Below are 70326 nucleotides of genomic sequence, written 5' to 3' on the forward strand. Positions count from 1 at the left end.
AAAATGGCTAAAAGCTTAGACGGCCAATATAAAATGTGTTCCTCCATAAATTGTGTATTTCTCAACAAGAGAGTGGAATGCAATACACACATCCAACGGTAAATACTTGGAGGAAGACAAACTATATTGAGGCCCAAAGATTGCAAAAGGAAGATATGCCACAAAGACATAACAAAGAGAGAAACAAGCAATCAAGCAATCAAAAGATACCAATTTAAGCAAGCCATCAAAAGATACCAATTGAACCAACTAGGCCAATGATCCTACGAGCCACATGAATAAAGGATATTATGATAAGAGCGGAGCAGTGTTCTAAAGAAACTAGAGAAGCTCCCCATGATTTGTGCACATCAATAATTTTTGTATTTGGATACAAAGTGCACAAAATAGGACCATAGCTCCCCCAAAATCAATAGAAACTTACAACAAGTGCAAGTGAGCATATAGGAAACAAAGCCTAGTACTTGCAACTAACACATGGTTGAGCAACAAGTGAAAGAGGCAACTTAAGAATGGGCTCAACCAAAATGATGTGTGAGAGTCAAGGCAATGCACTTGAGAAGACTAATGTACGGATGAGCATTAAGCATCAATAAAGTCTTGAAAGAATGAGGCAACACGGTGCAAGGCCTATCATTCCCACACACAACAAGCAAATGGGTTCACAAGCTTACTAATAAGCATATAAAGAACCTATGCTTGTGACAACCCATGGTGAAGGTAGACGATGAAAGCCTCATCAAGACGAGGGATACCAATTAAGATGGCAAAAGCCTCGTAAAGATAAGCATGACAAAAATAATCTTCACCACACAAGAGTGCATCAAGATGCAACGAGAGAAGACACACACTCAAGGCAAAAGCTTTCACGGAGCCACCAAAGAAATAACATGAGTAAGACAAGGTGGACGTGAAAGAAAGGATATCAACTAGATATGCAACTTCTCTCAAGTGTATAAGATTCTAGGTAGACGAAATCATGATGATATATATCTACAAAGAAGGATGTACACCCGAAATAGTTACAACACGAGGAACAAGATATCCAAAGGGAGGTCATACATATACCAATAAGATATCTGCTTGGAAGCATAGCACATGGCTAGATATGGTCTTATTGTATATAAATGAATTCCTACCACACACCCATCAAAGACATCACAACTAGCAACAAGAGATCATTGTTGGGATGCTTTGAGAAAGGGAACAAGTATCACAAGAATGAATGAATAACATGCCATGATACAACCTACACAAGGTTGATGCAAGAAATGTGTGCATGAAGAATATGAAGATACTTGTTACCGAGTTAACATTGGAAGGATGTAGTAGATACCAATTGAAGGTGGATAGTAGTTCATTGATCATCCTAGCTCGACTCCAATAAGCACATGATGACAACACCTTCCTTGTGAGTGAGCCGAGCATCCAATGTATCTCCAATTGTTCCTAGAACAACCACACAAACAAAATGGCACCCAAACTCATTGGGACCAAAGAGTTAGATACATAGGACAAACTCCACATAAAAATGTGCATATAGATACGAAAATGAATTTCATGCACATCTCATCCAATTTGAGACTTGGTGGAGTTTCCCCTATATATTGGGTAAAAGAAAGAAATCATGCCAAAGATACTACACAAAGTTAATATGCATGCTCAAGACTATCAAGAACCGATACCAAATGACAAAGAAATACCAAGTGAAGAAAAGATACCAAATGAATAAATCATCACTTGGAGGATATCAATAAAAGATACTGTTGGAAATATGCCCTAGAGGCAATAATAAATTGGATATTATTATATTTCCTTGTTCATGATAATCGTTTATTATCCATGCTAGAATTGTATTGATAGGAAACTCAGATACATGTGTGGATACATGGACAACATCATGTCCCTAGTAAGCCTCTAGTTGACTAGCTCGTTGATCAATAGATGGTTACGGTTTCCTGACCATGGACATTGGATGTCATTGATAACGGGATCACATCATTAGGAGAATAATGTGATGGACAAGACCCAATCCTAAGCATAGCACTAGATCGTGTAGTTCGTATGCTAAAGCTTTTCTAATGTCAAGTATCATTTCCTTAGACCATGAGATTGTGCAACTCCCAGATACCGTAGGAGTGCTTTGGGTGTGCCAAACGTCACAACGTAACTGGGTGGCTGTAAAGGTACACTACAGGTATCTCCGAAAGTGTCTGTTGGGTTGGCACGAATCGAGACTGGGATTTGTCACTCCGTGTAAACGGAGAGGTATCTCTGGGCCCACTCGGTAGGACATCATCATAATGTGCACAATGTGATCAAGGAGTTGATCACGGGATGATGTGTTACGGAACGAGTAAAGAGACTTGCCGGTAACGAGATTGAACAAGGTATCGGGATACCGACGATCGAATCTCGGGCAAGTGTCGTACCGATAGACAAAGGGAATTGTATACGGAATTGATTAAGTCCTTGACATCGTGGTTCATCCGATGAGATCATTGAGGAGAATGTGGGAGCCAACATGGGTATCCAGATCCCGCTGTTGGTTATTGACCGGAGAACGTCTCGGTCATGTCTGCATGTCTCCCGAACCCGTAGGGTCTACACACTTAAGGTTCGGTGACGCTAGGGTTATAGAGATATTAGTATGCGGTAACCCGAAAGTTGTTCGGAGTCCCGGATGAGATCCCGGACATCACGAGGAGTTCCGGAATGGTCCGGAGGTAAAGAATTATATATAGGAAGTGCTATTTCGGCCATCGGGACAAGTTTCGGGGTCACCGGTATTGTACCGGGACCACCGGAAGGGTCCCGGGGGTCCACCGGGTGGGGCCACCTGCCTCGGGGGGCCACATGGGCTGTAGGGGGTGCGCCTTGGCCTATATGGGCCAAGGGCACCAGCCCCAAGAGGCCCATGCGCCAAGAGAAGAGGAAAAGGAAGAGTCCTAAAGGGGGAAGGCACCTCCGAGGTGCCTTGGGGAGGAGGGACTCCTCCCTGGCTGCACCCTTCCTTGGAGGAAGGGCCAAGGCTGCCCCCCTCTCCCTTGGCCCTATATATAGTGGAGGAAAGGGAGGGCAACAAAACCTAAGCCCTGGCGCCTCCCTCTCCCTCCCATGACACATCTCCCTCCTCCCACAGCGCTTGGCGAAGCCCTGTTGGAATCCCGCTACTTCCACCACCACGCCGTCGTGCTGCTGGATCTCCATCAACCTCTCCTCCCCCCTTGCTGGATCAAGAAGGAGGAGACGTCGCTGCTACGTACGTGTGTTGAACGTGGAGGTGCCGTCCGTTCGGCGCTAGGATCATCGGTGATTTGGATCACGACGAGTACGACTCCATCAACCCCGTTCTCTTGAACGCTTCCGCGCGCGATCTACAAGGGTATGTAGATCCACTCCTCCATCGTTGCTAGATGACTCCATAGATAGATCTTGGTGACACGTAGGAAAATTTTGAATTTATGCTACGTTCCCCAACAAATACATCAAGGAATGAGATATCCATTGGTACCCACTAAATAAAAGATATCAAACCCCCAAAAGAGAGGATGGTTCCAAACAAACCAAGCTCTCTACAAAGTTTCATGATGGCACAAAGTACCCAAAAGAAATGACTTGCCTTCCACCAACACACACTTGATAAGGATCACAAGATGATTGTTTTATAGAAAATATGATAGCTCCCCCAAGACTAGTGCATTATAGAGAAATTGCATTTGAATACAAAATGCACAAGGTGGGATCACCACTTTCACTATATCTAGAAAACACTAGACAAGATCAAGAAATAAACAAGATCCACAAGTGGTATGGAAGACAAAGGGAGTTGATACAATCCTTGGGAAGAGAAAGGGCAAATAAAAAGCAAAGGCCAATGTAAAGATGATCAATAAATTCTACCACAAAAGTGAGTACCAATTGTCAAAAGACAAGAAGTAAACGGAAATAATTCCCGGTGGTAGATAGCAAGGATATCCGACATCATCTTCACACCATACAAAAAGCAAATTGCAACTTGTAGAGCTAACATGCCACCTAGGAACAAGATAATTTACAATATCAACTCTAGATGACAATATCTCAAATGTACACATTTTCTAGGCTAGTAATATACACATAGCATATTACTCCCCCATAATGTGATACCAATTAAAGATAGACAAGAGGCAATTAAAGGATCCAACAAGAGATAATTAATGGACTATTTAAAATTTGAATTTCTCATGAGAAGACATACCACATAGTGACTAGATAAGCTCGCAATATCAATACTAAGTGGTATTCCCCATGTACCCACCTTTATAGGATTGTGAGGTGCACAAAGCACATCAGTCCCCCATAATGGGATATTCCATTAATCTCTCACAAGAGCCAACTAAGAAATAAACAAGATGCAAAAGGCTCAATGCATGACACACACGTACATGATGTGCAAACCAACACACACATACTTGATTGATCAAGATATCAAGTTGGAAGCACAACATATACAAACACATGCAAGGAACAAGACCAAAACATGCAAGGGGGCAAGTAACTTCCAATGTAAGCAATTGAGGTACAAGTTACCGCAAGGAGGCACATTGGATATAAGATATAATCTTGATGATTCAATTGACTTGGCTTGAGACAATAAGAATGATGAAGTACCCTTAATTCTTCATAATATAGCCAAGTCTCCAATAACCTCCAACATCACCTATTGATCAAGTTTGAGCTTGTTGGTCCCCAACCAAGTTGGGTCCTAAGAGGTTAGTCACAATAGGCTTGACTACCCAAATGGTTCTTTTCTTGACACCACTTTGAGCACCAACAAATTTGGCGAACACATTGACAACCTTATCCTTCCCAAGAGAATAGACATCATCAATAATAATTGGGTTGGATAAGTTACCACTAGTGCATGAAGAAGCGAGGTGACCTTTCTCACGACATAGGTAGCAACGTCTACTCTTCACTTTCTTCTCACTTGATTTCTCAACTTGAGAAGCATTAGCTTGAGTCTTCTTGGGAAGAAGCCTTTCTTCAACTTGAGGTTGAGAATGAGAGTGAACTTGTGGCCGCTTCCCTTGTTGCTTGTCACTAATGGGCTTCTTCTTCAATGGGCAAGATCTAACATGATGCCCTTCTACTTTGCACTTGAAGCAAATAATCTTGGCCGAATTCTTGACTTGTTCTTGGCCCTTCTTCTTAATCATCTTGGACTTCTTCTTCTTATTAGAGTTGAATCCAAGTCCACCTTTGTCATTGGGAGATTTTTGCACACTCAAGATATTGTTGAGTGTGGATTTCCCTTCATGACTCTTTTCCAAGTCTTTCTTCAAAGAAGTGACTTGGGCCTTGAGCTCTTTGATTTCCTCTACATGGTTAGTCTCAACACAAGTACTAGAGGAAGTATAAGCTTCATCGTTAGAGCAACAAGGCAAGAAAAGCAATTCATCACAAGATGTACCAACATTGTGAGTAGATGAATTACAAGGACTAGCACATGGCAATATAACATTTTGACTAGAAGTAGTGCTAGTATCCACATGAGGCTCACTAGATGTTACCTTAGCAAGCATGGCCTCATGAGCTAATTTTAGCACATTATGGGATACTAGAAGATCATCATGAGAGCTTGTGAACTTTACATGATTTTCTTCCAACATTCCATAATTGCTAGATAGCAACTCAAGTTGAGCCCTTAGCTCAACATTCTCCTTCAATATGGATGCTTCACAAGAGATAGAGTTAGTAGCACAAGCATCATAATTAGCAACAAGAGGAGAAGACAACTTGGCAAGCTCTTTAGAATATGAAGCTTTAAGTTGAGCATGAGACTCGGTGAGTTTGATGAGCTCACTCTTAATGACCCTTGAGCCATTTTCGAGGTGCTCAAAGTCCTCAAGGAGTTTATCATGCGCAACTTCAAGCTCCTCATTTTTAGTTTCAAAATCATTGGCCAACTCAAGAGCTCTATCACGAGATTCCCTCACTCTAGATAATTCTAGAGCAAAAGTCTCCTCAAGAGATTCCTTGGTGGTTTGTTCAAGTTCAAGGGCTTGAGAGAGGTCCGCAATTTCATTTGCGTAATCACGCTCATAACCTTACATTTTATCAATGGTGACCTCATGCTCCTCAAGACGAGATTCCAACTCATCAATATACTTCTTGCCCTCAATGGCAATGGACATGATTTCCATGAAGTTGGAACGAGCAATTTTATTTTTATGAAGAGCTTTAAAAACCATTTCCCCCTTAATTTTTAAGGAGGCAACATTATCATTCTCTTCATCATTATCCTCATCATCATTAGCATCAAAATCATCATCAAGAGACATATTGGGTTTCAAAGTAGGAGATACCTTTGAAGCCTTAGCCATAAGGCAAAAAGCAATAGATGATGATGTAGGATCCCTTGAAGCACCATTTAAAACCACATCTTGTTCCATGGAGTGTTGGGTTTCCTCTACATTGTTATCACAACAATTCGAGGAAATAGATACATTTTTATCATGGCAACAAGGCATAGCAAGCATATCATCATGAGATTTAGTCAAGCAATTTCTACATGATATGCAAGAACTATCAACACAAGCATGTGAGACATTTGGAGTGCTCGAAGTGCTAAAGTATAAAGATGGAGCATTGCAACAAGATAGTGATGAAGAGTCATCAACGATAAGCACACTATCATCATTGCAATGACCAACACTACTCACCATAATATTACCTTGTGGCAATCCACATGTAGGTGAAGTAGAAGAAGTTGAGAGGACTATATGGCCGGATGTGGAGGGGTAACAATCATCCCCACAAAACTTGGACACGCCATATTTATCTTGAAGCTTTGTCCACAACTCATGAGCATCCCGGAACGGCATGAGTTGAAATATAACTACATTGCTCAAAGCATCGAAAAGCACATTAGAAGCTTGAGCATTGAGATAAGAGTTTTTCTCATCCTCTAAAGATAATCTTTGGGGATCCTTTGGAGAAGAAAAACCCATATCTACAATTCGCTCTAAATTTGGGTCCATGACCCTAAAGAGATTAAGCATGCGAATTATCCAAACATCAAAATTTGTGCCATCAAAACTAAGAGTGTCAGAGAATCCTAATCCCCTAGTCGACATCCTTACTCTCTAGGCGGTTAAGCCCTATAAAGAGAGACGAGGCTCTGATACCAATTGAAAGATCGTGGATATCGCCTAGAGGGGGGGTGAATAGGCGCTTTAAAATAATTACGGTTTAGGCTTGAACAAATGCGGAATAAACCTAGCGGTTAATTTGCCAAGCATAAAACTTAAAACAACTAGGCTCACCTATGTGCACCAACAACTTATGCTAAGCAAGATAAGCAACTATGTGATAGCAAGATATATGACAAAGAACAATATGGCTATCACAAAGTAAAGTGCATAAGTAAAGGGCTCGGGTAAGAGATAACCGAGGCACGCAGAGACGACGATGTATTCCGAAGTTCACACCCTTGCGGATACTAATCTCCGTTTGGAGCGGTGTGGAGGCACAATGCTCCCCAAGAAGCCACTAGGGCCACCGTAATCTCCTCACGCCGTCGCACAATGCAAGATGCCGTGATTCCACTAAGGGACCCTTGAGGGCGGTCACCGAACCCGTACAAATGGCAACCCTTGGGGGCGGTCACCGAACCCGTACACTTTGGCAACCCTTGGGGGCGGTCATCGGTACCCGTCAAATTGCTCGGGGCGATCTCCACGACCTAATTGGAGACCCCGACGCTTGCCCGAAGCTTTGCACCACAATGATTGAGCTCCGAACACCAACAACCGTCTAGGGCGCCCAAGCACCCAAGAGGAACAAGCTCAAGGGTACCAAGCACCCAAGAGTAATAAGCTTCTCAACTTGTAACTTCCACGTATCACGTGGAGAACTCAAACCGATGCACCAAATGCAATGGCAAGGGCACACGGAGTGCCCAAGTCCTTCTCTCTCAAATCCCACCGAAGCAACTAATGCTAGGGAGGAAAATGAGAGGAAGAACAAGAAGGAGAACACCAAGAACTCCAAGATCTAGATCCAAGGGGTTCTCCTCTATGTGATTGGTGGAAATGTGGATCTAGATCTCCTCTCTCTTTTCCCTCAAAAACTAGCAAGAATCCATGAAGGGATTGAGAGTTAGCAAGCTCGAAGAAGGTCAACAATGGGGGAAGAACACGAGCTCAAAGGGGTAAGGTTCAATGGGGAAGAAGACCCCCTTTTATAGGAGGGGGAAAATCCAGCCGTTATGTGCTCAGCCCGCACACGAGCGGTACTACCGCTCCTGGTCCCGGTACAACCGGGACTCACAGTATACGTGCAGAACCCTACCAGGCGGTACAACCAAGCGACCAGGCGGTAGCACCGGTTGAGAAGAACAACCGGACCAACCGTCCAGCCACCGCTCAACCACCGCATAGGAACAGAAGGGAGTCACCCCTGAGTGCGGTAGTCGAGCGGTACCGGGCCGGTGCAACCGCATGGCCTTGAGCGCTCGCGCGGCTAAGTCCTGAGCGGTAGAACCGCTCCGGACACCGGTGGTACCGGTACGACCGGACCAACCGGGCCACCACCGCCCGAGTACCGCATCAAAACAGAGGCCGGACCGGTACTTGGGCGGTGCCTGGCCGGAACAACCGCCCAAGTCTTTGCTGAGCAAGTTGGCGGTACCACCGCCCGGAAGCAGCGGTACAATGGCTGAGAGCTCCAAGCGGTACTACCGCTGGGGCACGCGGTACTACCGCTGGGACCAGACAAAAACCACTTCCAAGAAAACAAGAACTGCCATAACTTTTGCATATGAGCTCCGAATTGAGCAAACTCAAGCTTGTTGGAAACAAGACGGCGAGAAAGAAGAGGCAGGGGAGGTATGCCTAACAAATAAAGGAGTGAAACCTCCAATCGAGAAGAACCGGCAAAACCTCCAACATCGAAAACATCATAGAAGATGCATGCGAACTCCGTTTTCGATGAACTCAAGCTTGTCATCAAGATGACCATAAGCTCTAAGACTCACAAAAGGAACCAAACAAGAACCAAGAAAGATGATGCAAGGATGCAATGATTTGAGCTCTCGACGAATGATACGATCAAGCTACTCCCTAGAGAGCCCCCCTTGATAGTACGACAATCGATCCTACAACCCGGTCTCCCAACTACCACTATGAGACCAGTAAAATAGAAAACCTATCAAGGGCAAACCTTTGCCTTGCACATAGTCCACTTGAGCTAGATGATGACGATCTTGACTTCCTCAAGTTGGACCACCTTTCTTGATTATGTTGGCTCGATGAAGACTAGTTGATTGCTCCCCCATACTCCACTATGGGTGAGCCACTCTTCGAGTTGCTCCACTTGAACTTGCACACTGCAAACTTGATGACGATCACCACTTGATGTCATCCTCCATGGGTTGTATGACATCTTCCTCTTGACGCAAGACCATGGAAGCATACCTAACCCCACAAAGAACTCTCACATAGACCATGGGTTAGTACAAAAAGCGTAATGGACAATGCTTACCATACCATGGGATCACTTGATCCCTCTCGGTACTTCTTCTACACTTTGTGAGTTGATCAACTTGATTCACTCTTGACTTAGTCTTGATCAACATTGACTCTTTCCAACTCTCATCATTTGGATGATGTGTTGAAGGTAAACATGAATGATCACACAATCTTATTCTTCAAGACATGCTTGCAATAAGCTCAATTCACACATGACCAATATTTGGATAATTCCTTGAAAAGCACTTTGGCCATCTCAACTCACACATGACCAATCTTTGGATAATTCCTTGAAAAGCACTTTGGCCATCTCATAAACTCCTTGAAACCAACACATGGACTTCAAGACAATCCTATGGACAAAACCTTCAAATATAACTCAAGGCAACCATTAGTCCATAGAGATTGTCATCAATTACCAAAACCAAACATGGGGGCACCGCATGTTCTTTCAATCTCCCCCATTTTGGTAATTGATGACAATCACTTTCAAGAGAGTTTATACAAGGAATTATGCATCAACATGCAATGCAACAACCAATAATGCATGCGTACGAGATGCGTATGCTTAGGAACAACCAAAGCCAGAAGAGACAACTCTCTAAACTTCTCCACAAAACTCTTTGAAACTTCTCCCCCATTGGCATCGATTGCCAAAATGGGCTAAAAGCTTAGACGGCCAATATAAAATGTGTTCCTCCATAAATTGTGTATTTCTCAACAAGAGTGGAATGCAATACACACATCCAATGGTAAATACTTGGAGGAAGACAAACTATATTGAGGCCCAAAGATTGCAAAAGGAAGATATGCCACAAAGACATAACAAAGAGAGAAACAAGCAATCAAGCAATCAAAAGATACCAATTTAAGCAAGCCATCAAAAGATACCAATTGAACCAACTAGGCCAATGATCCTACGAGCCACATGAATAAAGGATATTATGATAAGAGCGGAGCAGTGTTCTAAATTAGCATAAGGAGTCAATTTGTCATCATTTATCCATGGTTTTTTTTAGAAATGGAGGAGGACCCCCGGCCTCAGCATCTCGACGATGCATGCAACCACTTTATTAATTATTCACACAAGACCTTACAAAGGCATACAATAGTAAGACTGAAGCCACCGTCTAGGCAACAAAAGTGTCGCTACTCCTATCCAATTGATGAAGGGATGCTGATAGTCTGGGCCTAATACCAAACAGACCTCGCAGCCAAACCTAACATCTAAGACCTAAGGTCCCAACCAGGACGCCTGTCGGGTATGGGCACCCACCAGTCCGGCGTGCTCCTCAACCAGGACGCCTGCCAGGTATGAGGCCGCTGCAGCCACCTGCCACCAATCTATCTTCAGAGCTGTACTGCTGCATGAACGTTGCCCGGTCTAGCTGCCGCCGACGCCACCACGATGCCAGACAACGACGACCTCCTGCGTGAGTCCATCATCGCACATTAGACGCCTAATCTCCAGAGCGCCATGCCATCGAGATCTGACACCATCGATGTGTGTGATGAAGCACCGTTCCTCCTCTTGTCACCTCCAGCCATCACTTGCTCCAAAATGATGCCCCCATGAGGGAAAGCGCTACTAAGAACGTCATCATCGTCCGATCCGGGAGACCCAGATCTAGAGTTTCCCCCGGAGCATCCCGAGCCTGATGACGCCAGCTGCAACAGCAGTGCCTCGACAAGGAAACGACATCAAAGACGCCATCATCGTTCGCCATGACCGTAGTCGGCGCGATTTTCATCGGCAGTTGCGCCACCAGGCGTACGGCACCGACCTCGCTGGTTCTTTCGACCGTAGCAAACTGCAAAACGACGCCCTGAAGAGGGGCTACGGCGCAAGAGCACCGCCATCGCTCGATCCCATGGAGATCTAGGGTTTCCCCCGGAGTTGCCCGGGTTGTCAAGGACCAGACAAAGATGTCGACGTGCCGCACTCGCCATCGCGCCGACCGTGACCGGGAGACCAAGCTCACGCCTGAGCCTAGATCCGGCCGCGCCGCCGTCGTCCCTGGCGACCGGGGCGCCCCAGATCTTGAAGCCGCCTGCCATGGGGAATGGGATCGCCGGAGCGCCGCCAGCCCCCGTCGTGATGTCTGGCCGCACGCCACGCTCCGGCCCGGGGGCGCCGGCCCGCGCCAGCTCCTCACAAGCGGGAGGGCACCTAGTCCCCGCCGCCGCCGGCGACGGCAAGGCTTTGCCTGGCTGCGCCCTTGAGCGGCGGCGAGGGAGGAGGAGGACAAGAGCGGGAGTCGGGGGCGACGGGATCTGGGGGCCTCCCCCAGCCGCCGCACGGGGGCGACTTGGGAGGGACGGGACGGGGGCGGCAGCGAAAAGAAAAATCTGAAGACTCGAGAGATATCAGGTACCCGTCTGAACCCGGCCGGTCCATGCATCCTCATTTATCCATGGTGATTAACGCATCTCTGAATGGACCGAATCAGTACTTGCAGGCCAGGTAGAATTGTGCCGAGGAGAAGGAAAATGATACTACAAGGAAGAATGACTGTGGTGGAGGACAATTGGAGCACTACAGTCAAGGAGGTAAGTTGGTATTTGTAGTGAATGGGGTAGATTTTTTTAGAGTGAATGAGGTAGATGAGAAAGGCAGTTGGGACTTAGTGTCTAGCAGACCAGAGCTATGGCGGGCACTGAATGGTTTAAAATGTGCATCAAATGCACTCATAATTGCGACTTACAAAAAGATGACGAACAAACTTCTGAAAATCCACACTGCAAATTCAAAAAGATCAAAGAAGGGAAAACTTGCTAAAGTGAAAAAAAAATTGTCATGACGAAAAATGAGCATGCTGGCCTGCCCACAAGTTAGCCATGCCAGCTTTTTCGTTGAGCGCAAATGATTTAAGGAGTGGGGAGGGAATCAAGGAGGCCAGTTTTCATCACACCGCTCGCTGTTCTCTGGCATGGGGAGTCGAGAAATCTATTTCGTTTCAGATTTATTTAAATCTTAAAAAATATGATTTCCAAAATTTAGGACTCGATGGAGCCCTGATGTCAAGAATCCTCACTCGTAAAAGAACTACTTTTTAGGAAGTCAGTACTATCCCCTATGCTTCCATAACCCCCAAAATATTTTGGGGATGTCCACAAAAACACTTGACACCTGACACTTGCCCCTAAAATTGATCAGAATTTGCCTTTTCTCTGTCCCCTCCGGACCGGAGGGTTTTGGGGCAGGCCACCCACCCGAGCGCTCGGAAGAGAAGACTATCCCAAGGCACCTCAAACAAACAGGAACACGCCTCTATGGTAGAACCCGTCGGGGATGTTAGAAGGGAGAGAGAGGATTGATAGAATAGTTGTTGTATTGCTTGAGCTTCGTGGGTATATATATAGGAATACAATGATCTACCTGAAGTATAAGATAAGCCAGAACAAATCCTAGTCTATCCCGTCTTTTCTAATAATCACGATACTCAACAGGGGAGGCCTGAGAGGCGGTGGTTCGAGGCTGGTGTTTGAAGGGGGGAGGCCTGAGAGGCGGTGGTTCGAGGCTGGTGTTTGAAGGGGGGAGGCCTGAGAGGCGGTGGTTCGAGGCTGGTGTTTGAAGGGCGTCTGGACAATGCCTGTGTCAGGGTTATTGGAGGTGCCCTTTTCTTCCCAGGCTCGACCTTCATGCAGTACATCAATCTATGGGATGCACTTGCTGCCTTGGAGTATGGCCTGCAGCAGCAGGACACTTTCTCTTGGATGTGGAGTAAATCTGGTGCGTATTCTGGTAGTTCTACCTATATTATGCCGTGTCAGGGATCAACGCAGTCTGGAGCACCACGGCTTCGGAGAGCTTGGATGCCACTGAATTGCAAGATGTTCGTTTGGCTGGCCCCAAGCACCGAATATGGTCTGCAGGATAATACGATACCCTTCTTCCTCTGCCTGCAAGAACAAGACAATGCTGATCATATGCTCATCAAGTGTGTTTATGCAAGATATGTTTGGTGGGCCCGCTCGTCGAGAGTCCGACTCGCTGTTCATGCTCACCTGTTGGGGCCTATGGAAGCGCGCAATGCTCGGGTCTTCACAAATGTCACTCAGCAGGGCAACATGGCAACGAACAGGCGTTCTCCTAGTCCGACCAATAGTGGCTGATTTCAAGATCGAAACTGCTGGGCAGCACGACAGCTGCACGATGCTCGATCCAGCCGTCTGGTCATATGAGAAGCTTCTTTGCAATTTTGGTGTGGTGTTGGCCATAGCAATCAACCTGTCATCGCCTCTTGGCCTACCTTGTAGAAACTTTCTCTTCTTCTATAAAAATTTAGTACGCTTAAACGTACTCTAGAAAAACAGGAACAGCCACAGGAAATGCACTCGAGGCCATCATCAGGCTAGAAGCATATTTTGGGGGGAGAGTAGAAGCAATTAGTTTCAACCCATATAAGGTCTGCAGCACGCGCTGTTACCTACTACTACTATCTAGTCTAGGTTAAAAATCCTGCTACACCGGGACCAGGAATGCGACGACTCGACATGACGAAACTGGAGTTGCAGCCGAATCTCCAGCATCAGGGAAGAAATTGCTTCTCTTACAAACTGCAAAAGAAACAAACATATTTGACATGTCAGAATTTATACGGATAGATCAGAACTGTATACAAGGGCGTTTAATTCAGTACTGTAACTGCTGATCGAGTCTTAAGGGGGCAGCTTTTAATTTATACGAGCGCATCTAAGATGTCGATTGATTAGTTTGGGCGTTTGGCTGCCGAGAAGTCTCAAAGTTCGTTCGTACGTAAACTGCAGCTTCCCGTGTACTTTCATGGCTAGCATAAGTAAAAAGCAACAAAATAAGGTGCCAGTTTCACATGTCAGGCCCGAAATCTCAAGCCAATAGGGGAATGGGAGAAACGACCAGTGCATTTCAGGAGAACATCCAGCTCCAGTGCAAGAAACACAGTTATGTTTGCTCATAACTCGTAAGCGGGCGGGTTTGTAATTTCATCCACAAACTGAGTTTGGCCAATTATGAAATCGGTGACTCGGCAAACGGTAAAGGGATATTTAATTCAGGTATTCCGTAACCTAGGCAAACAACGGTATAAGAACAATGTACCTGCCCCGATCAATCATTGTATCAGAATTCAGAAGCACACAGCTTCATTAGTGTTCGTCCTCATCGTCAGAAGTTTTGTCATTCCCATAACCTGAACTTGCCCTAATTACGTAAACCTGCACCATTTACATCGAAGAAGTCAGATAATGTGCACTGTTAGCAGTAAGATAAAATGACCCCCCCATGATCAGGCCTCGAAAGAACCCTTTCCACTAACTGAAGGCATCTGGTACTGATATTGAGAAATTGGATCGTTTCCTGCAAACTGTGTGCAGAATTGGCAGTCCAAACAGGCCTAACTTCTTATCTTTCAATATGTAGACACAACTCCCTAGTTTCAACCATGGATAAAGCATGTAACCTGCTTTATAATTTAAATCTAGGACATGCCAAAAACATTGAAGTTTGATACTACACAATGACTTGGTCTAGTTTGGTTATTATGGAGCCATAACAGGTTTTTCCCATGTAGTAGTATACAGCCACATTGGAACAAGTTATATATATTATGCGCTCGAACAGTCGAACTGAATGTGGAGTTCCTGGTAGTAAAAGCAGAGCGATTTTATCCATGGAATGGTGAAGATGCTGAATCTGACCTTGAACTTTGTCCTCTCTGTGAGTTGGAAAACCAAGCAATCGCCGTCGGCGAGGTCATGGTGGGCGGCGAACCCTCTCCACCCCTTCCTGAGGAAGTGGTGTCTGGCATTGTACAGCATGTGGAACTCGTCATCCGCCTCGTCCACCAAGACGACCGCCTCGTCGTGCGCCGGGAGATACTCGATGAAGTGCTTGGGGATTGTCTGTCACGTCACGATGCATACATATAAGATATAACCCACCGAATCAACATCCAATCCGATCCAAGAACCACATCCAGATGCAGTGCAAGTTTTCCGGCTATAATACCATCACGGCTGCCCTGCTGGCGCAGTCGTGGGTCACGGGCTTGACGAAGGCGGGCCAGCGGATGCCGTGAATCCGGCGCTGGAGCTCCTCCGCCTTTTGTTTGGCGGCGGCGACGGCGGCGGCCCTCTGGTAGTCGCGCTGCGGCGCGCCCTTGAGGTAGTTGGGCTGCTCCGGGAGGCCGGCGACGCGGCCGGACCGCCGGAGCTCGCCGGGCCCCGGGGCCTTGCGCTTCTGCGGCACCAGTTATCTCCACTACTATTAAACAATTCAACAAGAACTTTCTTAGATGCACCCCACAATTACCCCCACAACACCAGACAACTCATTCACCACCGCACGATTAGTCCCACAGATCTGAATCTAACAGCCATAATTTTTGAGATTGCTTTATGGTGTGCACTTTGCAATTTCCAATGACTGACCATACTCCACCATCCCACAACCCTTCCCTCGAACTACCAGTCCCACGTCCTTCGACAATCACGCAATTCTGATCGCAGATAAGGAAGGAATCTGCCTCCCCTCGCCCAGGAGCATCTCTGCCTTGCGTCACCATAGCGCCAACACCGTCTTCCTGCACGGCGACCTCGCGCCACTCCACCGGGCAGTCGCCTCCCTGCACGATCGATGTAGCGGGCGCCCAGGAGGCTGCCCTGCCCCCTCGCAGCGTCGCACAAGTCCGCCAGATCGCCCCTGCCCAGGAACCCGCCGGGCACCCGCGCGGCCGCCCCCGCCCTGCACGGCCTCTGGACCAGCTGTAATTCTTTCCTGCACTCAAGATTAGAATTTTCAGAATAGTTATACTCCACTGTCTATCTTTACAGAACAGGAAATCAAACATTAGGACATTAGGCATACCATTCAGATTGTAAAAGTGCACACCATTCTAGCATACTAGGGCAGAGGAATGGTACATCGCGCCAGTCTTTCCTAATTATTGATTGCACAGCAGAATTATTCGTTTTCCATCTCTAATTACTGATTTCTATGTGGAAAATGGTTAGTATTTGCCTACTGTAAATCTTCTAACTGACTGGAGCATGCAACCTGTTGTACAACTCTGTTCACACACAATATATCAACAAAAAGGACAGTTTAGTATTTTTAACACAAACGTCGGTATTTACCTTCCCGAGCCAGTATTGTCACATGGTCAGCTATATGTTGCATTGTCAAGGGGAGTGTCCTGAGAGATGACACGGATTTTGGTTAAGCCAAACAAGGAGGTTGATAAATCCGGAAAAAGCACAAAGAACATTGTCTACAGAGATGTTTTGGGGAGATGGGTCAGGTGCGTTATTCCATTATTTATTTGCACATAATAATATATTATTTTATCTTTAACTACTCCTAGGTCTAACATTATTTGTTTTTCATTTGCAGGTTTTATCGAAGGAGAAGAAGAAGCGGAAGAGGAGGTAAGGTGGATGAACACAAGAGTATCTTATTCGATCCAGCAAAAGGTGAGAGCTTTGCTCTCCTTCTCCATCTGACCCCCCTCTCACATGGGGTATGCACATGCTATGTAATGATCAGATGGGGTACACATATATAATGATGAATGGCTAGGCCCTTTTTCAGATAATATGAGCAACATATATGCAACCGTGTTCTTGTGCTAATGTTTTGAGCTGCTGCGCATCTTTTTGAGCTATCATGCAAAATATTTATCTATTGTTTGGAGAATGTGCTGTTGTGCTCATGTTTTCAAATATTTCAAGGAGCTTCAGGATGTCAGGTGAGAAACCGTGCAAAGAAAAAAGGTTGAACAAAAAAGAACTTATGGAAGAGGCAAAGGACAAACTGAGTATCGACGTACTCCATGATAGAGAGGAGAAAGAAAGGAGTCGGCACATGAAGAGAGGCACCCAAAGTTAAAATGTTGTAGTATTAATAACGTCAAGAATCTATCATGGTTATTGGTTATAGTTCAGCATCAGCTAAGATTGTGCACATTTGGATTACATGGTTTCATGTTTGAGCTGACTTTCTTCTTGTTAATGTCAAGCGTTATTACTTATTACTACTATATTGGCTTTTTTGTTAATGTCAAGCGTTATTACTTATTACTACTATCTGAACATACGCCCAGTACATAAGTTTGCTTTACCAGCAAAATTTAAGTTGGCTGAGATCATTGTCACAGAGCTATAGTATATCCTGTGTACAGGAGCAGCAACTTCATTCACAAACACCTTCTCTTGAAAATCGTGATTAAAATTCACAAGTGATACCTTTTTTCTTTCTGGTATTGTAGCACCAAAGCAAACTCACCTTGATCATATCCTTAACGAATCGAAGACTCTTTCTCCTCGAGAGAAATCCTTGACCTCCATTTTCTTCTATCTCGCCTGTTGGTCCTCATTCAACATCTGAGTTATCAGCCAAATCGCGTTTTCAGGATCCAAAACATAGAACACGGCCACTGAGATTCTCTCTTTCTCAGAATTGGTTACAACCCTATGTACTGGCCCTTTAAATATCCCGTTGGTCATTATCTGCCCCAATAAAAATAACCCGAGGTTCAGAGATGGCTACCTCCATTGTCGCATAAATATGGGAGGAATTTACTTAAGGTTCAGAGATGGCTACCTCCATTGTAACACCAACGTTGATCAGCAAGGTGTAGTTAGACACAGTTGGAACATTGTACCACGTTCCATCTCTGAGAAACTGCAGTCCAGCGACATCTTTGTCCATTAGAAGAACCGTAAGAGCATAGACATCAAAGTGAGGCTTGATGCCCAATTACAAGATCAAACCTTGGACACGGAGGATAGTAGTTGAATCTAGCATAAGTGAGAGCCCTGTCGCTAAACTGGTGAACTAGGCTATGTTCATCAAGCTCCAACAGCTTGGCCATTGCACGAAGGATGTCGTATTTGATTCTCTTGCTCCTCGATGTGTACTCATGCAGGTCATCCCTGCAAATACCACCAAGGTAGTTCAGTTAACCCAAGTATGGTATATGGACGATGGTTTCTTTCATATAAGTAATTATTTATGAAGTTTTTCCAGGCCAAGCTAGATTACTAGCTTGTATCAAATATTGCAAAATTTTCTTTTACAAGTTAGCAGCATGGCCAAGGGAAGAATGTATTAAGAGCAGACTCCAGACAGACGGGTTTACCTCTTTCGATTCAAACTTGTTGCTCCCATCCCCTTTCGGCACCTCCTTCTCGTATCTGAACCATTAAGGGACGCGTCATCAACACGGGCACCAACAAAGAGGATGGAAGGAAAATCATAGGCTTGGAAGAAAGCTTACTCTTTTTTACCAAACGATTAACAGCCTCCTGCAAGTTGGCGAGCAGGCTGCAGGGACCTACAGTGTCTTGGACCTTCCCGGCCCCGTTGGCTGCTGCGATGCACCAGACACAACTAGGCGGCAACTGCGGTGGCGAAGGCAGTGCCGCACGGAACACGCCATGGCCCCTGAGCAGCTAATCCTATGGGCCGAACATTTCACACAGTGAGGCTATATAGCGATTTGACGGGGAGGAGCAGGCGGCGGGCGAGGAGAAGCATAGGGAGGGTCCCGAGCAGCAGCAAAGCACGCGGAGGTCTTCATGGTCATCCTAATCAAGATGGAAATCAAGACGGGGTCAGAGAGCAGAGCATCCGGATCGAGGGGACTCAGGGGAGAGTAAGAGTTGGAACCTGACCTTGATGGCGTCCCGAGCAGGGGGGAGGGAAGTTCGTGGCGGCGAGCAACGTGCATCGGCAGGAGGGAGGGCCCCGGCGTCGCCGGCGAGCATGCCGAGCTCGAGCGCCCCGGCATCGCCAGGAGGATGTAGACCCCAGCGTCACCGGATAGGTCCGCCGGTAGTGCTGACGAAGGGGAGGGGCTTGTGCGTCCGCCGGCGTTGCTGAAGAAGGGGAGGGGCGGCCACCAGATAGCTCCGACCATGGATGGGGATCGCGTTGTAGATAAGGAACGAGGGAGTCAGGGGGAGAATGGGGAAGAGAGACTGAAAGAAGTGTGAGGGGCGGTGGAAGGTTGACTGATTTTTTTATCTCTATACTATACGTGGTATAATAAGACAGTGATCCCCTCAGTGATGGTGAGTGAGTGCGGCATTGTCCAAACCAAAAAATATACTCCTATCTTCTAAGAAAAACCATTATACTCTCTATTCCTAAATACAAGTCTTTTAGATATTCTAATATGGACCACATCACTCTAAAATACGCCTATATTTATCCATATGTAGCCCATATTTCTAAAATGACTTATATTTAGCAACGGAAGAAATATTTCTTAGGGCATGTCTGGTTCACCTGCGTGGGTGAGATTTTTGTTTTCGTCACGTTTTGTTACAGTCATGATCATTTGATGATTTTAAATTTAAAAAATATAAATCTCTATAAAAATGATAAACTTTATTGAGTATATCTAAGTTTTGCAATTATGCAGGTCATCTTATGGTCCGTAGATGGTAAATTTTATGGAGTACTTCACATGGGATATTTTGTCTAACACTCTTACACATGTATTTTTCACTGTGCATCATTATACTTATTGAATGTATGATTCACCATAAACCCCCTGAGAATTTCAAAACATCCTATCCATCACCAGAAGTTGAGCTCATCTAGCAGTCATTTATCCTTTCATCATATGTCAATCCAACAAACGATGACTTGACAGATGAACTTTGCTTGTTCATTGGTATGGTTGTCTCAACTTTTTATCCATATCAATACCTACTTAAAACCATGGTCGGCAACCTAAATAGTGCGCTTGAAGCTCCAAAACCTGCATTCAAGGTCGATATCTCTAAAGAGAAAATTCCTTATTTGACACTGTCTTAAAATCTGGTTTCTTATTTGACACTGGAAAAGTTTTTCTTCCCTATTTGACACTAGTCCTAAATTTTATTCCCTATACGACACTTTCGTCCATTTTAAGCCTAAATGACACCTGAAAAGACGATTTTGCCCCCATGCGGTATGTGTGTGCTGTTGCTTGTGTGGATGCACGCGCACATGTGTGCTGCTGCTGCATGTGTGTGTGCATGTGTGCCGCTGCGTGTGTACGTGCGCGTGTGTGTGCTGTTGCATGCCTATGTGCTGCCTGCGTGTGTGCTGTTGCTGCTGCGTGTGTGTGCGCGTGCATGTGTGTTGCTGTGTGTGTGTGTGCGCGTGTGTGCACGTGCGCGTGCGTGTTGTTGCGTGTGTATGCGCGTGCGTGCGTGTGTGTGTTGGTCAATGTGTATGTGTTGTTGCGTGTGTGCTCCTGCCCTCGCACTGGTGCTGCGTGTGTGCGTTATTGCCCCCCACACACATACCATATGAGGGGCAAAAGAGTCTTTTTAGATGTCATTTAGGCTCAAAATGAACGGAAATGTCATATAGGGAATAAAATTTAGAACTTGTGTCAAACAGGGAAGAAATTTTTTTCCAGTGTCAAATAAGGAAGCAAATTTTAAGATAGTGTCAAATAAGGAATTTTCTCATCTCTAAATGGGAATGCACAGTTCATGTTTCTCCAACAAACTCACACTGGCATGAATCTTTATAATGCATTACAATATTTATCTATTCATTCAAAGCACATCATGTCTTTATTTCATACATGCAGTGCCCAGTCGCGTTATTTGGTTTTTAATTTCATGTAGTCATTGTGCGATGAAAAACTATATTTTCCCATACCGTGAGTGTTTACACCAAGCTTATACGTATACACATTGCACATGCAACTTGTTATAACAAAATGTTGTATAATGCATATGTAGGATGGTTTTCAACCGAGAAAGCAATTTTTGGTGCATATTCTAAAGTGTGAAGAGAATGAAGCTCAAAACAATATCCCATCCATTGAACGAAGCATCATAGATCACATCTATAGATGGACCTTCATTGCTTCAAAAGACGATGGACCTTCAAGAGATGCTTAGTTCTGGTTTTAAATATATTTTTTGTAACAATTATAATACAATTATTATGTGACCGTTAATTTTATGCGGAGACATATTTCTGAATCATGTGTTACACGCGCGCTCATAATCATTGGGCATTAGACACATTTAAATGGCTCGGTAAAAAATTCACTAAAATAAAAATTAGATTTATAATAGATATTTTTACTATAGATTATATACGTGTGTTGGATCACAAATATGCCACACTTTTAAAAATACAATTTGAGTGACATCATAACATTTTTTAGCCATTCGAATTTTTTTGTAAAATTTATTTTAGTATTATACCATGTGAACTCATTTTGTTTCAGCACGTGCATGCTTACTATATAAGTAGGGGAGAAAAAGGAGATGGAAGACCGGAGGCAAGGAAGAAGGGGAGGATCTGACGGACCGGCCTGGGCTTGGTTGGGCTTGGGCCTGGCGGCGGCCTCGCGGACGGCGGCGGAGAGATGGTGCAGGCGGAGCTCCTCCAGCTTCCGGCGGTTCTCCTCCATCTGCCTCCGGCGCTGCTCCTCGTACGAGTTGGATTCCGCCATTGCCTTTTCGATTCTGCTTCCTCTTCCTCTTCTTGGGTGTGTGTTTTCCAGCCGCTTTGCGCCCGCGAGGTAGTTGGGCTGCTCCGGGAGGCTGGCGACGCGGCCGGACCGCCGGAGCTCGCCGGGGGGCGGGGCCTTGGGCTTCTGCGACACGGAAGCAGCGGACCAGTCATATATACGGGAGAAAAAGGAGATGGAAGACCGGAGCCAAGTACTAAGAAGAAGGGAGAGGAACTGACGGACCGGCCTGGGCTTGGGGTTGGGCTTGGGCCTGGCGGCGGCCTCGCGGACGGCGGCGGAGAGGTGGTGCAGGCGGAGCTCCTCCACCTTCCGGCGGTTCTCCTCAATCTGCCTCCGGCGCTGCTCCTCGTACGAGTTCGATTCCGCCATTTCCCCTTCCTGACTCTGCTTGCTTGCCTCCTTCTGGACTCTGCTCGTCAATTCAATCCCACCCCTCAGCTTTCGCGGTTATTGCGACTCCAAAGTCCAAACACGAAAATGCCCACAGGAAGCCCATTTTCAAAATACCACCATTTTCCACAGTGCAAAAATAAAATAAAATTAAAAAATTGTAGTGTGCATACAGAGGAACATATATAACACGATTGAGGAAATTTTCATACTCCCTCCTTCCATCTATATAGGGCCTAATGTGTTTTTCAAGACAACCTTTGACTATTGATAAGATTAATACTAGCACATGAGATGTATACTATGAAAATTATATTATTGGAAGCTCCTTTGACATACAAAATTGAAGTTATGCTTTGTGTAAGTTGTATGTCATATATTATTGCTCTAACATTTGGTTAAAGTTAGCCTCGAAAAACGCATTAGGACCTATATAGATGGAAGGAGGGAGTAACAATATACTTTCACATGCGGCATAGAAAAAAAAGGACAAATACATGCATGAAAATGGGACAATTTTTTGTTTGTTGTTGGTCCGGATTCTTTTAGCTTGCAAGTCAACCTACTTTTTAACGACAATTTACAGATTTGTCAGGTATATTCATAGGAATGTTTTTTTTATTTCTTGAAACCTAAAAATATCATTTTTGATTTACTTTCTTGGAAATAGGGCTACATGTAGCCCGTCCTACTCAACTTCATTTCCAAACAAACAACCATATTGGCCCGGTTTGTTAGAGCAAAGATAATATAGTAGAGCCAATTCCCGAAAATTTGGAGGAGAGAACGAGCGCGTGCGCTCCTGGTATCTTCGACCATCGATTTAGCTATGGGGATGCGTTCAGCAGAAAGTAATAAATGCGTTGTCGGTGTACGTGCGCGGCATACGGGGAAGTACAGTTTCCAGTACGTACAGGATGGAGGGGGGAGTAGACGGAGCACGTCGGTCTGGGACTTGGGGTCGGTTATGTGCCAAAGAGTACCAGTGGATTTGGATTTGCATCGCCCAGTCGGTCTAGGAATTGGATTTGCATCGCCCAGTTTTACCACCTCTAAAGCATGTGTATAAAGATTCGAATGTCTGAAAGTTATGGAGTTAGCTGAAATCCTGTCTTTTTGAAGGTGTGCCAAGTGAACTGGAAGAACATCTCTTGCATCTATTGTCCACCTTTTGAGTATATGCCTTGCTGGAATTCCGTCTATCCCCAAGAAATCAAGAACCTGCAATAAATTGTGTAATTGGTCAGTGCATTTTTCCTTTGCAACTAAGTATGCTATCTAACATTGTTGTAAGTATATGAAGATTATGTATTGGTATCTTAACTGAATGACAGCATAGCAATCCGGTATGTTCAAAGTTACCGCACTCACATGAGAGTTTCTGACTCTCAGACAGGAAATGCACTATGTACAACACTCTGCACCACTTGTCATGCCTCTCTGGATTGTAGCGGTGTACATAGTATTTTGAACCTTTTTCGACTTCTTCTACCCAGTACTGCCTTGCTTCATACAAGATTTCACCAAATTTCTCAAACATTGCTCGAGTGTAGATTTTGCTAGCATGGAACTCCAATGGCGTGTTGACCTTCATAGCTGCTGATGTCTGTACATACAAATTTTTGTTGTTACTATGTATCATAATTTCTCATGTTGGAATAAAAAAAGAAAATTAAAGGCGGTGATGCTGTAACTCACTATTTTTGTTCGTCTTCATAATTTTCATTTGCTTCTCGGTCGAAAAGAAGTCTCATGTATTGCCGAACGAATAAGTGCATGGGGCAGCTTGCTGGCACGTATCCCTTGAGCATGTGGTTTGCGCTTTCACTTCGCTGTGTGCTTGTCATCTTTGCACAAAATTTGCCCCTGAAGTATGGTTTTGCCCACTTCTCACGTACTTCATATATGCTTGCCATGTACTGGTTTTTTTGTAAACTGTATTTATCAAGCAGCTCTCCCCATGCATTTTCAAATTCATCTTCTGTCAACATGTGGTTGACAATTTTATGGAATTCTGCTCTGAAGTTGCTTCGCTTTGTGTAATATGTACCAAGTTTCTCTTTTGCCTTCTTAAGTATGTGCCACTTGCACCACCGGTGTGTGGTTTCGGGCATTGTTTTCTCTATTGCCAGCTCCATAGCCCTGCATTGATCTATTCAGACAAAGAGGTAGATGTTACTTATTGTATGATTTGGTCTTCCAGCAGTAATGACATGATTACCAATCAGTAAGTACCGTTTTCTGGCTGTTGTACCTCTTAAGTATATCTACCATGCCAGCATTTGTATGTGCTTATGGAGTACTATAAGAGGGATTAAATTTTGATAGTTTTTGGTGCATTTACCTGTAAGTATGGTCTGGGGATGCTTGCCGCCTATCATGCGGATGAATTCATTGAACACCCACTCGAAAGTTTCTGATGTCTCATCCCTGACAAGAACACCACCAAAGATAATGCTTTGGAAGTGGTTGTTTACTCCAACAAAAAGTCCGAACGGCATATCATACATATTTGTTCTATATGTTGTGTCAAATGTTATTGCATCTCCAAAATAGTGGTACTGCATCCTGCTTGCACCTGTTGACCAAAGTAAATTCCTTATCCGGCTATCACTGTCAGGTTGAACTCTGTAATACAAGCCAACATCTTTTGAACCCAATTCTGCAAAGACATCCATAGTTTTTCGGACATCATCGTCTGCTTGGTCTCGGCTGATTTCACCACAGAGTCCCCTCAAAGCCCTTTTTGTGAAAGGCAGATTATTCATTGATCCAAAGAAACTACCAAGTATGTTATGAACTTTCCCAATGCTAATATTGTTTTCTCTAAGCTGCTTCACAAGGTCTCTTGTATATAGATCAATATGCTTATGTGAAGGCCGGTATACCTTTTCGCCACACTTATCTGTCAAAGCGTGGTTGTGCGATGGCTGGTGCTCACTTATATACCAGCCATTGTCATTGAATCGAAGCAAACGAATCATTGCAGGGCACTCACAGCGGCAGGTCCGTGTATTCCCTCTCTTTGGTTTGCCCTGAAAATCCAAAAAAGTATCATACACTGTGTTAGTGGATATCCAGAAAATCGTGGCAACAATCTGTAGCTGAATTCATTTTGTACTTACTGAACATCCACAAAGTATTTCCTGCATACACTTGGTTCTCTCAACATTTAGCCGGCTTTTGCCGTATCTTATACCGAAACCGATTTCCCAAGAGTATAGATTGTAGAAGTCGTATGCTTCTCCCAACGAATCGAAATTATATCCAACCACTGGAACCACAACTGTATCACCTTTGTTTTCTGCATATCCTCTTAGTGTTTTTTCGAGGGCACACACTCTCCCAGCACAAGGAACACGCTCGGGGGCTTGCCCAATCCTGACCCTGCACGGTGAAGAAAGTATTACTTCTATTTGTTAATGGATGTTCTTAATTTTATATACAGAATTCATTAATTACGAATGATCTGCATGCATATGCATGTCTACTGCGATGTTTTTTTTTTGTTGAAATGCTAGATTTGGAGGTGCGAACGAGCGAAAACAATTGCAAATGGTGCTACATTTTATACCGGAAGTAAATTTGTATAAGCAGCAAGCAAGTATCTACAGCAGAAATACACATTTTTGCATCTCAAAGTCAATGGAATACTGTTTGACACGCAAAGGTGCAGCAGCACCACCACTCTTTTCAGAGTTATACATTCTTAAAAGAGGACAATCATGGAAGTGCAATTTTTACTTTTACAGTTACGAAATGCGCTCATATGCATCTTTCTGTAATATTTATTCAGTCAAAATGTAACTATGCTTTTCATTGGAAGAATTCAGTTTTGTCAAGAGCACACCATTCAGGTTAATTGCCAATTCTCGACATCTACTTTCTTGTAGGAGGTAAGCATGTACAGGCCCGAACGAGCATACCTTCTTGTCCATCCGGGGACCTCAGCATCTTCTTTTCCTGTAGATGGCTGCGGATCGACTGGTGTCAAGCTCAGTGCTTCTCCAGCGGGCTTCAAAGCCAACTCCATTCTGATAGATGGGTCGCCAACATCCCCCATGCTCGATTCAGTGGTTGACTCAGTCTGTGCAGAAGTAGGCTCACCGGTCGTCATCAGATGGTCGGATCCAAGATCCGGCAGGGGGAACCTGCGAAACGAAAACGTGGATCCGTAAGCTTGCCTCGCAGCACGTGTATCATTACGAAATTTGGAAAATAAGGAGTGGGAAGCATACCTGTCCACCGGATCTGAAAGGAACTCCAGCCCGACGCCGTTGACCTCTGCAGTCGCCATCATCTGTTGATTTGGTCGGTGCCGCTGCTGACAACTTGACCGAAAGGGCGTGCGGGAGGAGGAGGAAGGGGGGTTATGAAGCTGGCCGTGGGCCCGTGTTGTTATTTATTACTTTTTCCGTCCGGTGCACGTTGTTATATTAGACGGAACTTTTATATGTATACGTTATGCACCATTGTTAACTTTTATGTACCTTCAGCACAGGTTGCTGGACTACGGCGTTAAGGACACAGGAGCATCTCCGAGACGTATACGCCAACAGTACAGCCAAGGCAGTTAATATGCACACCTCATTAGTACCACCGGACAAAAACTGAGTCGCTCCTTCCATTCGTCCACATACCAGGAGCGTACGCGCCCGTCCTCTACAACGCCACTCTCATTCAATTCCTGGCTATATGTTACTGTCACATCGCTTATACCTGATCTAAGAGAAACTATATAACACAATCGCCATCGGTCCACGAGGGCACGCACCGCCTAGGCTTGCCGCTTAGCTAGGATCTGGACACGAGCATCATCCGCGGCCTTGTCCTTCACATGCTTCTCCAACGTGGCGTGGTGCGACTCTTCCTTGGCGGCTCCATGCGCATTCACCCTCTCACGGCAGGCACGATCTCGGCTTTGCCGCCGCAGTTGGGGCATCTGGAGCATCCATGGCCGGCCGCATTGGCGGCATTGACCTGGGACTCGGAGCCCGAGTTGCGGGGACAAAGACCTAACGTCCGAGTTGCTCGGACGCCACGGGGGCATTCCCAGAGGCACGCATGTACCTCCAACAGCCTCTCGCCTGATAGAGTATAGACATCTTCCTCAAGCCGCTGCTCCTTGACTCTAGATTTAGAGCGAACACACATGCCTCGAGGGGGTTCTCAGAGGCATGCCTGTACCTTCAGCCACCGCTCGCCGGATCCGTAGTACTAGACATCTTCCTCAAGCCGCCCCTCTTGACTCCGGATTTGGAGCCAACACACACGCCTTGAGCCGCCGCTCCTCGACTCCGAATTTGGAGCGAAACACACACATGCCTCGAGCCGTCACTCCTCGACTCCCGATTTGGAGCCAACACACACGCCTCGAGCCGCCGCTCCTCGACTCCGAATTTGGAGCGAAACACACACCCGCCTCGAGCCGTCACTCCTCGACTCCCGATTTGGAGCCAACACACATGCCTCAAGTCGCCGAAGGTGCGGACACTCCTGGCCCTCTGATTGGCACGCCCCTGGAACTTCATTTGCCACGAGCTTCCGGCAATGGATTCATGCAGAGAGCCAGCCGCAGCTTGGGTTCTTGGGTATCCTCCCAGGACCTACGGAGAGCCAGGATAAAATCCAGCCCAAGCTCCATATACTCCCTCCGTTCGTAAATATAAGTTTTTTAGAGATTTCAATATGAACTATATACGGAACAAAATGAGTAAATCTACACTCTAAAGATGATATGGCCATGAGTACTGCTAATGTTTTCAATGATCATATGCCTTTGCCACAAGTCAAAGATGTAGAGGCTCGCGGCCAGATGATGCAAGAAATAAAGGTAAAAAAAAACATGACGTGGAAACCAACTTAGGATGCTATTCTGTTTTCTTTCTAGACAAGGAAAAATCTATTCAGTCCATGCAACTTTGAGTTATGACTATTTACTTGGAGATATGGAAGGAGTTAAAGAAAGGAGTAAGGGAAGATTCATGCTTTTATTCCTACCACGCAAGAAATACCAGGCAACCTCAAAGACGTGCAACGTGTGGAGCGGTCAATGTTTAAGGGAAGTTGGATGGGGTCCACCAGAACAAATCTAAGGAAATAATGGCGCACCAAAATATAGTCCAGTTTTGCTTAGAATTAATTACACGTTGTAAAAGATTGCATGCTAAAAATAAAGCATGTAACCGTGTGGGACTAGAGATAGGATTAGGAATTACTCCCTCCTTCCATAACTAATGCGTTTTTTAGGACCGCCTTTGACTATTGACAAGATTAATAGTACATGATATGCATAATGTGAAAATTATATCATTGAAAGCTCCTTTCACACATGAATTTAACAGTGTGCTTTGTGTAAGTTGCATGTCATATATTATTGCTCTAATATTTGGTCAAAGTTAGCCTCAAAAAACGCATTAGGTCCTATATAGATGGAAGGAGGGAGTAGTGTCGTAACCTTGTGGGTCAAGCTAGGAGGGTCTGTTGCTGCTATATAAAATCATGTCTGAGCGTTATGTAAAGGAGGTTATATTTTGGAGAATAAACATGATGTATTTTTAGGGTAGACACCCATATCAAGTTTTGGGGGAAGCTGTCTAAAAATTCCTAAATTTTGGAGGAAGCTTTAAAAAACCTCTTTGTTGCGATTTCGGCGAGAAAATTGTTTGCGTGTGAGTATCGTCGTCGAGATTGGTTTTCTTGTGCTGGACCGTAAGATTCAATCCCTCTATTTCGCGTACATCGCAAGCGGGTGAGAGGTTGCTGCAGACCGCAATAACAAATCGGATCTCGTCATGAGGTTAGGTCTACATCAGTATATATATATATATATACATCCGTATGTAGTACTTATTGAAATCTGTAGAAAGACTTACATTTAGGAACGAAGGGAGTATGTGTCATGGAAGATCTTCTGTTTGGTAGGTTGATCCACAATCCACTCATCATCGTTCAGTCAGTCTAATCGCCGGGCCGGGATAAAATTCTTAGCCCTGCGCCCATTTTTAGGCACCAAATGAAACAACTTTGTGTTTGGATCACCATCTTGTAACCATCGAACCCAATCATTTTAGTAGCCGGAAACAAACAGGAACAGCCACGAAAAAATGCACTCGAGACCATCATCAGTCTACAATCATTCAGTAGTTCAACCCATACAAGGTCTGCACCACGCGCTGTTACCTCCTACTCCCATCTAGTTTAGGTCTAGGTTAAAAATCCCGCTACACCGAGACTGAGAGTGCGACGACTCTACATTCATGCAACCAGCACAAGACCGCATTAGCCGAGTCTCCAGCATCATCGAAGAAATTGCTTCTCTAACAAACTGCAAAAGTAACAAACATATTTGACATGTCAGCATTTATACAGATAGATCAGAACTGTATACAAGAGCATTTTATTTAGCATACTAAACTGCTGATCGAGCCTAAGGAGGCTGACTGACAGACTGAGGCAAGACAAGCAGAAGCTTTGCAAAGAGCATAGGATTTAAGACAACAAAGAAAACTATCCTGACAGTTTCTACGAGTACATCTTCGATATCGATCGATCAGTTTCGGCATTTGGCAACAGAGAAGTCCCAGACTTCATGAATAAACTGCAGGCCCCCAAGTGCTAAGAAAGATGCGGTTTGGAAATATCTGGGTCTCCTGGATATGTGGCATGCTATCGATCACCTCAACGAGAGTTTTGATGAATGGCATGCCGGGAGCGAGCATCGCGGCGGAGCGAGGGCTGCGTCAGGACGATCCTTTATTGCCATTGATGTTTATACTGGTTATGGAGGGCCTGCACCATATGTGCAAGTACGCTGATTCGTATGGGATGTTCACTCCGCTGGCCAGAAGGGGCCTAAAGCACCGCCTGCCTTTCTTCGCCGACAACGTCAAGCCAAACACAGTGGACGTGGCGCTCTGTTCGGCCATCCTACAGGACTTCGGTGAGGCCTCGGGTCTCAAGATAAACCCTGCAAAATCCACTGTCATACCTATTCGGTGCTCTGTGGAGCAGGCTGATCAACTAAAGTTAGGGCTCAGTTGCCCATTGGGATCGTTCCCCTGCCGGTATTTCGGTCTGCCACTAACAATCAGAAAATCAACGGCGATGCAATTCCAGGAAGTGGTAGATGGGATGGCCACAAGCTTGCCAACGTGGAGCGGTGGAGGGCGGCATACATGGACAAATCTGGAAGACTCATGCTTGTGCAATCCGTTCTTTGTGCAGTGCCGATTCACATGATGATGGCACTGGATGTGCCACCCGAGGTCTTGGCGGGCATGAACAAGATATGTCGGGGCTTCTTTTGGGCAGGGAGCTTGGACACCCACGGAGCGAAGTGTGCCGTGACTTGGCGCCCGTCTGCACGCCGAAGTGGACTGGAGGACTAGGCCTGCCTGATCTTAAGTGGATGAATGTCACCTTGGGGGCTCGATGGCTGTGGCTGCAGATGGTAGGCCAGGAGAGACCGTGGGCTGAGTTCGAGATCAATGTCTCAGCTGAATTGCTTGCTGTTTACCGCGCGGCCGTATTCGTCGATGTGGGCAACGGTGCAGGCTCGTTCTTCTGGGAAGATCGTTGGCTACAGGGAAGACGCATTCAGGAGATCGCTCCTCGGCTCTACAATTGTGTCCCTCCCAGGATCCGGAAAAGCAGGACAGTTGGGGACGCTCTGGCTGGGGCTTGGCCTTTGGATGTCGGGCCGGATATGACCGCGGCCGAGATCTATGAGTACCTAAACCTATGGGAGTTGGTTATGGAGGTGGAGCTAAATCTGGGCGTGGTGGACAAGGTCAGGTGGGCATGTGAGACCTCGGGGCAGTACACGGTGAGTTCTGCCTACGCGAGCCGATACTTTGGACGTGAAAAAGACCTGGCTGCCACTGTAGTGTGGGACTCCAGAGCGTAGTTGAGATGCACGCTGTTTGCCTGGCTTGCCTATAAGAGCAGATGTTGGACCTCGGATCGCCTCTCGCGCCATGGTCTTCCGCATCAGGAGGCCTGCCCACTTTGTTGCCAGTTGCCAGAGACGATCAGCCACCTATTGGCATCCTGTGTTTTCGCGCGATCAGTCTCGCATCAGGTGCTTCTTGCTTGGGGGCGTGAGGACTCGACGCCGAGTGGGACAGACAACTTGCTATCTTGGAGTGCTTCGACGCAACCACGGGCAACTTTACGTAAAGATTTCCACACAATTATCTTGCTCGTCTGTTTGCAGATATGGAAACACCGCAATACTATTGTGATCGATGGGGCTACTACTTCAACTGTGGCCGTTCTGCAACGATACACGAAGAGGGTAGGACTTGGCAGTTAGCGTGGATATTTCAGTCGGACATTTCTTCTTTCTTTCATAGGTTGCATAGGTGGAACTTGAGTGAGTAGTTGCGTGCAACTCTGGCTAGTAGCCATCTTGTAGACATGTGGATGGGTTTCTCACTCTTTTCTATACCTACTATTAAAGGGAGATGATATTCTTGGTTTCGTCCCACTTCACTTGGTCCCGTTTCAATTAATTTAACGTACGCTATCTGGTTTTGTTACTTGCCACCCGTTTTGGCCCACTGAAGGAAGCCCACCTCGCAGCGCACTGTGGCCTAGGTCCGGAGAGCTAGCACAAAATAAAATTGTCGATAACCTGCCAACCGGCCACGCATAGTTTGTCCAACTGACCCAGATAGAGATATGAGAGGATTTTTCTTCTCCCGTTGCAACGCACGGGCCTTTTTGCTAGTCTTCTATAAATATACGATACGTATGCTTGTGTGTATTCTAGAAAAAAATAGCTAGCAGAAGTAACAAAATAAGGTTGCGATGCTCGAAATCTCAAACGAATAGGGAAATGGGAGAAACGGCTTGTGCGTTCCATGAAAAGATCTAAATACAGGCTGGAAAACTACAGTGCTGGAAATGCAGTTTTGTTTCTTCAGAACTCGTATATAAGCAAGCGGGTTTGTATTTTTTTTATCCGCAAACTGAGCTTAGCCAATTATGAAATCGGCGCATCCGCAATTGAATTCAAGCATTCGACCTAGGCAAATGATGGTATGGAATTCAACCTAAGCAAACAATGGTAAAAACAATGTACCTGCGCTCCGATTGAACATTGTGTGGGAAGCACACATCTTCATTACTGTTCATCCTCAGAGTCATCGGAAGTTTGGTCGCTTTCATAGTCTGGGTTTGCTCTGAAAATGTAGACCTGCATCATTTACATAACCAATGAGGTTGTACAACATGCACTTAGCAGTGAGATACAACGTCCACTCATGATTGGGCCTTAAAAGAATCCCTTCCATTATCTAAAAAGATATAACTGGACAATCAAAGGCCTATGAGTGAAATAATTCCTAGAGGCCCTTCTAGATCTAGTTGGAATGAAGGTATATACAGTAGGGATGCTGAGCATAACATCTTCTCCTGCAAACTGTGTGCAGAATTAATTGACAGTCCAAACAAGCCTAGTTTCACATCTATGAATAAGTAGACACAGCTCACCAGTCTGAATTTTAGATATAGCATATAACCCACTTTATAATTTAAACCTAAGACATGCGAAAAACATTGAAGTTTGATAGTACTAAGCAATGACTCTAGTAGGTAACTAGGTATTATGTAGACATAACAGGTTTTTCTCATGTATATAAACTTAAAGACCATTGTTTGGACAGACGAACGCATGAACGAGTACGAGGCCACCAAGCAACTTTCAAGAATGTTTAAGAATCGCAAGGCGAGATTTGGAACACAAGGAATTCCACATGAAAACAAGTTCTATATATGCATTCGCACTGAATGTGGAGTTCCTAAAAGTAAAAGTATAGTGTTTTTTACCCATGGAATGGAGAGGATGCTGAATCTCACCTTGAACATTGCGCTCTCTATCAGATGGAAAACCAAGCAATCGCCATTTTCAAGGTCATGGTGGACGGCAAACTCTCTCCACCCCTTGCTGAGGTAGCGGTGCCTGCCCTGTTTGCTGGCACTGCACAGCATTTTGAACTCGACATCCGCCTCATTCACCAAGACGACCGCCTCATCGTGCGCCGGGAGGTGCTCGATGAAGTGCGTCGGGATCATCTGTCACAACGAATATAACCCCCGCAAAAAAAAAATCAACAATCATCCGATCCAAGAACCACATTGCCTCAGTTTTCTTGCTCCAATACAATACCATCGGTTTTGCCCTGCTGGCGCAGACGTGGGTCATGGTCTTGACGAAGGCGGGCCGGCGAATGCGGTGGATCCGGCGCCGGAGCTCCTCGGCCTTGGCGACGGCGGCGGCCCTCTGTTCGTCGGTCGGTCCTTTCCAAATACGAGCGTCATATGCGGCGTACACTTCCTCGTAGTCGCGCTGCTGCGCGCCCTTGAGGTAGTTGGGCTGCTCCGGGAGGCCGGCGACGCGGCCGGACCGCCGGAGCTCGCCGGGCCCCGGGGCCTTCCGCTTCTGCGACACCGAGGCGGCGGACGAGTCATATAAGTACGGGAGAGACGGAAGACCGACCGGAGGCAAGGAAGAAGAAGGGAGAGGATCTGACGGACCGGCCTGGGCTTGGGCTTGGGCCTGGGCCTGGCGGCGGCCTCGCGGACGGCGGCGGAGAGGTGGTGCAGGCGCAGCTCATCCAGCTTCCGGCGGTTCTCCTCCACCTGCCTCCGGCGCTGCTCCTCGTACGAGTTGGATTCCGCCATTGCCCCTTCCTGATTCTGCTCCCTCTTCCTCTTCTTGGGTGTGTGTTTTCCAGCCGCCCTGGTGAACTGGGCTGGGCAGGGAGTGGGGAAAAGTAACGTGGCCCTAGAGGCCCGCCTTTCTTCAACCACCGCGCCGAATGCATAGCCATTATTCTAGGAGCCCACGATTCTGCCATTGAAAATCCGTTCCTCTTGTTTAAATATTTTATGTTTTGACAAAGAGAAATATATTTAGTATCGCAGAGATACCAATTGCATTCGGTCTCTGCAACAACGCAATGTCGTAAACACATTACAGATGCACACAACCAAAAATAATAATAAGAAAAAAATAAAGATCACGCTGCAGTAATCAATTCCTTGTAGCTGCAGCACGGACCACCACCTAGACAACTCCCAAAGTCCAAATTCTTCGAAAGCGACGTCTTCAAGAAGGAAGCAGTGCACAAGCATCGTCATCGCCCAATCATAGATCTTAGGTTTTCACTCTGGAGAAGATCCACGCTCTCAAAACAATGCCTTCAACAAGGTCACTGCCAGGCACAACCAATTAAGGCTAGACATGGAGTTTCACCATGAAAGATAAGACTCTATACTCCACTTGTGTTGCCACCCCCACCTGCCGATGTTGCTGCTACGAGTCACGAATCACCAAGCAAAGTACTCATAACCACAGAGACTCGATCCTCCATTACAAGGCCTTAGGCCTCAACCACCATGACGTTCTCCGCCACTGTCTTCACCATGGAAATCGAAATACCGACATGTCCCATAATGTCAACAGGCACCGAACCTTCGCGTCACACCCACGTGAAGCAACTCGGGCTAAAATAGGGGTGCACACGATTGAATCCCATCCAATCCAGCAATCTACAGGCATCAAGCACCCAATGAAGATCTCCGGCGGAGCATTCCGGAACTCGTCAATGGTCAGATCCATGAGGGTCGGCAATCGGCGGAACACCATCTTAGAGCAAAAAGAACCCAAGGACGGCGCCACCCACCGGTTCTCAACAGGCACCGCAGCCACCACCCGCACCATGTGAAGATGAATAGCTGAGCTGCACCGAGCCCCCGAACCAATCGCCGTGCCGCCCTCGTGGCTACAACGATAGTTGAGGTCGCTAAAGAAATCCGGGGCCACCGCCCAGGCGCTCATCTCCACCGAATGAACCACGCCGTCCAGGGCCGCCATGAATCTCTGGACGGAGACCCCGCAACGCGAGAAAGGATGGTGCTCCTGCCGCCATCAGTCGCGCGAGAAGGATGAGGACCCGCCATCGCCGGCAGCCTTGCGACCTTTGAATGGAGGCGTCCTTCGGCGGCGGCGGGGGGAGCAGGATCGAAGAGGGAAGGGATGGCGGCTATGCTAGGGTTCCACCCGAGTCACCTATTTTATAGGCTCTCTACAGCGATCGTATGGATAATAAGAATGTGTCAATATCAAATCGTGGCTCACAAAGACTCTATCATAAAAAGAATCCGAGGGACGTACGGGCCTCAAAGCAGGGATGGATTGCATCGGTAAAAGGCCGCACCGGCAAATTGGAACCCGCTAGAGCCCACACGGGCCTTCCCAACAGACCCTCCGAGCTACCAGGGGCGTGTTTGGTTTCAGTTTGCAACAGTAGTTGCATTGCATGTCCATCTCTAGCCAGCCTGATTGCTGAGAAACAGCCTCATATGCAGCAGATGCAACCTGTTTGGTTGCCTGCATCACATCGAGAGGCACTTACCCCCCTGCTGTTTGGTTGCCCGCATTTGTGCTTAGGGTGTGAGCAGATGCAAACTTCAGCTGTTTGGTTGCAAACATCATTTGTGTTCTGCTCACCCCATTCAAATGTGGTGGCCTTACCACCACACATGATCAGTACAACAACAACATCACAACAGCAAGATCAAACAAAGCAAGCAATGTAATGACAGCAAACTTAACACAGCAAACTACTTAACCAGATAGCATAAGTCTAGATTAAGAGCAGGGGCATCCTCCTTCCCTGCTGTGCCAGGGTGCTGCTCCTGGCCAAAATATGAACATGTTCCCAGCACAAGTCTCGCCACACACCCTAAAAGTTCTCCACTAACACCTGACTTAACTTAACTACATAGCCTACTCGATGCCACCAAGGCAGTTGTGCCTGCTGCAACGATACCCGCACATCACCGATGAGTCGTGGTTGTAGATATAAACCTTCAGTCCGAGTCCGGAGATGCGCACAATGACGAGGTCGCTGGGGACGATGCGGTGGCGGCGGCAGAAGTAGTTCCACCCCCGGCCAAGCACCATCTGGCCCTTGAAGTTCTGGACCTACACCCAGAGCACGCACCGCTTGTTGGCTGAGAGCCTGATCACGCGCGGGAGTCGCTTGATGACCAGCCAGGTGTTCATCACCTCCGCGAACTTGGGAGGGACGACGAGCATGGCGAGGTCCTTGTTGTCCTTGATCTTCTGGTAGAATATCATCGGCTCCCTGGCTCCCTCCTTGTGGCCCTGCCTCGGAGATCGTCCCCTTGAACGAGGCACGCTCATGAAGGTGATCCTGCCAGGTAGGTCCACCGTCCCGAGCCACCTGTTCGTGGGGATGAAATCCTCGGCGCGCTCAGCTCTGGCCATGACCTGAGCTCCTCCACCCGCCACATCTCAGTCAGTCTTCAGTATCTTGTCGGGCAACATGACAAGTATTAGTATCAAACAAAGCAAGCAAGCAAGCAAATTCCACTGATCAGTGGCATTTTCCCAACAGCAAGTGCCACTGATCAGTGGCATGTGCTCATGGACAAATGGCAATGATCAGTGACACTTGGTGTTGGGAAAGAGCACTAATCTACTCGCTGTGGTGCAAATGGCACTGATCAATGACATTGATCAGTGACTTGCCCAATAGCAAGTGCCATTGATAAGTGCCATTTTGCCCAATAGCAAGTGCCGGGCAAATGCCACTTATCAATGACACTTGTTGTTGGGCAAGTCACTGATCAGTGGCATCTTCTTTGCTGCAAGTGGCACTGATCACTGCACTATCCTAAACAAGGAAACATCTAAAAATAGCAACAACAAGTGTCAAAAGCACCCATATGCAGCCATGCAGATTTGGGACCATCCTAAAATGGTCCTACTACATGCACGTATAACATCCACTCATGGCACAAACCCTAGCTTCAACATGCAACATGAAACAAGGACATGATCCTAACATGAACATGCCATCAGTCAACATGATTCTAGCATTCATCACTCAACATGAACATGATTCTAGCATGAACACAGCTACTAGCATGTAGTAGGACTCGAACTAGCATGATTCTAGGATTCTAGCATGAACATGAATCTAGCATGTAACACAGCTACTAGCATTCTAGCATGAACACAAGCACTAGCACACACACTGTACATAACAAGAACAGATCAGTCCGATTGGATTCGATTGGGATCGCATCCAATCGGATCTGCTAGAATCCTATCAATCCTAGCACATGCCTAAGAAATTAACCGCAAATCTACATCTAGGAGCAAGATTTGAGGTGATTTGACTCACCAGAGCACGCGCAGCCGCGGCGAACCGAGGCCGGGGTGAAAACCCCGGCGGGAACGATAGAGGTGGCGGAGCAGAAGACGAGCCGGCCCCGGCGATGGCCTGCGACATCGGCCCCGTGCTGAACGCCATGCCGGAGGTCAAGAAGGACGGCCCGCCGACCAGAGAAAACCCTTGGACGGGGGTCAAGAAAACCCCCGAGCCCAATGATGTCCCAAGAAGGGGCGGCTCCGTCGACGGCGCCGGCACCGAGCCCAGGACCACGAGGTCCGGAATCGGCGGCGGAGCAGGAGCGGCGGACACCGCATTGGCCGGCGCTCGTGGAGGCCGGCAACAGATGGGGGACGGCGCCCGCAGCGCTGAGGCCAGGTCGCGGCCCGAGTTCTGGAGCCCGGCCAGCCAGCGCTCCTGGATGCTGGCGATGCGCTGGTCGACCGGGGTCAGAGGGCGGCGCAGCGGTGGGCGTGGCGGAGCCATCGGAGCAGAGGAGAGGAGAGGGAGGGGCGGTGAGGGAGAGAGAGGGAGCGGTGGGAACAGTGCGCCTAGGCGGTGACAGGAGAGTGGGGGCGAGTAATGAGACGTCGCCTCCGTCTCCCGCGCTGCCCGAGGCGTGCAACTGCCCCGCACGCGCGGCTGCGCCCGGCCAGGCTCGCGAGAAACTGCCGATTCGGCAGTTCCCGCCGGGCCAGGCTGCGGGCTGCTTTGAGTCGTGCGGGCCTCAAACCGCATGCAGCCCAGCCAACCAAACAGGCTGCGCACATCCCGCGCGGCCCTGGTTGGGCTGCATGCGGGCAACCAAATAGGCCCCAGGTAACACAGCCTCGTACCTTTCCGTATGGTGCGTGTTTCTCCCGGCTCCGATTCAACGGTCAATTCACCTCCTCTTGTTCCTCGCCGTCAGCTTCATCGCAAACGAGCGGCCGGGCACGAGGGTGTTGACACACGAACACGTCACCGTGTACCCTCGACGCCGGGGGTGATGCACCGCAGCTCACGTCGAAGGAGACCCGACCGACAGCGCGATACGCAAGACAGTCGACGGGCGCTTTTGAAGACCCGAAACCCCACACGCCCGGGAGGGACCCCGTCAGGGAGTGCGGTGGCTATGGGCTGCCCTAGGTCGATTCGCTCGCCCCTAGAGCCTCGTGGATCACTGCCCTCCAACGCGAAGAACGAACGAAGAACGAGAAAGAAAGATACAAGGGTAGGGAATAAAGATAGATGAACACAAAAGTGTAATAGATTGATTGGTTCGATTGGTGTTGTTCAATCGGCCATCAACCCCCAACATATACTAGATGATGCCCCGCGCGTTGCTGCGGGAATTGGTTGCAATATATTTCAATAAGATTAGATTGTGTGAAATATAAATTTTTAGATTAACAACACATGAACCAAAATTAAACATGCATATGACTTATTATATGTGATAAAATATTTATTGAATTTAATTTGAACAATAGAATGATAATTATTCTCCCATGCATGGTTGCATGTGGTGGTGGGTCTTTATCATGCATGGTTGTATGTTATGGTGGGCCTTATCCCATCTATAATTGTATGGTGATGTGGCATGCTTGCATGTTAAGATAAATAGGTTAGTGGGGATCAATCTCTTAGGTATATAAGATAAGAGGCGGCTGGACTTCCCGTACAAGCAAAGGATTCATCTAGGCTTTTCTTACAAAAAATTACATCAATTCACGTCCTAGAGTCCTAGTTCTATTCCAACTCGGATTCAGTCTGAATCTGGCCCAACTTCTGTCTTCCTCCTTGCGCGGGCCGCCGAGCTTGCATATGACCTCCGATCAAGACGGCCCAAATATGAAACTTGTGCGCCTCGACGAGACGAACAATTCTTATGTTGAACACTTTTCCAAATAAGACAATCTTGAATATTCTACGAAGCCATCTTTAATATTCAGTCGGACTTGGTCATATAACAGACTGAATTGTCCGAGTCTCGTAGTGAACTTACAGGTCGTATACTATCTCATATCATAATGACTCCAAAACCAAAGTTCACCGTTTTGATGATGCGCACAACTTCTGTGTTGATCACTTTTCCATCCGAGGTCATCTGGATTACCTTTCGGGCACATCTTCAGTTTCACTCGGATCCGAGCTCATCCACTCGGATATTAGAGTTTTTCGTCCGACTGGACCTTTTCACTCGGATGTTAGAGTCTTTCACTCGGAAGACAATCTTTCACTCGGATGACTATAATTTCACTCGGAAGACAATCTTTCACTCGGATGACTATATTTCACTCGGAAGGCAATATCTTACTTGAACGTCAAGTTTTCATTCCGACGGTAATCTTTTCACTCGGAATAACTTCACTCGGATGGTAATTTCACTCGGATTACTATATTTTCACTCGGAAGCCAATCTTTTATTCGATCGATAAGTTTTCACTCGACCTTTTACTCGATCGGTAGGTTTTCACTTGGATGGTAAACTTTTCGCTCAGATTTCCCGACTAAAAACACAGCCTGATCTTGATTTGCCTCTCCAGGTTGCATACGACCTCGGATTGAGACAAATATATATGAAAATCGATCGGCTCGACGAGAAGAAACTTTTCCGTTTTGAAGGTTTTTCAATTCAAGGCCGTCTTGAGGGCCTAATTGCTCACGCATTGCATCAGACACTCATCAACATGTGTCTGGTGTCAAGCGTAATATTTTGGTCTCTGGCTTGTCCAGACCGTATTAACTATAACTTTTGCATATGAACTCGGATTGAGATGATTTATATATCAAAATCGATTGCCTCGACGAGACGAAGATAATTTCTTAAGAGTGCTCCTTCATCCGAGGTCATCTTAAAGACGTGATTGGCCAAAAACCACTCGAAACATTGAATTATGCCACTTGGAGTATAGTTTCGGTCCGTAAGATAAGGTCGAATGAATATAACCGAAACATCAAAGTTGTTCCACTCGACGACATGAATCTTTTCATGCTGAAAAAACCCGTTCACTCGAGACCATCTTCATTGCAATCTGTATCTTGCCAAAATCAGGTGTCAACACATGCCCCCCTGTTTTCTGGCAGAGCTTGCGTGCCAGAAAATACCTTGCTTAGGGTAATGTTTAAGCACGATGTCAACACTCCATCGGCTGTGCATGTTGAGTATGATAATTTTAATCGTCCATATGCTCATGTTTGTTGCTTCTTCGGTAGAGCCTCTTGGATAATAGTTGTCTGAAAACAACAATTGGATGTCACAAAGGCTTCCACGTAAGTTTCTTATGTCAATCCGGACCTTGCATTTGTCCAGGCGTTCCCTGGGAATATTAGAACCCTTCAACGAAGACGGTTGCCGAACGATTATGACCATGCACCTCAAAGGAATACTGTCAACTGTTCGGCGACTCAACTCGTTATCAAAGTACACCATCAAGCCTCCGCCGAACAACGTCTGTCTCCTGACTTGAATCCTGCAAATAAATAACATTTGGAGTCGGGGCTCTTTTATGCACTAGACCCTTGATTGTTGGTCAACTCAATAATTAAGTCGGCCTCGCCAGTATTGGCAAACACTGAGCATCGGCTATAGGAGTAGGAGATCAACCATGGTGAACACCATTAGCCAGATGCCGGCTTTGTCAACACAATGAATTCTGAGGGCGATATGCAAATATCGGCCATGCGTTCTCATCTCAAAGGAGCTCGGGAGTCTATCCACCAAAGTGTGAATAGCCGAAATAAGTCAGATGTTTCGGCTGAGGATAAATTCCATAGCGTTGATTTTGATGGTACGATTGAAGAATGTGGATGACACGCCTCCTGGAGGCTCCTATAGTGAGATGAGAATTGTCGTCCTCGCCTATAGGCTTTACGTGTGTACTCCCTTATTTCTGCTGGCTTCGCAACAGGAGATGTGATGCCGCTCTTGACTTGAGGATTTCCCTTAGGAGCCCAGGCCATGTTCCTCTTCTCCAGCTCTTTGGCCCTAAGCCGATTCAACTTCTTTTGTTGCAAATATGGTAAGCCGAGTGGGCGTCCCGGCTGGGATTTTGGTTTATGCACTAGCAAGTTCTTCCTGGCTTTGGGCATCTCCGGCTTGGCCTGTCCAAACTCGGCGATTGGATCCTTGAAATTTACTTGCTTCACTTTCTTGTCCTTAGCAGCCAACATAGACTCGGCTGGCTTCTTGTCATTTGGAGTCGGATCTGAAATAGCACATTTGCAGCCGTCCTTTTTCACTCGGTACACTTGCTTGACCACGTCCATCTTTTTTGCTGAGGTCCATACCGATTCTTTTTGGTTGAGCCGATCTTTAACATGTGGTTTTTGAACAAACGATGATCCACTGAGAGCTTCATAGATTTGGTGAGGTGGTTTAGAATACGATAGACGGTGTGTCCTTGATTTATACTTGCCCCATGATTGATATGAATAATAGCCGGCAGGGGGAGGTATCCATGACATCGGCATTCGTGGCCCAAAATGAGGATATGGAGTCTGTTTGCTCAACTTCTTCCTTCGGTAATCCCGGTCTTCAAATTTATGCCTTGGAGGCGACTTCGATGCTTTTGTTTCACTCGGCCGATAAGCACTCTTTGCCTCACTTATCTTCTGATATTTTTCTAATAACTGTGCGAAAGTGACTTTCGGCTTTTTACCTCTGTGCTTACCATTGCCTTTGCTTTCCTTAGTTGTGTGTGCATCGGTCTTTGAATTTTGTCGTTGCCCCCCAGTGCTAGATGTCGCCATTGTAGTTTTGATGGAATTTCCGTCTTCAAGATTGTTCTGGATGCATTTTTTAACAATATCCTTGCTCGAAGACCTGGCCCCGTCATCATTGGTGTGTACCTGTGCACTTTTAGATGAATCGGCTGGAGATAGCCGAGTCAACATTTGATTGCCGTCAATACCAATCTGATCCGACTGGCCAAATGATCGCGCCTCAACAAACTCCAATCGTCTTATTTTGTCCGATTGCTCGACTTGATGGATCATGTTGCAATCTTTCACATTTTTCTCGAACATTCGCCCTTGTCTTGACGGCTCGACATTGTGATCAATTATAATAATAAGATTAGTCGGCAATGTACTAATGATGTGATCAACTATGCCTGCACTGGACGTACACTCCTGGTCCATTAACCGATATTGTAATACTGGATTTGAAACAAAACAACCGAGTGGTGCTAGCTTAGTGTCATCTGACTCGGCTATGCACTGATTTTTGTCGTCCTTTCCCTATGCTTTTGAATCGGCTATCTCGAAGGACTTTGGACCTGGCTTTATATTCCTGCAACCAAAATAATCACAGAATATACGTCTCACCTGAGACCAAATGTTAGCCAAGCATGAAACAAACAAAGTTGTCCATATGAATATAAATTTTAGTTGGCATGACGGGAACAACTTTGGTTGTGATAAGCTGTCACTATTAGCCTCTATGAATGATACCATATGTTGCCTAGCATGATTAGTGATAAGATCATTTCTAACAAACAGATTAATCATCTCGATTGGTCTTTTAAAATTAATTAGAATCTTACTAATGGGTGCATCAACAGTATGATTTTGACCGAATCGAAAATTGAATAAACTGTCTGCTAGGTGTACCTTTGTGAAGACTTTGGAAGGAGAAGATGGTTGCACCACTGGAACAATATCTTGCTCCACTTCTGAATAAATTCTCCAACACCTCTTCCTCTTCTTCTGGATCTTGTACCTCATCACTCGGATTGCCTGAGTAGATTTCACTCGGATTGCTCGAGTATATTTCAGTCGGATTGCCCGAGTGGATTTCACTCGGACGCTCTTTGTCAGTTGAACTTTGCTCGACTGCATGCTCTGGTTCTTGATCTTCATCACTAGCCAAACTTTGTTTGGCCATATAACTTTTCTCTTGATGCTCATCAATTTCTTTGGCACGGAACTCATAGGGCAGCATGTAAGCTCCCTCACATCCAGAAAAATTGAGCAGGGCCAATTTGTTGTGTTTACCGTTTCTTTGCTCGGTGAAGCTTGCATCTTCTGTTTTGGTACAGGTGGCAATAATTGGCTTGATGCACTCAACTATAGCTGGCGATGCATTTGTCTGGAACGATGCACTCGGCTGGTATGATGTACTCGGCTGGCTCGATGCAACGCACTCGGCCTTAAATGTCTCGGTGCTCAATCGGGTTTCAATTGAATCCACCATTGTCTTGTGACTAAAGGAACCGTTCAACTCAGATGTACACGACTTAATCATATTTGACTCGGTTTCAACTAAATCAACGGTATTAGCCAAGTGAACCCTTTCTTGCTGATTTGCTTGCAAAACTTCTTTTTTGGCTTGCCTCAACATCACAGAGGAACCATCATGATTGCTGAATGGAAGAAGGGACTTGACATATTCTTGCAAATATTCCTCTCCACGTCTCTTCTTGTGTGCTTCATAAGCATGTTGATATTCTGCTGGTAATTCCTCAAGAGTTGGCGTAGTAAAGCCGTTGACACTATTCCCTATGAGCTCTGGCTTGTTCTTGTCCACTTGGGCCACATATTTTTCTTTAAACTCAGCCCTGCTTGGATCGGCTTGCCCGCCAATACTTTTAGGATCTTTCGGCAATGAATTGATGTTGCCAAAATTTTGCGATTGTATAGGGGGTGTATAACATGCTGCAATGATAGGTGAAGGCATGTGCATCGTTGTTGAATATTTTCTCTCGACAATTTGATCAATCAACACTTCGTCTTCTTTCAAAACCCTAGCTCTTATTGCCTCATAATCAGGAACCAATCCCTTGTTGTGTTGCTCAAGGCAAATAGCACTAATCTTCTTATTTTGGGCTAAAATTTTTAATGCAGCCAGAGCCACCTCATCTCCTGCAATATTAGGCACATATGCTCCTATAGAATCTCCATTCACTCGGCCATAACCATGAAGGTGAGCCGAGTCATGAATATTTTTAGTTTCATACGCCACTGAACAATTAATCTGACGAGGTGTAGTATATGATGTTTGAGGATAACCGACCAAATAGCTAACAGAAGCATGGCCGATTCCCCCATCCATCGGCATGTTTGGGGATGAACCCGCATATTGCGAGTCGGCTGCCGATGGATAAAACTGTGAGACGCCCTCCTGTACATGAGGTGTCATATATTGATCACTTGAACAAATCGTGTCGTTCACCGGCATATTGAAAGATGTTGTCGATGCACGAAAGTTCAGATTCATAAGTTGCATGTCGCGATTCTGTAAATTCCAAGTTTCTCCAACGGAATAACTAGTCGGCCTTTGCTCGTTAGGGCTAGCCGACATGACATGTCCATTGAAAGATCTAGCAACATCAACATAATGGCTATTTGCATCTACGTAAGGAGATTGATGATACATGTTACCGTTGTAGATTGCAGCCGCTTGATGACGCTCTCCTCGTAGCAAAAACAGGCTGGATACTGTTCAAAGCTTCGTCCCCAGCGGAGTCGCCAAAAAGTGTGTTGACACACGAACACGTCACCATGTACCCTTGACGCCGGGGGTGATGCACCGCAGCTCACGTCGAAGGAGACCCGACCGACAGCGCGATACGCAAGACAGTCGATGGGCGCTTTTGAAGACCCAAAACCCCACACGCCCGGGAGGGACCCCGTCAGGGAGTGCGGCGGCTATGGGCTGCCCTAGGTCGATTCACTCGCCCCTAGAGCCTCGTGGATCGCTGCCCTCCAACGCGAAGAACGAACGAAGAACGAGAAAGAAAGATACAAGGGTAGGGAATAAAGATAGATGAACACAAAAGTGTAATAGATTGATTGGTTCGATTGGTGTTGTTCAATCACCATCACCCCCAACATATATAAGAGGCGGCTGTACTTCCCGTACAAGCAAAGGATTCATCTAGGCTTTCCTTACAGAAAAATACATCAATTCACGTCCTAGAGTCCTAGTTCTATTCCAACTCGGATTCAGTCTGAATCTGGCCCAACTTCTGTCTTCCTCCTTGCGCGGGCCGCCGAGCTTGCATATGACCTTCGATCAAGACGGCCCAAATATGAAACTTGTGCGCCTTGACGAGACGAACAATTCTTATGTTGAACACTTTTCCAAATAAGACAATCTTGAATATTCTACGAAGCCATCTTTAATATCCAGTCGGACTCGGTCATATAACAGACTGGATTGTCTGAGTCTCGTAGTGAACTTACAGGCGGTATACTATCTCATATCATAATGACTCCAAAACTAAAGTTCACCGTTTCGACGATGCGCACAACTTCTGTGTTGATCACTTTTCCATTCGAGGTCATCTGGATTACCTTTCGGGCACATCTTCAATTTCACTCGGATCCGAGCTCATCCACTCGGATATTAGAGTTTTTCGTCCGACTGGACCTTTTCACTCGGATGTTAGAGTCTTTCACTCGGAAGACAATCTTTCACTCGGATGACTATAATTTCACTCGGAAGACAATCTTTCACTCGGATGACTATATTTCACTCGGAAGGCAATATCTTACTTGAACGTCAAGTTTTCATTCCGACGGTAATCTTTTCACTCGGAATAACTTCACTCGGATGGTAATTTCACTCGGATTACTATATTTTCATTCAGAAGCCAATCTTTTACTCGATCGATAAGTTTTCACTCGACCTTTTACTCGATCGGTAGGTTTTCACTCGGATTTCCCGACTAAAAACACAGCCTGATCTTGATTTGCCTCTCCAGGTTGCATACGACCTCGGATTGAGACAAATATATATGAAAATCGATCGGCTCGACGAGAAGAAACTTTTCCGTTTTGAAGGTTTTTCAATTCAAGGCCGTCTTGAGGGCCTAATTGCTCACGCATTGCATCAGACACTCATCAACATGTGTCTGGTGTCAAGCGTAATATTTTGGTCTCTGGCTTGTCCAGACCGTATTAACTATAACTTTTGCATATGAACTCGGATTGAGATGATTTATATATCAAAATCGATTGCCTCGACGAGACGAAGAAAATTTCTTAAGAGTGCTCCTTCATCCGAGGTCATCTTGAAGACGCGATTGGCCAAAAACCACTCGAAACATTGAATTATGCCACTTGGAGTATAGTTTCGGTCCGTAAGATAAGGTCGAATGAATATAACCGAAACATCAAAGTTGTTCCACTCGGCGACGTGAATCTTTTCATGCTGAAAAAACCCGTTCACTCGAGACCATCTTCATTGCAATCTGTATCTTGCCAAAATCAGGTGTCAACAGAGGGCGACCAGCCTGCCGTCGCCTCGGGTTTTGTAAGTATCACGAGGCAAAGGGAATTGTATGCGATAACAGAAAGTTCACTCGATAAAGATCTTCGTTGTTATGCGAGAATTTTTATGGGTGTCCATATCCCGCTAATAATTGTTGATCGGGAGGTGTTCCAGACATGCCCGCATATTATCGAACCTGTAGGTTCACGTACTTAACGCCTAGTGGTATTTAAGAGAACTAGGAGGTATAGAGAATGAAAGAAGAGCTTCTCAAAGTGCTTCATATGATCCCAAAAGTGGTTAGGTGATGTCCAAAAGTGTCTTGAAAGATGATGCAAGCTTATGGTGAGATGTTGTTTGGCGAATTCACTCTCTCGCGTTGAACCGCAGGCCCTATCGCCCCCCCCCCCTACTTTTGGACCATATGGTTCTTGGCGTCAGAACAACAACTATAGGGTGGTCACCATGTTGGCATTATTTATCTTTTTAGTCTCAACTTTTTCTTCTTTTTTTGTGATTTTGAAATTTTAATTTCCTAAAAAGTTGAAAGTTTGGAACTCTAAAAGTCCAAAAATCTAAAAGCTCAAATTTCAAAAGGTTGAAACTTGAATTCAGAATTCTGAAAACCGAAATTTCAAAAGTTTCAAATTCCGAAAGCCGACACACAAATTTCTGAAAATCTGCACCACAAATTCCAAAAGTCCCCCCAAAAAAGAAAACTTTCTAAAATGATATGTTCTTGTTTTTAGCAGATGTACTTCCTCCGTTTCAAAATACTTGTCGTGATTTTAGTTCAAAGTAAAAAAAGAGCATACCAGCGCAGCCACGAGTTAACCATGTCATTCCTGGGCATTTCATAGGGTATGGGGAGTCTATAAAAGAAGGTGCTCTGTACGTGAGAAATTAAACACGGGTTTATGACAAATAAACAACTTCTCAATCCTCTAACCCACCAACGAACTCATACCCTTAAACACGCATTTTTCCTTTCTGTAAAAAAGGAAATTGCTTCTGGATCTAAGGCTCCAAGGAGCCCGATTTTCGGAAATTTCAAAAGATTTTTTTTCAAGAAAAAACTTTGAAGTTTCAAATTGTGAAAACAAATACACATATACGTAGGGATGTACACTACATGTATGTGCAGTTTCATGATGAAAAATCATGTATATCTAGCCAGCACACAATTCACTATGGAAGTTCATGATTTTTTTTGTAGCTTATTACATCGTAACTTATCTCATCATGAAAACTTACAGACATGTAATATACATCCATATCTATGTGTATGTTTTGTTTCAGATTTATTTAAAACTTTAAAATACGATGATTTTACCTGTTCAGCACCCACCCGGGAAGAGAAAACCCATCCCATCTGTGACAGAGACAAAGGCACCTTAAACAAACAGGAACGGTCATGAAAAATGCACTCGAGTCCGTCATCATCAGGCTAGATGCATTAGTTCATTGTTCAACCCATACAAGGTCTGCACCACGATCTGCTACCTACTACTCCTATCTAGGTTAAAAATCCTGCTACACTGAGACCGAGAGTGCGATGATTCTACATGCAACCAGCACGAAACTGCATTAGCCGAGTCTCCAGCATCATCGAAGAAATTGCTTCTCTAACAAACTGCAAAAGAAACAAACATATTTGACATGTCAGCATCTATATGGATAAATCAGAACTGTATACAGGAGCATTTTATTTAGTATACTTCAGACTGCTGATCGAGTCTTAGGGGGCTGACTGACATAAAGACAAACAGAACCCTTGCAAAAGGAGAAGATTTAAGACAACAAGGAAAACTATCCTGACGGTTTCTACGAGTACATCTCTGATGTTGATCGATTAAGTTTGGGCATTTGGCAACAGTCCCAGACTTCATGAATAAACTGTAGCTCCCCATGAATTTTCATAGCTAGCATAAGTAACAAAATAAGGTTGCCATAATCAAAATCTCAAACCAATAGGGAAATGAGATCTAACTCCAGTGCTGGAAACACAGTTATGTTTGGTCATAACTCATAAGCAAGCGGGTTTGTATTTTTTTATCCGCAAACTGAGCTTGGCAAATTCTCAAATCGGAGCTTTGGCAAAAGATAAAGAAATATTGGATTCAAGTATTCGACCTAGGCAAATAATGGTAAGAACAATGTACCTGTGCTCCGATCGAACAATGTATTGGAAGCACACATCTTCACTTCTGTTCATCCTCAGAGTCCTCGGAAGTTTGGTCGCTTTCATAGTCTGGGGTTGCTCTAAAAATGTAGACCTGCATCATTTACATAACTAATGAGGTTGCACAATATGGCACTTGGCAGTGAAATAAAACGACCACCTCGCAATTAGGACTTAAAAAGAATTCCTTCCATTATCTAAAAAGATATAACTGAGGACACTTAAAAGACTATGAATGAATGAAATGATTCCTAGAGGCTCTTTTAGATCTGGCTGGAATGAATATGAAGGTATATACAGTAGGGATGCTGAGCAATAACATAATTTCCTGCAAACTGTGTGCAGAATTAATTGGCAGTCCAAACAAGCCTAGTTTCTCATCTATGAATAAGTAGACACAGCTCACCGGTCTCAATTTCGGATATGGCATATAACCCACTTTATAATTTAAACCTAAGACATACGGAACATTGAAGTTTAATACTACGCAATGACTCTAGTGCACAGTCTAGTTATTATGTAGACTTAACAGATTTTTTTCATGTATATAAACTTAAAGACCATTGTTTCGACAGACGAACAACGTTAACTAGTATGAGACCACCAAGCAACTTTCAGGAATGTTCAATAATCATAAGGCCGCATTTGGAACACAAGGAATTCCACAAAAAAATCACAGGAAAACAAGTTATATATGCAATCCTACTGAATGTGGAGTTCCGAAAAGTAAAAGCAGAGCGTTTTTTACCCATGGAGCCGAGGGCATGCTAAATCTCACCTTGAACTTTGCGATCTCTATCAGCTGAAAAACCAAGCAATCGCCATTTTCAAGGTCATAGTCGACGGCAAACTCTCTCCACCCCTTGCTGAGGTAGCAGTGTCTGCCCTGTCTGCTGGCATTGTACATCATGTGGGACTCGTCATCCGCCTCATCCACCACGACGACTGGCTCATCGTGCGCCGGGAGGTACTCGGTGAACTGCTTCGGGATTGTCTGTCATAACACGATGCATATGACCCACCAAATGAACATCCATCCGATCCAAGAACCACATTGCCTCACATTCAGTGGAAGTTTTCTTGATACAATACCATAAAGTTTGCCCTGCTGGCGCAGGCGTGGGTGATGGGCTTGACGAAGGCGGGCCAGCGGATCTGGTGAATCTGGCGCTGGAGATCCTCGGCCTTGGCGGCGGCGGTGGCCTTCTCCTCGTCGGTTGCCCCTTTCCAAACTTCATTGGCGTACAGTCCCTGGTAGTCGCGCTGCTTTGCGCCCGCGAGGTAGTTGGGCTGCTCCGGGAGGCTGGCGACGCGGCCGGACCGCCGGAGCTCGCCGGGGGGCGGGGCCTTGGGCTTCTGCGACACGGAAGCAGCGGACCAGTCATATATACGGGAGAAAAAGGAGATGGAAGACCGGAGCCAAGTACTAAGAAGAAGGGAGAGGAACTGACGGACCGGCTTGGGGTTGGGCTTGGGCCTGGCGGCGGCCTCGCGGACGGCGGCGGAGAGGTGGTGCAGGCGGAGCTCCTCCACCTTCCGGCGGTTCTCCTCAATCTGCCTCCGGCGCTGCTCCTCGTACGAGTTCGATTCCGCCATTTCCCCTCCCTGACTCTGCTAATCTGCTTTCTCCCCTTCTTTCTTCTTGTGTGTTTTCCTGCTTTCGCTCTGTTTGGGGGGAGAACTGGACGGAGCAGGGAATGGGGAAAAGTGGCGTGGCCCTAGATTCATCTCCTTTCCTCTTCTAACGCATCTCTCTTTTTTTTTTTGCAACACTTCTAACGCATCTCCAACGCCGACCTACGCAACCGATTCGGAAGTCTTTTGCCATGCAACATGATCCTGCATCAGTCCTTTGAGCGGTTGGGATGTGCTCTAGACGTGTTTTTTTCCACCAAATCCGAGGCAAAGTGAGGGGTTTTACGGGCGTTCGGACCGCTGTCATGTCTGCTTTCAGACTACCCTGACCTAAACAAAAATCTCACCCGCCTCTCGTGTGCTTTTTTTTGTGTGTGTGTCAAATAAGGAGTTGCGAGTCAGACAAATCTAAATCGTTGTGTCATATTTGGCGCAGGGAAAGGATATACCTTTCACAATCTTATTTTCCTCTTCAAAATCAATTATCATACTTCTGCATAGTGAGCAACAAAGGCGATGTATGAACCATAAACACTCCCTTCCAATTGTCTCACTCATCAGTGCCTCCAAATTCACTCTTGGCTTAACCTAACTCAATCCCACATGCAGTTGTGCCCAAATTCAAACTTCGATGACCTTCTTCAGCGAGGTTGTGTTTGCCAACCCTTTTTTGTTCTTATAAATGGGTCGATGACCATTAATCAATGACCTCTCCTCCTCCTCCTCCTCCTCCTTCTTCTTCTTCTTCTTCTTCTTCTCCTCCTCCTCCTCCTCCTCCTCCTCCTCCTCCTCCTCCTCTTTCTGCTTCTCCTCCTCCTCCTCCTCCTTCTTTCTTCTTCTTCTTCTTCTTCTTCTTCTTCTTCTGCGATTAACATGATTAATGTGAAGGACGTATGAGAAGGTTTAATTGATTGAACGACGTATGGAAGGTATTAATGTGATTAAGCAGCGTATGATAAGGTGCCATGGGAAAAAAAACCGGCTAGGCAAAAAAATCAATGATGGGACGTGGTGAGAGGGGGGAACCGGTTAAAGAAGAGTTCTGCCTGACAGCAAAAGGAACACTACTTTTTTAAGCAAGTAGAGATAGGATATTTTGTCTTTTTACTAAGAAATATATTTCTTGGTATTTTTTCACAAAACTACACACATAAGTAGGTTGGACACACAGGTTTGACATCCCAAAATTTCAAAAAAATTTAAATTTATTTGATTTATTTTTTGAATTTAATACTCGTATAGAGGGGTGGAGTATCCTAGTGCTTCAAATCCTCTTCCTACAACCAACCAAAGATAACACTTGATAATTTCTATTTATGTAAGTCATAATGGTTACTCAATTAGAGAGAATAGGTTTTGATGAATTTAGGTACTCATATACGTGAGATAATTGGGGTTGTGGTCCTACATGAAACGCTCCATGAAATCTACACGAAAAACTAGCTGGGGTAGTTTTTAAGGTGGATTTTGATAAAGCGTACGATAAGGTTAAATGGTCATTTCTTTAGTAGGCCTTACGGATGAAAAGGATTCGATCATTCCTAGAGAAACCAGGTAGATTCTTTCACGTAAAAAGGAAGTGTCGGAATCAAAGTGAATGATGACATAGGTCATTATTTTCAGACACACAAGTGTCTGAGGCAAGGAGACCCGATGTCACCTATTCTGTTCAACATAGTGGTGGACATGTTGACGATCCTAATAGGAAGAGCTAAGGACAATGGCCAGGTAGGCGGGCTCGTCCCGCATCTAGTGGACGGAGGAGTGTCTATCTTACAGTACGTCGATTATACTATCATCTTTATGGAGCATGATTTGGCAAAAGCAAGAAATATGAAGCTTGTGTTATGCTTATTCGAACAGTTGTCGGGGTTAAAGATTAACTTTCATAAAAGTGAATAGTTATACTTTGGAAGAGCTAAAGACAAATAAGAAGCTTACAAACAATTGTTCGGGTGTGAATTAGGTTCCTTGCCCTTTACGTATTTGGGTATACTAATACACCATCGCAAGCTTTCCAACAAAGAGTGGAAGTGCATTGAGGATCGATTTGAAAAGAAACTAAGCTGCTGGAATGTAACGCCCCGAGACCGACGCGCCAGGTGTCTTCCAGTTTTTCGTTGTTGTTACCTTGTCATTTGCTTGCGTGTCGCATCTTGCCATGTCATCATCCGCATTACATCATCATGTTTTCGAAACTTGCATCCGTCCAGGTCTCCCCGTTCCTTCCGTTGTCCGTTCGCGCCCGCGGCATGTCCAAAATAGTATTTTATAAGTGGCCGGAAAATGTTCTCGGAATGGGTTGAAAGTTGGCATGCGGTGTTGTTATGTTGTAGGTAAGCCGCCTGCCAAGTTTCATCGCATTCGGAGTCCGTTTGATGCCCCAACGGATAACTATAGTGACAATATAGTCGGTCAAATCGTCGGACGTTTTCAGTCTCCGAAAACTGTTGCCGGGGTTCCCCTTTCTTTCCTCCCTAGATCGTCTACACAGTCCACTACTCACCGCCAGACCCTAGCTAACCTCTCTCGTCAGCCCGCGACCCTCCTCGCGCGCGCCCGAAAGCTGCCCCGGACCCGACCCGGGCAGTCGTCACCGTTGGGTCCGGATCATCCCCATACATCTACAAAACATCACCATTTTCTTATTTGGACTCGTTTAACCTTTTATTCTCGATCGTCCATTTACGATCGGAGAGTTTCGTTAGCCCCTAACCTAATCCACCAGCGTATATAATGGGCAACCCTAGAAATTAGGGATCCTGTCCCATCCTTCCATCCATCCAATCCATCCCCGCCGCCACTCTCTCAGGATCCATCTCGCCCCCACCTGGTCTCGTCCCTCGTTTTTCAGCACCAGGCCAACCAGACGCCCCCGCCCCTGATCCCAAATCCTCTCCTGCTCGTGCAAGTCAGCTGGAGAAGTTGCGTCACCGGAGCTCCGCTGCCCTGCGCGCCCCTGCCTCCCTTTCGGCCTTCTCTTTCCCTTTCTCTCCCTCGTTGCTCTCTCTCTCTCCCGGTTCCCTCTCTCTCTGTTCTTCGCGCAGGAGCCGCAACGCCATGGAGCCTGGCCGGAGCTCCTTCCTCGACGCTCGTGCCAACCAAGCCCCGCCGCCGCATGGAGTCGCCCCGCCATCTCCATCGCTCCCTCGCAGCAGCCTGGTTCTGGTGCCTCGCCGGAGAATGCCGCCCTCGACAGGACCCCGTCGCCCCCATGGCCGCCGACCCCTGCTGAGGGAGTCCTGGATTAGGGGGTCTCCGGACAGCCGGACTGTTGGACTATGAAGATACAAGATTGATGACTTCATCTCGTGTCCGGATGGGACTCTACTTGGCGTGGAAGGCAAGCTAGGCAATACGGATATGAATATCTCCTCCTTTGTAACCGACCTTGTGTAACCCTAACTGTCGGTGTCAAAACCGGCGGATCTCGGGTAGGGGGTCCCGAACTGTGCGTCTAGGCCGGATGGTAACAGGAGGCAAGGGACACGAAGTTTTACCCAGGTTCGGGCCCTCTTGATGGAGGTAAAACCCTACGTCCTGCTTGATTAATATTGATGATATGGGTAGTACAAGAGTAGATCTACCACGAGATCAGAGAGGCTAAACCCTAGAAGCTAGCCTATGGTATGATTGTTGCTGTGTATGTTGTCCTACGGACTAAAACCCTTCGGTTTATATAGACACCGGTTAGGGTTAGGGTTACATAGAGTCGGTTACAATGGTAGGAGATCTACATATCCGTATCGCCAAGCTTGCCTTCCACGCCAAGGAAAGTCCCTTCCGGACACGGGACAAAGTCTTCAATCTTGTATCTTCATAGTCCAGGAGTCCGGCTGAAGGTATAGTACGGCTATCCGAACACCCCCTAATCCAGGACTCCCTCACTAACCCTCTCCGGTGTCTATATAAACCAAAGGGTTTTAGTCTGTAGGAGAACACACAATCATACCATAGGCTAGCTTCTAGGGTTTAGCCTTTCTGATCTCGTGGTAGATCTACTCTTGTACTACCCATATCATCAATATCAATCAAGCAGGACGTAGGGTTTTACCTCCATCAAGAGGGCCCGAACCTGGGTAAAACATCGTGTCCCCTGCCTCATGTTACCATCCGGCCTAGACGCACAGTTCGGGACCCCCTACCCGAGATCCGCCGGTTTTGACACCGACATTGGTGCTTTCATTGAGAGTTCTGCTGTGCCGTCGCCACCAGGAAGGATGTCTCATCCCGTCTTTAAAGACGGCACTGTTGCTAAAGGAGCTTTGGCTGTCGGCCAAACTCTCCGGCTAGGTGGTTTTCTTATGACCGCCTGTTCGGCCGCTGCGCCGACGATGACTTCTCGGGTCATCGAAAGCAATCTTCACGTCAAGTCGGAACTCGCCGAGCAGTTAGATCCAATGGAGCTCTCTTCCCTGAACGAGCTCCTGGATCGCATCGCCGCCCTGGGAGTCGCTACAGACTACGATCAGATTGGGCCTAAACCCGATCTGAGAGAGATCAACTCTCCCCAGGTCACCCATCACGTTGCAGTGGTGGTGGAACAATGTGGCAACCCTTCATCTCTACTCCTAATGGATGAGTCCGTACGTCGTTTGTTCGTTCGTTCGTTTCCTCCCCTCCCATCGATCGAAGGAAGTCGCCAGCCCCACCCCTTGCGCGATCTCCTCCACGTTTCCAGATTCCATTTCTTTTTTCTTACTCTTCAAAAAATCAGAACGCAATCCATCTTTCCTTTCATGCACATCTATCCTGTAGAAAATCGGGACACAATCCCTTCCTTCCCATTAACACACATTTCTCCTTTCATGCAATTATCTCCTTCCCACTAATCTCTCTTATATGCCTTTCCCATAGTTATCTGGGACCTGCTCATTTTCATCCAATTCAATTTGGACGAAGGAGACTTTCGCTGAGATAGAAAGGTCCTCCGGTTTTCCCGTGTCACCCCGTCACGCCGCCTCCGGCCAACCCATGTTGTGCCACTTTCGCGCGCGCGTGTGTGTTACTCATGTGTGCTTCTAGCCGGCGAGAATACATCGAGTCTTCATGTACGTAAGTATCCAGCCACCGTAGGAATCAATCAATTCTTCATGTACGTAAGCATCCAGCCACCGTAGGAATCAATCGAGGCAGATGCATGTTGTATACGTGCACGCCTTGCCAGCATCCAATCGATCTGCTCCTCGAGCCAGCTTTGCACTACCTCGTTCATGTACTAAACCACTCGATAAGTCGACGGCTAGATCAGCCCTATACGAACAATTATATTGCATATTACATATACTACATAGGCACATAATTTGATGCAATTCTGATTTTATAGAAGGAGAAGAATAGATCACATGAATTCAGTACGCAGGCCAGGTGTAGGTGTCATCCAAGTTTTGTGATTATTGTAAATGCACATCATTTGTAGCTTCTGCTATTCAAACCATATTTGACCACTTCTGCTATTTATGTACTCCCTCCATCTCAAAATAAATGACTCAATTTTATACTAACTTTAGTACATACGCATGGATGATGTTTGTATATTTTGCCTTCTATATTACCAGGAATGTGTTGGAGCACTCAATGTATTTCATTTGCCGTGGACCAACCACATAAATGGGTGTGCGCAAGAAACAAATTCAGGCAAGCTACATGGGTCTGATATCTATTGTTGTAATCGGCACCTTTCATTATTATTGTTATTGTTTTTACCTTGATTGTTTGTTGCTTTGCACTCATATGACTATTTATGACCATACAAAAAATACATAATGGTCGACCAAACAAGGTGTATTCTCCCTATGAGTAGGCTTTTCTCAAGGTTGTTGTTCATTTGAAGGGCGCATATGCTTTTGTGGTGTATTCTCATTGTACCTTGATGAACTTCTTTTTCCATTTTTCGTATGCATAAAGTTTCAAGTTGAATACTCACTCAGGCATCTCGCTTTTATGACCTGAAAAATATAAATAATATAATAATGTTAATATAAATAATATAATATATATTTCTATTCATGCACTATATAATAGGTTTATATATCTATTCGCAAAAAAATAATAATAATATGTTTATATATCATGAATCTATGGAGAAAGTTAGGAAAGAAAGAGGAAAAAGGCAAGTTTGATTTGGTCAAGAGATAAACCTTGAGAAAAAAATAACAGCGAAAAGAAGGAACGTAAGGATTTGTTGCTTTACTTGGCCAACCCTTTTCCATCGTAATTTGATCCGAGGTTTCTTAGTAGTATTGGTGAAAGAAATCAAATAGAGTGAAAGCAAGGCTAATTTGCAAATAAAGCAGAAAATCGAAAGAGGAATGAGCTAGGAATAAATAAAGAAAGGGAAACGTTTCTACGCGGTGCGCCGGCCGAAACTTTCGTCCGGTCCCACGCGAGCCACTCAATCGAGGCCATCGCACGCCTGGTGCGAGCCCCTACCCCCGCCTTATCTTTTTTCTCCAATCCCCTTCTCTCTTAGCCGCATCCACACACGGGGGTTGCCGCGCTCTTGGTTGTAATGCCCCGAGACCGATGTGCCAGGTGTCCTCCAGTTATTCGCCGTTGTTGCATTGTCTTTGCTTGCGTGTCATGCATTTCATATCATGTCATCATATGCATTGCATCATCATGTTTTTCAAAACTTGCATCCGTCCCGGTCTCCTCATTCCGTCCGTTGTCCGTCCGGAGCCCAGACACCCTTGCACGCGCCCGCGGCATGTCCGAAATAGTATTTTATAAGTGGCCGGAAAATGTTCTCGGAATGGGATGAGAGTTGACGTGTGGTCTTATTATAGTGTAGATGGACCGCCTGTCAAGTTCCATCGCATTCGGAGTTCGTTTGATAGCCCAACCGTTAAACTATAGCGACATTATAGTCGGTCTAACGTCGGACATTTTCGGTCTCCGGAAACGGTTGCCGGGTTACATTCCCCTCTCTCCTCTCAGTCCACACACTTGACCTCATTCGCCTAACCCCTCTTTGCACAGTGCCCGCGGCCCTCCTCGCGCGCGCGTCCGAAAAGTTGTCCCGGACCCGACCCGGACTGTCGTCACCGTTGTGTCCGGATCATCCCCAAACATCTACAAAACGTCATCGTTTTCTTATTTGGGCTCCCTAACTATTTTATTCGCGACCGTCCGATTATGATCGAAGGGATGAGGTAGCCCCTAACCTAATCCACCTGGTGTATATATATCACATCAAACCCTAAAACCTAGGAGTTTGTCCCATCGCCGCCGCCACCTGACCAAATCCCCTCAGGATCTCCCCTGCCCGATCCACTGATCCGGCCTTCTCCCCTCGATCTACGAGATCCACAGCTTCTCTCTCTGCAGCCTCGTGTTCCCCTTCACGAGCTTAGCCCCGAGCCACTCCCGTGCCCGATGGCCTCCGCCCGCGCCGGAGCTTGCCGCCGGTGATAGCAGCAGCAACACCGACCTCCCCTCCTCCTCCTTCCTCCTTTTCCTCCTCGGTCTCCCTCTCTCTCATGCTGTCTCTCTCTCTCCTTTCTCGTTGGACAGGGAGATCTCCATGGCCACGAAATGGAGCTCTGCCTCCATGGATCCTCGCCAGTGCCCCATCCTGGACTCCTGGTGCCATCCCACGCCCGGGGCCGTCTTCGCTGCCTCCTTCGTCGCGTCGCCAGCCTCGCTCGCGCCCGGATCCAGGAGCCGCGCCAAGTCCGCCGCCGTCCTCTACATCGCCCGCACGATCCCGCTGCTGCCTACTGCGCCCCATCGTGTAGTGCCACCGCCGAAGATCCTCGTCGCTGGGAACCGCCTCCTCGACCCTCGGACTGGCCGGATCCGCCGCGCCCGCGGGTCCCCTGCCTCTGCATCTCGCCTCTGGTTGTCTTCCGCGTCGCCGTGACCTGCTGCTGCTTCTGTTGGTGCGAGCAACACCAGGTCGCCCGCTCGCAGCACAGCCGCTCGCCCCGTTGACCACGCCTCGCTGAAGACCGCGCCTGGGCTACCTTCTGTCGATCGCCAGAGGCCTAGCCTGCCTCCCCTTCGCTAGTCCAGCCCAGCCGCAAGCCAGCGCCAGGCCTCCCTCCTCCCACCAACCGGGCCAAGCCCGATGTGAGAAGCCCCCCCTCCAGTCCCTGTGCATTGTTGGGCCAACCAGATTCAGCCCGTTGCGTTTTTATTTCCTGCTGCTGCATTTAGCTATTTTCCAGAAAACTGTTGTTTTACAGATTAGTCCCTCTAGTTCATGCATTTCATAACTCACCAACCGTGCATAGGATTAAAATGTTTTATATATGAAAGTTGCTTAGAATTTTGTGTAGTTTCATAATATGTAATTTTCATCCATGTTTAAAATGCTTAAAATGATGTTTGTTTAAATTTGCTTAAATAACTTGCTAAAATGATTTAATTCATAACTTAATAACCGTAGCTCGGTTTTAAACAAACTTTATATGTATTTGGGTTAGAAAAATGCCTAGTTTAACATGGTGGCACCAATTTGCATGTTTAACAACTATGAAATATGGATTAGGGCAGAACAGCACCAAACTTAATATATGCATATGGGGATTTACCGGAATTGTTGTTCGTTGTTTCCGGCCTCATTTAAACTTGACTAGATAGGTAGTTTTCATTTGCTTCACCCTCTTGCCATGCTAACAACATTTAATCTTGTTGGGTACATAAACGAGATCGAACTAAATAACGTGTTGTGGTGTTTTGTCAATATGCAACTCGTTGCATATTGAGCTCCACTTAATTTGTAGTGTTGTTTGTTGCACTTTGCCATGCCATGACATGCATCATTAAACCGGACATGCATCATACTTGTTGTGCATCATGCCATGATCGTGTGGTAGTTGTTTACTATGTTGTGTGCTTCTTTCCGGTGTTGCTTCTTCGGGTTGGTTCCGATAACGTCGCGTTTGTGACGACCCGTTCAACTACGTCCGTTTGTCTTCTTCATGGACTCGTTCTTCTTCCTTGCGGGATCTCAGGCAAGATGACCATACCCTCGAAATCACTTCTATCTTTGCTTGCCTAGTTGCTCGCTCTTTTGCTATGCCTATGCTGCGATGCCTACCACTTGCTTATCATGCCTCCTATATTGTTGAACCAAGCCTCTAACCCACCTTGTCCTAGCAAACCGTTGTTTGGCTATGTTACCGCTTTGCTCAGCCCCTTTTATAGTGTTGTTAGTTGCAGGTGAAGATTGAAGTTTGTTCCTTGTTGGAACATGGAGATGTTGTTCTTTGTTGGAACATGTTTACTTGTTGGGATATCACAATATATCTTATTTAATTAATGCATCTATATACTTGGTAAAGGGTGGAAGGCTCGGCCTTATGCCTGGTGTTTTGTTCCACTCTTGCCGCCCTAGTTTCCGTCATATCGGTGTTATGTTCCCGGATTTTGCGTTCCTTACGCGGTTGGGCTATAATGGGAACCCCTTGACAGTTCGCCTTGAATAAAACTCTTCCAGCAATGCCCAACATTGGTTTTACCATTCGCCACCTAGCCTCTTTTTCCCTTGGGTTCTGCAGACTCAAGGGTCATCTTTATTTTAACCCCCCCGGGCCAGTGCTCCTCTGAGTGTTGGTCCAAACTAGAGTCCTGTGCAGCGCCCCCTCGGGGAAACTCGAGGTTTGGTTTTAGTTGTATGGAGAGCTCATCTGAGTGTGCCCTGAGAACGAGATATGTGCAGCTCCTATCGGGATTTGTCGGCACATTCGGGCGGTGTTGCTAGACTTGTTTTACCATTGTCGAAATGTCTTGTAACCTGGATGCCGAGTCTGATCGGAATGTCTTGGGAGAAGGAATATCCTTCGTTGACCGTGAGAGCTTGTGATGGGCTAAGTTGGGACACCGCTGCAGGGATTTGAACTTTCGAAAGCTGTGCCCGCGGTTATGGGCAGATGGGAATTTGTTAATGTCCGGTTGTAGAAAACCTGAAGTTGAGGGATTTGAACTTTCGAAAGCCATGCCCGCGGTTATGGGCAGATGGGAATTTGTTAATGTCCGGTTGTAGAAAACCTGAAGTGGATCTTAATTAAAACACATCAACCGCGTGTGTAACCGTGATGGTCTCTTTCCGGCGGAGTCCGGGAAGTGAACACGGTGTTGGAGTTATGTTTGACGTAGGTTGTTCTAGGATCACTTCTTGATCATAGTTTCTCGATCGCGCTTTGCCTTCTCTTCTCGCTCTCATTTGCGTATGTTAGCCACCATATATGCTAGTCGCTTGCTGCAGCTCCACCTCATACCTTTTACCTTACCCATAAGCTTAAATAGTCTTGATCGCGAGGGTGTGAGATTGCTAAGTCCCTGTGGCTCACAGATACTTCCAAAACCAGCTTGCAGGTGCCGAGGATACCGTGCAGATGACGCAACTGAGCTCAAGGAGGAGCTCGTTGAAGATCTCGTTCTTTGGGTTGTTCCGTTTCCAGTTGATCAGTAGTGGAGCCCAGTCGGGACGATCGGGGATCTGTGTAGCATTTGGGGTAGTCTTCTTTTATTTTGGTTCCGTAGTCGGACCTTGTGTGTATTTGGATGATGTAATGCTTTATTCATATAATTGTGTGAAGTGGCGATTGTAAGCCAACTATGTATCTTTTCCCTTATGTAGTACATGGGTTGTGTCAAGATTACCTCACTTGCGACATTGCTTTCAATGCGGTTATGCCTCTAAGTCGTGCTTCGACACGTGGGAGATATAGCCGCATCGAGGGCGTTACATTGGTCTTCCTCCTTCAGATCCCGTCGTCGCCATGGATGCGCCCGTCACCATGCCCGCTCCCTTCGCCATGGACGCGCGCGATGAGGCCAAGCACCAGGATGCCTCTGACAAGCGAGCGGTGCTACAACCGGTGTCCAAATATGATACGATCGGTGAGCCAAAGTGCTACAACGGGCATAATTTTTTGCTACTACGGACGGTGACCACACTTGCAGATGCTGCGAACGCTCTGGATAGATGCTGGAACCGGCATGATTTTTTGCTACTATGAGGTGGTGACCGCGGTGACCACGCGCCCATAGATGCTGCAACCCGCTCTCGCTAGATGTTGGAACCGACAACGAAAAATGTTGGAACCACGGTGTTCATTTGCTGGAACCGGCGTGGTGATTTGCTACAACAGAAGACGCTAATGTTCACGACTTGCACGACGACTACAACTAGCGGCGACGACCATGATGTTCTTTTGCTACAACCGTGACCATGCTTTGCTACGATCATCATTAAAATCGTTGCCACGATGGCGGCGGTGTGATTGCGACCTGCACGGTGAGCTACAACCGGTAGCAGACGGCCATAATGTTTTTTTACTACATCTATGTATCTGTTTTGGTTCATCCAGTGATGAAATATGTTGCCAGGACGGCCGCCATGATTTTTCCATCAAACAAATGTCTTCGTTGATGGCGACAATAGACGACGAGCACGACGAACAGGGGGGCGAGCGGTGGCGACACCGGGGTGGCCGTTAGCCGCGGATGAGAGCGAGGTGGCGGCGCGGGTGCGAAGGCGGAGGCGGCACGGGCTAGACCCTGTGCGGGAGGAAGGAGAGATGCAGATCGAACGGATCTGATTGCTCCAATCGGGCGGCTGCTAGGCGACCGGCCCAAATCTAGGCCGGTGCACCGGTGCAGATCAGTGCTCATAAAGAAAAGAGGAAACCCAACCAGTGGTTTGTTTCAGTTAGAAAAGTTTTGTTGTGACTTGATCCACATCCTCTTTATCCGAGAGAGAGATCAAAGTAAGAATACAAAAAAAATGCAACTTGTGCCACTGAAACCTAGCAAGTTGAGAGTTTTATGGAAAAAATATGCTTATTTGGCCCAATTAACACGCAACCCTTAATGCCTAAAAATCGTCCGGTTTTCTCTTGTCCAGTCCCGGCCTCGCCCATAAAGAATTAGGTATGTTTAATTTGGAAATTGAGTGCCAAATCAGCATACACCATTAATGTCTAAACATTGTGTCAGTTTTCTCCCGTCTAATCCCTGCCTTACCCGCGACTGTATGCAATTAGTTAGTCAGTCATTTAATTACGTCTATTTAAATGGAGATTTTTCCCAGTGATCTAATAATAAAATGGGATGTTGCTTCATGGATCACCAGACCTATGATCCTGGACAGAAGGAGTAAATTTGTCTACGTGTAACCAAATCAAGCTTTCCATCAACATATCAAGTGAAAAACAAGGGGTTTTACGCTAGGGATTCTATGTCGCCAGCCCATCTTTCGTTCGGATGTGGTCGACTCGAACGACATTGCCTTGATTGCTCATTGATCACAGACACAAAGGTGGCTCCCCCACCATGACTATGTATGAAGTCTCGACTGCCTACACCGGACGCCGGGCTAGGTCGCGCGATCTGGCTTATTATTCATCCATGAGCATGCAACATGACACATTGGCGTCCCGTCCGGATGTCGACATGTGATAGAGCCCGCAAAGACCTGGGTTGTTGTATTGACGACAATCGTCGAGGATCGCTAAAGTCATAGCCATTGATAATCTCGTCACCCTTCTCCAGGAAGTAGCGGATATATACCAATATACCAATGACGCCAGAACATAGTTTACGCCACCATGGCCGATGACAATCGGCCTCACGTTACCTCTCTTTAGATATTGTTTCATCCCGTAGCAACGCACGGGTATTTAGCTAGTCTATCTTAAGGACTAGCTATGTCCGGATTCCCGATCCCTCCAAGTCGGATACCCGCGGAGGGGAGGATGTCACTCAAGGCCTGAACCTAGAGTCAGGCAGCGGGCTAGATTTATCGGAAAACATCCAAGAATCCAAACTTCCGAGTTTGGAAACTCCTTGGCCCCTGAGTCTCAGATTGGGTGAAGATTCGGGCTCAATTAAACCCACCCACCCAAACATAAGCGATCTATCCCAAATTAGGCAAGAGCCCGAAGAAACAGTACACCATTACCGGGCCAGATTCCTCTTGGTCATGAACAGGATAAAGGACTGCAGCAAGGAAGACACAATTTCATTCCTCTGCAATAATTGCATGGACAAGGGAATCCTCAACGCCATAAGTCGTCGCGAAATTACACGCTTTGCCGACTTGGTGTCCATAGTACGAAAGTACTGTGTGATGGGAAGCGCCTGGAAAACCGAAATAAAATTTTGGGATAATCCGGCTCTGAATACAAACCCAGTCCGAAATAAAAGGGGACATTATCACAATACACCTGGGTTAACTACCAAAAAGCAAAATCCCTCTATGGGGCAAGGAACTGTATTGGAGGGATGGCTCAACGGACCCTGCAAAATTCATAGTACAGCGGATGCAATACCAACGCACATCCTTAGAGCATGTTGGATACTCCGGCAGGTGGCCAAAAGTGGTGAGGATCTACTCCTCCCAAATACCACAGAGCACCATCCTGTGGACAACAATACGGTGTTAACGGTCTTTGAGACCTTCGTGTCAAATAATAGACGCAAGCGAACACTCCGCAGCATGGCCGAAATCTGCCACGTAGCAGAAATAAATCCTTGGAGTGACACGGCTATTACCTTCAATGCCAGTGACGAACCCAAATTCCGAACAGCCCGAGCACCAGCCGCACTGGTCCTCAGTCCAATCATGGATGGCTTTCGACTCACCAAGGTACTCATGGACGGCGGCAGCGGATTAAACCTCATCTATGAGGAAACTCTTCAAAAGATGGAAATAGACTGGAGCCGCATTGAGAAAAGTAGCACAACTTTTAGAGGAATCATCCACAGTCGGGAAGCACGATGTGCTGGGAAAATCACACTAGATGTGGTATTCGGCACGCCGGATAATTACAGGTCCGAAGAAATTACATTCCAAGTGGCCCCGTTCAGCAGCAGATACCACGCTCTACTAGGGTGGGAGGCGTTTACAATCTTCCAAGCCATACCCCATTACGGGTACATGAAGCTCAAAATGCCCGGGCCCAATGGAATCATCATTCTTGCTAGTGATCCGGACATAGCACTCCACGCCGAAAATAAGACAGCCGCACTGGCCCTCGAGGCACTATCCAAAGCCCTAGCGGCCGAGGAACTAACTGCGCTGCGCTCCACGGTGAACATGAACGATGTGATACTCGATAAAAGATCCAAGTCCACCTCCTTTAAACCGGCGGACGAGATAGTCAAATTCCAAGTCCATCCAACAGACCCTACAAAAACAGCTTCCGTCGGGGCACAATTAAACCCTGATGTCGACGCCGCACTGCCAGAGTTCCTACGTGAGAACTGGAACATTTTTGCCTGACACCCTTCAGACATGCCAGGAATCCCACGCTGGCTGGCTGAGCACAACCTAAATATCCTAAAAGGATTCAAGCCAGTTAAGAAGGCTCTTCGGCGTTTCTCCGAACCTAAGAGACAAGCCATGGGAGAGGAACTAGCCAAGCTATTGGAGGCTGGATTCATCAGAGACATAAAACATCCGGACTGGCTAGCAAACCTGGTGATGGTACCAAAGAAGGACAAATCCTGGCGCTTGTGCGTCGATTTTAAGGACCTTAACAAGGCCTGCCCAAAGGATCCTTTCCCCCTCCCCCGCATCGATCAAATCATCGACGCCACCACAGGACACGATTCATTGTGTTTCCTCGACGCATACTCCGGCTACCATCAAATTGAAATGGCAGAGCCAGACCAAGCCGCAACGGCATTCATCACACCATACGGCCCATTCTGCTTCAACACAATGCCCTTCGGGCTCAAAAACGCCGGCGCAACATATCAGCGCATGATTCAAACATGTCTGGCAAACCAGATCGGCAAAACAGTGGAGGCATACGTAGATGACGTGGTCGTTAAAACCAAGCATATCGAAACTCTAGTAGACAACTTGAGGCTCACATTCGATAACCTCTGAACATATGACATCAAGCTCAATCCGGAAAAATGCGTTTTCGGCGTACCAGCCGGAAAGCTCCTGGGATTCATTATCTCCAGTAGAGGTATTGAAGCTAATCCAGCCAAAATCCGAGTGTTGTCACAGTTGGCTACCCCAACAGACCTCAAACAAATACAAAAATTGACTGGATGCGTGGCGGCTCTTAGCTGCTTTATCTCCCGCTTGGGAGAAAAGGCATTACCCCTTTATCGCCTCCTCCGGCGCACCGAACACTTCGAGTGGATGGATGTCGCCACGGCCGGACTCAATGAAATAAAAGCCATATTGGCAACAAACCCAGTCCTGGCCGCGCCAAACATTGGCGAACCAATGCTATTATACATTGCGGCAACTCATCAAGTAGTAAGCGCAGTGCTCGTCGTCGAACGAGAAGCGGACGAACACAAATCCCCCCTTCAAAAGCCGGTATACTATGTGTCCACTGTCCTTACTCCATGCAAATCATGGTACCCACATTATCAAAAGATAGCGTACGCGGTATTTATGGCATCCCGGAAGCTGCGACACTACTTTCAAGAGTGTTCGATAATGGTAGCCTCAGAAGTACTACTTAACGATATTATAAACAACCGCGACGCGACGGGCCGGATTGCCAAATGGGCCATTGAGCTCCTCCCGTTCGACATAACTTACAAGCCACGGCGAGCTATTAAATCGCAAATTTTGGCTGACTTCGTCGCCGAGTGGACGGAAGCCGAACTCCCTAAGGAGTACGACACATATTCAAACTGGATCATGCACTTCGACGGCTCCAAAATGTTGACTGGTCTGGGGGCTGGCGTCGTTTTGACGTCCCCAACAGGAGATTCAGTTCAGTACGTACTACAGATAATGTATACGGACTCCAACAACGCAACCGAATATGAGGCCCTTCTACATGGTCTCCGGATGGCAGTATCCATGGGCATTCAACGCCTAGAGGTGCGCAGGGATTCGAACCTTGCGATATCCCAAATAAATGGAGACTTTGATGCCAGGGATCCGAAAATGGCAGCTTATCGCAATGCCGTCCTAAAAATGTCAGCTCGGTTCGAGGGGCTCGAATTTCACCATGTGGCTTGGGAAAACAATCAGGACGGATATCCTCGCCCGCATCGGCGCAAAACGCGACGCGGTCCCTCCCAACATATTTCTGAAAAGGCTCTTCAAGCCATCCGTAGCATGGGAAGGGGACACCGGTAACAACAGTTCGGACCCGGCCAAAATACCCGATACCGAACTCTCTGACACAATCGGAGGCCCCGCCACTGAAATAACACATTCAGCCCACGAAATAATGGCCATTATTGCCCCGTGGACAGAACCATTCCTAGCCTACCTAACTAGACAAGAACTTCCGGAGGACCAAAATGAGGCACGCTGCATAGTGCGGCGATCCAAGGCCTACAGGGTCCATGAGGGAGAATTGTACAAAAAAAGCGCTACCGGAGTCCTTCAAAGATGCATCTCCGAAGAGGAAGGGCGGAACCTTTTGGCAGAAATTCACGCCGGACTCGGCGGTCATCACGCCGCAGCCCGGGCTCTTGTAAATAAGGCCTTCCGTACAAGATTCTATTGGTCAACGGCCCGGGCAGATGCACAGGACTTGGTCCAACGTTGCGCCGGTTGCCAGCTCTTTGCAAATCAAAGCCACATGCCACCCACCGCCCTCCAAACAATCCCCATTACATGGCCCTTCGCGGTCTGGGGGCTTGACATGGTTGGACCCCTTAAAGGGGGAACCCACAAGAAAAAATACTTATTGGTCATGGTGGATAAATTCACCAAATGGATAGAGGCTAAACCGGTTAAAACAGCCGAATCCGGACCGGTGATAGATTTCATATCCGGAGTTGTACACCATTACGGCATCCCCACAGCATCATCACTGATAACGGCACGAACTTCACGGCCGACGAGGTAAAACTCTAGTGCAGCAAAATGGGCATCAAGCTCGATTATGCTTCAGTCTATCACCCATAAACCAACGGACAAGTCGAACGAGAAAATGGTCTTATAATGAGCGGCATTAAACCCAGATTAGTGCGCTCCTTAACGGAGTCTGACACGCACTGGGTAGAGGAGCTCGACTTCGTACTCTAGGGGCTGCGGACCACGCCGAATCGTAGTACCGGATATACACCGTTTTTATGGTGTACGGCGCAGAGGCAGTCCTGCCCCGTGATATAATTCATGACTCACCTCGAGTGCGCATGTACGAAGAAAGAGAAGTCGAGCTCTATCAGCAGGATAGTCTGGACACCTTGGAGGAAGAGCGCGACGTAGCCAAAGCCCGTTTCGCATTTTACCAGCAACAGGCTCGCAGATACCAAAGCAGAGAAGTACGGGCCAAAACTTATAACGTTGGCGAACTAGTTCTACGGCTGCCGGATAAGAAAAAGAACAAGCTCGAGCCCAAATGGGAAGGTCCCTTCATTATCGACCAAGTTCTGACTAGTGGAGCGTACCGACTGCCGGATGCATGGACTAGTTGACTCGAGCCGAACCCATGGAACGCAACCAGGCTTTGAAGATTCTACGCTTAGCACCAGACTCTATGTTAGTCCCCTCCCTTTGTCCATTTTCTGCATATGCATCATCTGTCTTGTTTCCCTTTCTTTCTTTTATTTCTCTAGGCCTTCAAGGGTCACCTTGTGCCTCACTCGTACATTACAGATGCGCTAGCCGCACTCTTCATACCTGGGGGCTTCTTTCACAGAAGCTTAAGTTATTTACCTGGGCCTCACGCCCAACACATGTGTTATACTTCCGCATGTACCTTTTTTCACCATTATATGCATCGATATGACTTAAGTTTTGGCCAAGCTGGGTTGCCTGGCTCTTGTATTTATGCCCTACGTTCCCGTTAATTTGGCTAGGGCATAAGGGGAGCACCTCTGCGATTGTTACCCCCAGGTCAGCCGGAGGTGTACCTCAGACTAGGTGAAGCTGAAAGCTAGCGTTCTTAAGGGAATATTCGGTCGGTGAACAAAAGATGACTTTTATTATCCATATCTGCCCCCAGATGATTTTTCTATGCTTCTTATCGCAGTCCGGACATGCACTTTAGGGCATGCTTACCCAGGGAAAGGAACCCTTATCGGAACTATTGTCCCTGGAAGATGTTTCTTACTACCCATGTAATATAACATAACTAGTTGGGCACTTGTCTGATAAAGCACTAATGACCCCTACGCCTGGTCTCCACGCATGCCCCGGTTCTTACATAACCGAGAGGGTATTCGGATACACTCCGGACTGTCGGGTCCCGAGGTTGAAGCAAAAAGGTCCGCCACGACAAACGATCTACAATCCGGCTAGAAGGCATTATACATGTCACTTTAAAAGTACATAGTCAATTTGACTGTTTGAATTCCTCTTCAATACCATCCAATAGGCTGTCTAGTCTACAGTCCTGTTGGAAATACTTTGTGGCCAATTCTACTTGGCCGTACACTAAGCTCACAGGGATCTCCTTCCCATCAGGCCCCACAGGTCCGACTTCGGCCATGTGGTTCGGGTCAGCCTTCGTGTACCGTGTCTTCACCATTGCCCAGGCTTCCTTGGCGCCCCGACGGCAGGCCGATATCTTCCATAATCGGAAGCACCGCCGTGCTCCCTTTAGCTTTTCTGCAAGCTCTCCAAGGCCTTCGGGTATGGAGACGGATGGCCACAAGGCCTGGGCGACGCCTTGCATCACCCGCCGAACTCGTTCGTGCAACTGTGAGAGCTCGGGAAGAAGATCACCCGTTGAACCGGGCATCTCCTCGGCAGGACGACCTATTAGCATACCTACAGACATAACTCTGTCAGCCAGCTTCCTAGCCGAACTCTTTTTCAAAGTTCGTTCAAGCACTTACTAAATATGCCGCGTCGAAGCCGCCGATTCTCCTTAACAGAGTCCGACAGTTGGGCACGAACATCTTTTATTTCCACGCCCAGCTTGGTGTTGGCATCTAGGAGATCATTCTTCTCCTGCCTCACCCTCGTAAGCACGCTCTCACCGGCCTTCAGCTGGTGTATGAGCTATTGCTTATCCGGATTTAATCCAGCGTCATCTACAATTTTATCATCAAATCTGCATATACACCACCTTCTAATATGATACTTATCATTCGAAGGATATGTTACCAGAGGGGGTCTCTTTGGGCTCCCCTGCTGCGGCCAGTGCGGCCTGAAGTTGGGCTTTGCACTCTTCCAGCTCCTGGGACAGTTGAGTATTCTTTTCTATAAGAACCTGCATAACAAATGATTCTTAAATCAGTTATCCTAACTATTTCAAGTCTCAGGGGCTACTGATATATATAATCACCAAATTTTCTCACACGTATGTCTTTTACATACTGCTCCGTGGCTCTGGCTAGACCATTTTGAGCAGCACGGAGGTACGCGTCTCCCGAGTTGAAGGCATCCAATGCCTCTTGGGAGAAACAAGCGTCACGAAGAACAGTCCGACGACGCCTGTGGTTCATGGCACTTTCCACCTCGGAATTGGTGGCGGACAGTTTATCCGCATCCTTTGTCGGAGGAGCGCCTGGCGCACGCCTCGTATTCATTCCCGCCTCCGAATCCGGCCTTGGAGCCTGGCTGGTGGAGGCGCGATTGGTAGCCTCTCCGGGTATAGTCCGGCGAGCGCTCTTTTTCCTAAAAAGAAGGCATGGGGGTTAGTATGCCTCTGAGAATAATGTCTTACAATAAAGACGGCGCGCCATACTGCTGCGCCAGTGTCTCAATCCGGACTGCGGGTCTTTTCAGCCTGCCTGGCCTCGTGGCCCCTTGTTGGCTAGTTGCCGCAGGCTCGGCCTTCTGCCTCGAGGACCTCCCCTGCAAAACACGGCTGTTATACGGCAA

The 70326-nt window shown here is 46.7% G+C and overlaps 5 protein-coding genes and 1 long non-coding RNA gene across 13 annotated transcripts; 2 read left to right on the forward strand and 4 right to left on the reverse strand.

The window, feature by feature from the left end:
* Positions 1–13769: 13769 nt before the first annotated feature.
* Positions 13770–23028, reverse strand: LOC125553022 (B3 domain-containing protein Os06g0194400). 6 transcript variants are annotated; one of them, XR_007303885.2, is made up of 10 exons: positions 22211–23028; positions 19170–22111; positions 18773–19082; positions 18635–18689; positions 18267–18428; positions 18097–18177; positions 17779–18002; positions 16632–16690; positions 16363–16434; positions 15763–16272 (listed from the first exon to the last, which is right to left on the reverse strand). XR_007303885.2 is itself a non-coding variant. In XM_087519098.1 (5 exons), exons 1-4 carry the CDS (start codon positions 22355–22357, stop codon positions 14643–14645), a joined length of 651 nt encoding a protein of 216 aa, XP_087375224.1. In that variant the 5' UTR covers positions 22358–23025; the 3' UTR covers positions 13770–14075; positions 14596–14642. The 6 variants fall into 6 exon arrangements, 1 of the variants encoding a protein (XP_087375224.1); XR_007303887.2 differs by lacking the exon at positions 16363–16434 and having other exon boundaries at positions 17779–17876; XR_007303884.2 differs by lacking the exon at positions 16363–16434.
* Positions 22107–23739, forward strand: LOC147976929 (uncharacterized). Its single transcript, XR_015601740.1, has 2 exons — positions 22107–22336; positions 23501–23739. It is a non-coding gene; the product is annotated as an uncharacterized LOC147976929 (long non-coding RNA).
* Positions 23740–23812: 73 nt separating this feature from the next.
* On the reverse strand, positions 23813–26771 carry LOC147976930 (protein FAR1-RELATED SEQUENCE 5-like). The gene is made up of 6 exons (XM_087519097.1): positions 26617–26771; positions 26305–26529; positions 25504–25765; positions 24723–25413; positions 24077–24530; positions 23813–23984 (listed from the first exon to the last, which is right to left on the reverse strand). Coding segments are annotated over exons 1-6 (1695 nt in total). The 5' UTR covers positions 26679–26771; the 3' UTR covers positions 23813–23983.
* A 2623-nt stretch (positions 26772–29394) lies between these two features.
* LOC125553024 (B3 domain-containing protein Os06g0194400) lies at positions 29395–34149 on the reverse strand. 2 transcript variants are annotated; one of them, XR_015601741.1, is made up of 5 exons: positions 33920–34149; positions 33552–33824; positions 33242–33457; positions 32466–32565; positions 29395–29705 (listed from the first exon to the last, which is right to left on the reverse strand). XR_015601741.1 is itself a non-coding variant. In XM_048716762.2 (5 exons), the coding sequence occupies exons 1-4, from the start codon at positions 34064–34066 to the stop codon at positions 32508–32510; spliced, it is 708 nt and encodes a 235-aa protein (XP_048572719.1). In that variant the 5' UTR covers positions 34067–34149; the 3' UTR covers positions 29395–29705; positions 32466–32507. The 2 variants fall into 2 exon arrangements, 1 of the variants encoding a protein (XP_048572719.1); XM_048716762.2 differs by having other exon boundaries at positions 32466–32579.
* Positions 30083–31286, forward strand: LOC147976931 (uncharacterized). Its single transcript, XM_087521029.1, has 2 exons — positions 30083–30444; positions 30605–31286. Exons 1-2 carry the CDS (start codon positions 30083–30085, stop codon positions 31284–31286), a joined length of 1044 nt encoding a protein of 347 aa, XP_087377155.1.
* Positions 34150–48190: 14041 nt separating the features above from the next.
* LOC125553021 (B3 domain-containing protein Os06g0194400) lies at positions 48191–50736 on the reverse strand. 2 transcript variants are annotated; one of them, XM_048716756.2, is made up of 5 exons: positions 50427–50734; positions 50064–50327; positions 49750–49965; positions 48952–49065; positions 48191–48422 (listed from the first exon to the last, which is right to left on the reverse strand). In XM_048716756.2, the coding sequence occupies exons 1-4, from the start codon at positions 50565–50567 to the stop codon at positions 48991–48993; spliced, it is 696 nt and encodes a 231-aa protein (XP_048572713.2). In that variant the 5' UTR covers positions 50568–50734; the 3' UTR covers positions 48191–48422; positions 48952–48990. The 2 variants fall into 2 exon arrangements, with proteins under 2 accessions (XP_048572713.2, XP_087375225.1); XM_087519099.1 differs by having other exon boundaries at positions 50064–50736.
* Positions 50737–70326: the final 19590 nt, after the last annotated feature.

The sequence above is a fragment of the Triticum urartu genome, chromosome 4A (assembly GCF_056163025.1).
Source record: "Triticum urartu cultivar PI428250 chromosome 4A, HENAU_Tu73, whole genome shotgun sequence".
Taxonomy (NCBI): domain Eukaryota; kingdom Viridiplantae; phylum Streptophyta; class Magnoliopsida; order Poales; family Poaceae; genus Triticum; species Triticum urartu.

What these genes read in the sequence shown, in the direction of transcription:
- LOC125553021 (XM_087519099.1), bottom strand. Translation starts at nt 50,567, where the DNA reads ATGGCGGAATCGAACTCGTACGAGGAGCAGCGCCGGAGGCAGATTGAG. An exon ending in CCAGCAGGGCAAACTTTATG is followed by an intron (nt 49,966 to 50,063) that starts GTATTGTATCAA and finishes GTGTTATGACAG; the next exon opens with ACAATCCCGAAGCAGTTCAC. An exon ending in TAGAGATCGCAAAGTTCAAG is followed by an intron (nt 49,066 to 49,749) that starts GTGAGATTTAGC and finishes TAAATGATGCAG; the next exon opens with GTCTACATTTTTAGAGCAAC.
- LOC125553024 (XM_048716762.2), bottom strand. Translation starts at nt 34,066, where the DNA reads ATGGCGGAATCCAACTCGTACGAGGAGCAGCGCCGGAGGCAGGTGGAG. An exon ending in CCAGCAGGGCAAAACCGATG is followed by an intron (nt 33,458 to 33,551) that starts GTATTGTATTGG and finishes TCGTTGTGACAG; the next exon opens with ATGATCCCGACGCACTTCAT. An exon ending in TAGAGAGCGCAATGTTCAAG is followed by an intron (nt 32,580 to 33,241) that starts GTGAGATTCAGC and finishes TAAATGATGCAG; the next exon opens with GTCTACATTTTCAGAGCAAA.
- LOC125553022 (XM_087519098.1), bottom strand. Translation starts at nt 22,357, where the DNA reads ATGGCGGAATCGAACTCGTACGAGGAGCAGCGCCGGAGGCAGATTGAG. An exon ending in CCAACCCCAAGCCCAGGCCG is followed by an intron (nt 15,736 to 22,210) that starts GTCCGTCAGTTC and finishes CTGGTGCCGCAG; the next exon opens with AAGCGCAAGGCCCCGGGGCC. An exon ending in CCAGCAGGGCAGCCGTGATG is followed by an intron (nt 15,399 to 15,504) that starts GTATTATAGCCG and finishes GTGACGTGACAG; the next exon opens with ACAATCCCCAAGCACTTCAT.
- LOC147976930 (XM_087519097.1), bottom strand. Translation starts at nt 26,678, where the DNA reads ATGATGGCGACTGCAGAGGTCAACGGCGTCGGGCTGGAGTTCCTTTCA. An exon ending in GTCCCCGGATGGACAAGAAG is followed by an intron (nt 25,766 to 26,304) that starts GTATGCTCGTTC and finishes TTCACCGTGCAG; the next exon opens with GGTCAGGATTGGGCAAGCCC. An exon ending in AAATACTTTGTGGATGTTCA is followed by an intron (nt 25,414 to 25,503) that starts GTAAGTACAAAA and finishes TTGGATTTTCAG; the next exon opens with GGCAAACCAAAGAGAGGGAA.
- LOC147976931 (XM_087521029.1), top strand. Translation starts at nt 30,083, where the DNA reads ATGCCGGGAGCGAGCATCGCGGCGGAGCGAGGGCTGCGTCAGGACGAT. An exon ending in TTGGGATCGTTCCCCTGCCG is followed by an intron (nt 30,445 to 30,604) that starts GTATTTCGGTCT and finishes TTCTTTGTGCAG; the next exon opens with TGCCGATTCACATGATGATG.